The sequence below is a fragment of the Urocampus carinirostris genome, chromosome 8 (assembly GCF_059441175.1).
Source record: "Urocampus carinirostris isolate Australia breed hairy pipefish chromosome 8, RoL_Ucar_1.0, whole genome shotgun sequence".
Classification (NCBI taxonomy): Eukaryota; Metazoa; Chordata; class Actinopteri; order Syngnathiformes; family Syngnathidae; genus Urocampus; species Urocampus carinirostris.
The window spans coordinates 27,167,780-27,239,353 of NC_142356.1; the positions used below are offsets into that span (position 1 = coordinate 27,167,780).

General features: G+C 38.7%; 3 protein-coding genes across 9 annotated transcripts; 1 reads left to right on the forward strand and 2 right to left on the reverse strand.

The window, feature by feature from the left end:
• Window positions 1–986: 986 nt before the first annotated feature.
• Window positions 987–30,793, reverse strand: nacc1b (nucleus accumbens associated 1, BEN and BTB (POZ) domain containing b). Of its 5 annotated transcripts, XM_088342187.1 has the most exons (9): window positions 30,672–30,793; window positions 20,102–20,252; window positions 16,410–16,652; window positions 15,131–15,331; window positions 13,532–13,976; window positions 10,873–11,158; window positions 10,700–10,797; window positions 6,926–7,242; window positions 987–6,735 (listed from the first exon to the last, which is right to left on the reverse strand). In XM_088342187.1, exons 2-8 carry the CDS (start codon window positions 20,225–20,227, stop codon window positions 6,926–6,928), a joined length of 1,716 nt encoding a protein of 571 aa, XP_088198313.1. In that variant the 5' UTR covers window positions 20,228–20,252; window positions 30,672–30,793; the 3' UTR covers window positions 987–6,735. The 5 variants fall into 5 exon arrangements, with proteins under 5 accessions (XP_088198313.1, XP_088198314.1, XP_088198315.1 ...); XM_088342188.1 differs by having other exon boundaries at window positions 987–7,242; window positions 13,532–13,973; XM_088342189.1 differs by having other exon boundaries at window positions 987–7,242; window positions 10,700–10,794.
• Window positions 30,794–34,594: 3,801 nt separating this feature from the next.
• trmt1 (tRNA methyltransferase 1) lies at window positions 34,595–48,430 on the forward strand. 2 transcript variants are annotated; one of them, XM_088343131.1, is made up of 16 exons: window positions 34,595–34,859; window positions 35,849–36,157; window positions 37,416–37,599; window positions 37,739–37,926; window positions 39,610–39,725; window positions 39,797–39,909; window positions 41,645–41,793; window positions 41,918–42,001; window positions 42,067–42,136; window positions 43,725–43,859; window positions 43,935–44,020; window positions 45,257–45,365; window positions 46,907–46,983; window positions 47,063–47,182; window positions 47,295–47,409; window positions 48,218–48,430. In XM_088343131.1, exons 2-16 carry the CDS (start codon window positions 35,862–35,864, stop codon window positions 48,290–48,292), a joined length of 1,917 nt encoding a protein of 638 aa, XP_088199257.1. In that variant the 5' UTR covers window positions 34,595–34,859; window positions 35,849–35,861; the 3' UTR covers window positions 48,293–48,430. The 2 variants fall into 2 exon arrangements, with proteins under 2 accessions (XP_088199257.1, XP_088199258.1); XM_088343132.1 differs by lacking the exon at window positions 34,595–34,859 and adding an exon at window positions 35,202–35,312.
• Window positions 48,431–48,673: 243 nt separating this feature from the next.
• man2b1 (mannosidase, alpha, class 2B, member 1) lies at window positions 48,674–69,987 on the reverse strand. Of its 2 annotated transcripts, none has more exons than XM_088343134.1 (22): window positions 69,866–69,987; window positions 67,282–67,384; window positions 65,128–65,301; window positions 64,858–65,051; window positions 63,419–63,551; window positions 63,154–63,299; window positions 60,165–60,364; window positions 59,217–59,337; window positions 59,072–59,150; window positions 58,900–59,009; window positions 56,724–56,831; window positions 56,361–56,660; window positions 54,814–54,911; window positions 54,626–54,746; window positions 53,844–53,962; window positions 52,249–52,350; window positions 52,019–52,106; window positions 51,230–51,310; window positions 50,915–51,139; window positions 49,274–49,423; window positions 49,059–49,182; window positions 48,674–48,977 (listed from the first exon to the last, which is right to left on the reverse strand). In XM_088343134.1, exons 1-22 carry the CDS (start codon window positions 69,971–69,973, stop codon window positions 48,877–48,879), a joined length of 2,985 nt encoding a protein of 994 aa, XP_088199260.1. In that variant the 5' UTR covers window positions 69,974–69,987; the 3' UTR covers window positions 48,674–48,876. The 2 variants fall into 2 exon arrangements, with proteins under 2 accessions (XP_088199260.1, XP_088199259.1); XM_088343133.1 differs by having other exon boundaries at window positions 48,674–48,980.
• Window positions 69,988–71,574: the final 1,587 nt, after the last annotated feature.

Genomic DNA, 71,574 nt, shown 5'->3' on the forward strand with positions numbered 1-71,574 from the left:
TCGTACAGACACGTATTTGTTGATCAAAAGTCTGGCGGCCCACTGGCAGAACTTTAAAAGTTTAAGGTACCGTATATTATCAAAAATCTTTTAGTGTACCGTCTTTCTTTTTAAATATCTCATGTTTCAATGTGCGCACATGTGGCTTATAATCAGGTGCGCCTTATAGTCCAACTTGTACGGTGTATATATCTTGTGAAGTATTTGGATATTTTTTTTCATGTTAAATGTTTTTGTCACTGCTAAATGTTATTGTACTCCTTTTCATCGCATTACTGTTACAACGCACTATACTTTCATTGCATTATTATTATTAAATTTTAGGACAGTCTCGAAGCACTACTTTGAAAATATCTTAGCCTATTTATCTTAACAGTCTTTCATCTTATTTTACTTTTTGAAGTCTTTATGACGGGTTTAAACTGGAGTGCCAAGTCTAATCTTGTTGCATGCAATGTTTCACAATGCTTATATAAATGACAATAGAGATAATCAAATGAAACTGGCAATGTGTATTAAAGCAGTCATAAAAGGGGAAAGAGAAAAATCCCAAGAGAGAATGAAATTGAGTATGAAATTAAAATTTTGTAAAAACTCAAAACAGATCTTGACACAGGTCGAAATTCCCTAGAGATGGGTTGTTATTTTACACCTGCAAAATGCTTTCCAGATAGAAAAAAAAATAATTTGCACTCTAGGCTTTGATTGGATACCGAAAACTCCCCCCAAATTTGTTTCCCCCCTTAAAAAGTGACAACATCGCAGCACCTATGTGTTAGCCGCCATCGCATGACAAAATGGCCGAGAGCCTCCGAGGTAAACTTTTTCCTTAATGGAAGGGAAAAAACTGCATTGAGGTGCAAAGCCAAGCAAACGTTCCGAGGATGTAACAGTGTGCGTGCTGTGGCTTCTTACGAGGTTTCCAGGTATCGCTTAGTGTGTGTGTTTGTGTCTCTGGTGTGCAGGATAAAGTCAGGGTCTTTCCATCCTTCTTTCTCAAGTTTAACAACTTTTGGTTGGTGAGTCTTAACAGCATTCACAAAATCACCACCAAAGGGCCCTAATGCAAGAAAAATACACCCCATTTTTAAGTTCAAGTCAATTTGAAGAGTTTAAAGGCAACTAGAGAAAGTCTGCTAATTGAGCGTTAGTTTATTTGATCAGGTTTTTTGTTACATTTGGAAAAAAAATGAGCCAAAGAGTTTGTGTTGTACGGTTGATTGTTGGTGGTCACGTTTATTTCCATTTCTTGAAAGAAAACATGACTAAGGTTTCAAAAAAAAAAAAAAAAGAAAAATGGTAAAAAAAATAGTAATGTCATTGTTTTAAACTTTTTGTGGAAGGTTAAGCCTACATTGGGATGGTTGGGACTTGTACTACAAAAAAACTTGAAAAAAAGAAGGAAAAAAAGGTAAAAACATTTGTAAAAATCGAAGTGAATTGACAGAGACAATAGATGCAGAAATTTAACGCAAATTCAGCACAAAATTGTTCATCACGGATGTACATTTATGGACGTATAAGTTTTTTTTAAAGATAGGTGACTAACAAATAAAAATAAAATTGCAAAGGGCATTGTCAAATAGAATTTTATGTCAACATAAAGACTGAAAAAAAAAAACTTGAACATACCATTAAATGTATTCTTAAATAAACTGATAAAATTGTCTTGATTTAGATCAATTTATGCAAATATTTCTAGTGTTTTTATTAAAAGGGACATTGAGTATTATTTTAATTAAAAAAGAATATTTGAATACACAAAATAAACGAACTATAATATAAATGTGCATTTCTAAAAAGAGAAAAAAAACAATTTATTTTACATTACAATGAGGTTCACTTACAGGGAATTGACATAATTGTCTGACATCTTGCTGTTAAGGGTAGCCTCAAAAGCCCAAAAAATAACCATGTAAAAGGCTGGGCAAAATAAAAGAAAAAAATATTTGTTGCGTTTTGGTCACATTAAGTCTCCATAGTTTGTTAGTTTGTAATCTTCCTTGTGCCTAGTAGCTCTGGTTTTTGGTTGGACTACACAATACAGCTACATTTTGTCGGCAAATATTACAGTGTCCTTTTAAGGCCTTTACAAGGATTTCAAAAGAAAATCTAAATACAACGTTAAGTTAAAAATAAATACCTTTTTTTTCCCAAATTTGTATTATTTTTAAACGCCAAAGTACCAGGAGCTGATCACTTCTGTGAATATGCCTTTTTAAAGGTGTGCTGCATACTTTAAGGTGACATTAAAATGTTGAACGTTAAATATTTTCTTTATTAAGTATGTGTTGAGCCCTTACTTTATTTTCCATTGCAGTTTTCAAATCCCACACCCCACCTTTAAGTCGGGGTTGGCGATGTTCTGTGGGGTGGATTTTTCTTCTGACATTCAAAAGTTCACAATTCCATAGGTACATATTTGAAACACAGTACTGAAATGTAGAAAAAAATACCAACATCATTATCTAACTTGAAAAAACAAAATCACAAAGGGGAAATTAACCAATTCCAGCTGGTTTTCACGTTTAGTCCACAAGTATCCATTTCCTTGTAAACAAAAGTCAAAAAGATGAAACAATGTATAAAAAATAAAGTACAAAATGTTTTTTTTCCCCCAAAAAATGATACGAATAAAGATTTAAAAAAAACAGCACACTCTCACCCCTTATCCTGTTACAACCTTCAAACCACAAACAGGAAGTATCAAATTGAGCATGCTCAGAAAGGTGCAAAGGGCATTTCGTGCCAACTAGGGCTCACCCAAAGGTGCTATTCTTAATAGTCACAGGAAAAATCTTGGAAACTGTGCTTTTTCTCACTTTAGTGCCTCCTATGGATATGCATGACAAAGAAAAGGACGGAAGGGCGAATCAATTTATTATTTGGTGTTAGGGATGCTTTTGTGAGTTTTTAGCATTGCATTAACTCTCTGCTTTTAAGGTGCGCGCATTATTACAGTGATCAAGACTTTAAAGTTACAATCATAGCTACAAGGGACATCGCCCTCCGTTGGCAAGGAAAACATTCAGGCAGTTTTGCCGCTTTCAAGTAAAGTCACTTTGGATTTGTTGATTGTTCGCATTCTTTTGACGTTTTTTTTTTAAACATTCAGTTGCTTCGCAGCTTTGAACATTTTATAATCATTCTCATTCTACGAAAATGAGGTCGAGTTTGCGCGAAGGTTTGTATTAAATATAGAAAAAGATTGCAGAATTTTGACAAGTTTCATTGAAGTACAAAATTTTAAAACTGAATTTAAAAGGAAAAATGTACTCTTGGGAAGGTGGGGAATATAGTTTCGGCAGTCAGTCGCCATTTTTCTTTCAAACCATTAATATTATTTCAAATTTTACATACAGTGTTACAACACTATGAACTTGGATAAAAACATGTTACGATACGGGAATATGGTTGTTATTAAAAACATTTAGACGCATTGCAGTCACCACAAATGCCGTACAGTTAAAATGAAAACCAATTTAAAAAAAAACAAACAAACATAATAATAATCAGCCAGTCTTCTCCCAGCAACCCAGTCAAACAATGATGCAAAAATATGCTTTTTTCCCCCTAAACTATGATAAATCTAAAGCCAGTCCTGGCAACTAAATCGTACGTACGCATGTTAATTCTTAGTAGGATCTTGCCACTCAAAATCTAGACACTCAAATGTAAAAAAAAAAAACCAAGCAAAAACATAAAATGAAGAAAAATATCTCTAGTAAAAATGTATACAAACAAATCTCTTGAGATTCTAATATCCGCCCAAGCCCCACAACTTCTGCGCTCACATTTTTGGTTTCCAGGTCAAAATCATCAAATAATTTGAGGAAAACATCAAGTAGACATTTATGCGACAGCTACAAGTGACTTTTTATTATTGTTCCCGTTTTTTGCTTAAAAATGTGTTAGGTAGCCATTTTAAAACTGGGTGATCTTTCAGATAAATGGACAAACGGAAATTAATATATATATATATGATGCCCTTAACCACATTGGTCGTAGGGGCACCATTTCCTTTTGTTTGTCTTGGGCAAGTACAACCTGGTGGGGCCTATACTGCAAATTAGTTATTCCTTTAAAGGCTCCTGTGTAAAAAATGTAACAGATAAGTCATGATTTTGCCTCCGTGTACACAAGTTTTAAATCTCTTAGCTGTACTTTAAGGAAATCCCAGATTGTTATAGCTGTGTGATTTCACAGAATTTCTTCATGGAATGATCCAGAATGTTCTTTTAATTTTGCATCACCATGATTCAATTGCCACCTTCTGTAATGTTTGCCGGATGTCAACATTTAGGCTCAGACTTCTTTGACTTCTTTACGCGGGACCAAAAAAAAAAAAAAGGACAATACTTTTCATCAGATGTTTGCGACAATAACCAGCAAGAATATTTAGAAAGTTTGGCTTTTTTTCCATTCTTTTTAGACCCCGGTGCTTCAGACAGACACAAGAGGTGCCCTTTTGTTCTTGTTTTAGTGCAATTCAAATATTACCGCATGTCTAAGTTTGCTGTTTTTGTCATCCCTCAGAGTGTCAGTTGAAAAGGTAGGAAAAAATGAATGCAGAAATTACGTAAACAAATATGCAATGCAGGTATTAACTTTGGTGACTCTTGCACTTCCACGTCTCTTTTGTCTGGATTGAGACTGCCGCAGTGCCTCTTCGTCTATCCTGGGAGATTGTTAAACAAAACCCCTCCCTTCTCCTTGTCCCCCCTCCTTTCTTCCTTTAAGTCTGGCATAATTAGAATTCGCTCAGTTCAACAGTCTGGTCAATATCGCGCTTCCGATTGGGCAACAGCCAAAGTGAGGAGAAAGAGGACAGATAGAGACGTTCCTCATCCTTAATTGAATTTGGTTGAAGCACCCCAAAAAATCATGGAACAACAAAAAATAAAATAAAAAAGTTAGAGGAATGGAAATTCGGATATTGAGTTCCACATTGTTATATTTGGAGCTAGATTTAAAGCCTAGAAACGTCAGCCGATGACGTTTTATTTGTACATTCAAATGAATATAAACATGACTTTGGCGCATAAAATGTATTGGGTGTGTGTGTATGTGTGTGAAAGGCAGACAAAAACAAACACGCCACCCACGCAGTGGCAAGCATGCGCAATCAGCAGCCAGACATTTGGAGCGTGTGGATAGCACTCTGGCTGACACACGCCATAAAAGGAGATGTGGGAATTGATGTCGGTGCGTGCGTCTGTGCGGGGAAACATTAATATGCGCACACATATTAGGCAGTTATAATGTTGTCGCAAGGAGGATGGGGGAAGTCTCGGTCTGTCTCGTCTTCCCTGTCTGTCGATATTGGGAATTATTTAGGGTGACGCTTTAAAATCAACATACCGGAATGTCACGCTCCATTAGTCCATAAAGCACCTTTAAAAATATGACAAAGAATTGTCAACACTTAATTGAATTAACACTGGTGTTGATTTGACACAGGATTTTTCTTGTGGGGAATAAGGTGCTGTCAGCATATTTGAAGGTTTGTGAAACAATTTTGTTATCACGCTGACAAAAATGACAAAATAAAAACAATCGTGTACCACATTAAACAATAGCCAGCTTCCGACATGCAAGATGACAGCAGTGGCGGTCGCCTGGCACTCACTACTCATCCATCCATAAAAAAAAGGGTCGCAAAGGGTAACGCACAACACCTTATGTTCATGGGTGCATCTTACTGACAACAATTGTTGCTGGTTTCTGCCATTGGATCATAGTGACAGAAGACAGTGTAACAACCAGTGTGATACAGGAAGAGATACTCGCCGTTTTGAATGCACGGCTTAATATGCCAAATTTACAGGGAATGGGGTATCCCAACTTACAAAAAGGTACAAGCCTGTCATTTTATCTACTTTGAATGACTATTGAGGTTCTTACATCAACACGACTGCATTTTTATCAGAATGACAAATGAATAAATCTGGCTCCAGCCATATTGTTTTTTTTTTGCGGTCTATGGATATCAATGTCAAATTTTGATAAACAAAAAATTGGCCGATAAAATACACAAATGAATATTAGGTAAACATTTTCCCCTTATCACTTAGAAACATAAATATGTGAATTAAAATATTCTACAAAACTGTCAGTATACTGTTTACCTTTAAAACGGAGAAACAATTGGAATAAATTGTTCATTTCTTTTGTAGACTTCTCTGGGGTGTGACAAAAATACACCAACATGTCCAAAAAAAGTTTAAATGAAGGTATTTTAGGAGAGCTGGAATCACAAACTGATAAATTGCTTGTTTTTTAAGTAGAAAACTTGAAACAAACTTGAGTTGTTCTTGGGGACAAATCCTTCATATGGTTTGGCATTTACATTTAATATGATTTTGGAGGTAAAATAAGAGCCAGATTTAGCTAGATGACTGACTAGAATTTTTTTAAAACGTTTACAATTCCTTGGCTTATTTGTATGGGTCCAAAATAAAATACAACTGGACCATGGTTAGCTACCTTGGATTTCACACTGCCAGTGACAGTGTGGTAAATCTCACCACTAATGCTCCCAAATCCCAATGACATTTTAAAGGAACATCCCATTAAAAATAAAAACAAAAGCAAAAAAGTATTCTAAACATTCAAAGTCATTCTTGGTCGCAAACTCTTCGCAGAACACATGTACATTCAACAAAGAAGGAGATGTGATGGGTTTTGTTGGGAGAACTGCGATGACGCTACATGCAGACAGGAGCATCCCACCCCCTGTTGAGGAAGCATAGACTTTTATTCCTCCGCGCGTATTATGGGGCATGCTGCGTTGTGTGGGCTGGCAAGAGCGTCAAAAAGCAGAAGAAAGTGATGCTAGAAAGGAAGAAAAACATCGGAAACGCCAGAAAAACGGTTGCACCCTTTCCTGCTGTGGGTCCAAACAGCTGTCTTTTCTATTACTCACTCAAAACAAAGTGCTGCTGTCTCCTCCGCCACCACCACCATCAGGGAGCGCGTCGGCAGGCGTCGCACCTCTTTCATTCCCTCCGGCAGCTGCCTCAAGAGAGGCGGCGTCGAAACCTTGCTCACTGCTTAACGCGTCGGCCTCCATCTTGACGTTGTCGGCTAGGAAGGTGGAGTAGGCGTCGCTGTCTGCCATCAGAAGTTTGAGTTTGGGGATCCAGCTCTTGCGGACCACACGGCGAGCGTTGGTGCACATGTCGGCGGCAATGGCGTTCATCTCACTCTCCCGGAAGCTGGGCGCAAAATTTTGGGAGTAGACTAGAAAAAAAAGAAAATATGATGATTATGAAGAGGACACAGTGAGAGCCTGTAGCTCAAATTGCTCGTGAACAAGTGCAATTCAACAATATAAATAATTAAAGTATTGGGCCATTCTTGACCTCCCAAAAGCACCAAAGTGAACCCAAAATTAGTTTTGTTAATTTAACTGTTCACATAAAAACATTCTGAAAAATCAAGAACATAATTAATATGGGCTTAAAGTACACAATCTCAGTTGCAATTTGTGATATTGCTCATCAAAATTGGAAGGGTTTAAGAATTATAGCCCTTTACACTCTATATCAGTGTTTCTCAACCTTTTTTGAGCCGAGGCACACTTTTTTAGTCGAAAAAATCTTGAGGCACATTCTCTGTCGAAAATGTTAAGATATTAATTATTTTTTTTATTTTTAAAGCTTAAATGATCATGTCACCTAAATTGACAGTGTAACATTTTTATCGTTTCTGGTCACCATGGATGTGCAGATAATACAGGTTATTTATTTTGGTTAATAATTTTACAGTAATTTGGGATTTTACTATATTTATCACTTTTATAAGTTTTACTACATATTTATTTTCTTTTTCTAAAAAATAATAGTATAAAAATAATACTTAAAATGAGCAAAAAGATCTACTAGTACAATGACTTTTTCTTTTGCTACATTAATCCAAATGGGTACATTTAAAAGCAATATTTTTACACTGATTAATTGTATAATTTCTATTGGAGTACAATCTTAAACAGCTTTATCAAACAAAAGAGGTTATTAATAACATTTCCCTGTCTACCTCATAATATATAAAGGGTAAAAGAATAGGAAACTACTGCCGGGTAGGTGAATGTATAAGGTTTTTGGCTGACCACTGGAATAAAAAGAAATATACTGAACAAGGGCATGCTTTTTTATTGATGGATAATATAGGGAAATTTCCTGCGGCACACTAGACAAGGTCTCACGGCACACGAGTGTGCCCCGGCTCACTAGTTGAAAAACACTGCTCTATATCCCTTCGTTTCAAGGTACCAGAAGTAATTGGGCTGTACTTGACTCAGAAGGTCCTTCCCTTGTTCATCTGTCATCAATTAAATAATGAAAAGGTATGGAGTTGATTAAAGGTGTGTGCTTTTGCATTTGGAAGTTAATCTTGCAAATATCGACCGGTAAGGGTTTTTCAAGGCCGATACCGACACGATTGTTAGTATTAAGTGGAGACCGATAACTGATATTTGCAGCCGGTATACATTTGTTGTAAAAGCTTAAAAATTTACATCAGACATTTTTAATAATGCAAAAAAAACATCAAATATTTGTTATACATTAAAAAAAAACATTTATAGCGCAAAAACAACTTTTACAGGGAATTAATTAAAATTTCAACGCAACTAACATGACTAATCTTTCACTTTCACATGACTAATAGGTGTGTTGGTTTACACAGGAAAATCCAATAAAACCAAGGTTTCAATCCCAGTTGTGCCCTGATCACAGCTATCAGTGAACGAGTACAAACAATAGACATGCAGTACAAAAAGGCTATTGTAGCACATTGCTAATATAGTACTCTATAGTCGTGGTTGTGAACATTGGTGTAACCAGACCGTTTTTGAGTTGTTAGCCTAGCTCTTAGCATTCCCTTCTGACGCCGCCTCAGTCAAATCCCGTACGCTATTAAAATACAGGCAGCACCTGCTGGTGATCAGCTTTTCTGTGCGCTTTTCAGACTTTCCTTAGAGTCTGATTTAATTGATTAATTTATTTTCAATGTAACGAACAACTTAAGCTACGAGCTGTGTGCCCGGCTGCTAAAGTGAGCCCTTACACCAGCCCATTAAAGTCGCGCACACACGTCTTGCAAACTTTGCCTTGTCTTTATTGGCTAGTGCCATTAAAACCTGCATCTGATTGGCAGGCACTGTTTAACCACGAAACGTGACAATTCTTGTTGGCCAAACACTACATCACTCAAATAACAAACTGGAATTATGAATCCTTGAGAAAAAATGCAGTGTTTTGCGATTGCCCTATCAAACTACGTCACATCGCTATATCGATTTAATTTCGGTTAATCGGGCACTCCCAAAAATAGACAAGACAGACTAGACTTTTCCAATAAACCGGCACAGTTCTGGAAAACTGTTCTGTGGACAAATGAAACAAATATAAACCCGTACCAGAACAACAGGAAAGAGAATGTTTGTAGTAAAAAAAAAGGAAGAGCACATGATCAAAAGCCCACTGCATCATCAGTGAAAAATGCTGGAAGCAGTGGGCATGCATGGTTTCCAAGAGCACTGGGTCACTTGTGTTAATTGATGACATTTCAGATAAAAGTAGCCACATACATTTTAAAGTATACAGGGATATACTTTCTGCTCAGATTCAGCCAAATGCTGCAGAGTTAATTGGACGGCGCTTAACTGTGCGATGAACAATGACCCAAAGCAAACACCAAAAGCAACCATAAGTTCATGAGGGAAATAATTTAAATATGCTGCAATGGCCAAATCAATATCCAGATCCCAACCCAATTCAGCATGCACTTAATTCTGGTCAAGATATTTGATTTCAAGTGCAAGCATGAAGAGCCCAAATTGTAAAAACTGCATGTCTGTCCATATATTTTCGTCCTTAACTGAAGCTTTAAAACACAAATTCCTGATCACCAAAACACATTCAAATAATAACTAAACATGAACAATGTAGTAATGACGTAATTTATATATAACAAAATAAAATGCGAGTTTTTTATGAACTCTTACACTGGAGGCATTCGCCTTAATAAAGGCTTCCATGTGGTGCGGAGAAATGGGCGTTTGCAAGGAAGGGTGACGGCGATCACAAACCTATCAACTGATACTTATTCCATGTATTTTATAGTCTTTTATGATTTCAAATTGTGTACACCGTATAACATTTTCATACTGGAAAAAAAATAAAAAAGACCAATCTCGTCTTGCCAATTTTGTTTGAAATCTGGATCGTTTTGGTTACCGGTAGCAGACTGCAATGTAGATTGCTGATATTGTCACAGTATTCTATATAATCCGTTTTTCTGTGAGTAAATAGGTGCTGCGTTGCGTTTGTAAGGTTTATTATATTAATAAGATAAGAGGTCGACAGGTGACTGTTGATACGTGAGCACTTACTGTACATTTAAAAATAAATGTATTTCTACTTTAATGAACGTACACACAAGAAAATGTACGATGTTTTTTTTTTTTTTTTGCCCGTAGTAGTTTAAACTGCACAACCTAGTGCTGGCAGTCGGCAGTCAATAGTGGTGAGCGATTGGCTGTGGGACTGTTCATGAACTAAATTTTCCTTCATATGCAAGCAAGATTTTTGTTACAAATAAAACTCCTATACCAAAAATTCTGTTGGCGCTCATACAAAGAGTTAAAACTGTATAAGGGAGATTCATCACGATGTTTTGGCTGAGAGCGACTTACATTTGACAGCATGCAGCACTCTGTTGTCCAGCGGCTTGCGACTCGGGTCGTTGGTAGACGAGCGAATGCCTGTGCCACAGCTGTTAGCCAAGGTGCTTCTGTGCGCACACAACCATGACCAAACTTTTATAAGAACACAACAAATGTAACAAACTGAAGCCTCGGATGCGTACCGGTCAAAAAACGCAGCCAAAAGGCGCCTTAGCAGAACCTTGTGTCGCGTTCCGGCGCTAACGTGGCAGTTCATGAGCTGCGCCCGAGAGATGAACACAGCCGTGCCGCTCACCAGCTCCAATTTCTCAGCTGGGTCGCCCTCCTCATACAGTTTAGGATGGCAGCGGTTGCCGATCTGGTTGATGAGCTCCGTCGGCAGCGATGCTAGCTCCTGCCGAGGCCGTCCACCTCTGCGCCCTCCATCTGGTGCTGCGTCCGGCAGAGCTTCCACTTTCTCGCCGGGCACTGTGGAAGCAAAATCACAGAACTAAATGTTTTAAATGAATTATTAGACTAAAAAGGAGCTGTATGGAAATTGTTACTCGTGTCTGCTGCCTCTGACTTGTGTCATCATAGCAGCCTCTCTCAAGTTCCTTGGCGCTGTGCATGCAAATTCGTGCATTTTTTCAGTCGGCTTCGATAAACTTTTCTTTTATAACATTTTTATTGCTGTTTGGGTTTACTTTTGTACCCTACTCTTAGCATATTCATGCTCAACTGACAAATAGAAACCAAAAAAGAATTAGGCAGGGACGAGCATAACCTCAATCTCATCCCCTCTCGTCCCCGCATTCCTGCTCGCCACAAACAGCTTTGCTAAAAGTAAAAAAAGCAGGTAGGCACAGTAGAGAGAAGTTGGGTATTATTACCGCATTCTTGATAGAGATAATATTTACCGTAAAACCTTTTTATGGACACCACAAACTAATAAAAACGGGTACAATTATTTAAATACATAGATGTATTAATACATAACTTTATCAGTGATTTTAACAGGAAGTCCAAAACACAAAGTAGATACCGTAGATTTCGGACTATAAGCTGTGACCTTTTCCCAAGCTTTCAACGCTGCGGCTTATGCAATGATGCAGCAAATTTATGCCGTTTTTCTAATGGCCGCCAGGGGCACCAGAGCAGTAATGGTAAGAGTGAGAAAGGTGGAATATCTGTGTCGAGGAAGACACGAGTTTAATTCAACTTCGCACATGAATACGACTAGCATGAAGAGACCCCCAATCATGAAAAAAAAGTCAATCGAAAGGGGAGGGCTAACTACTATATTGGGAATAGTTTTTGAGTGTTTATTTGTAAACGGGAATAATGTGGGGAGTACAAGAAGCTACATGCAACGAAGCAGAAATGTTTTAGGCGGATTCCTATTTTTCGGTTGGCTTTATCGTGTTTTTTGGAAAAAATATTTTTTTACGGTAGAATTACTGGATGGTCCTAGATGTAACAAAGCAATTTTTGCAGACATTCAAGGAAGTTGAAGACGACCAGCTGGCGTACTGGTGAGGTACCTTGGCTTTATAATTTTCGGGTATCTTGTTTCAGACTGATCGTGATGTGTCTTTGATGAGTACATTTTTAAGTGGTCCTCAAATCTTGAATCGTTTAACGTTTACTATGTTATGTGGCATGATGTTTTTCAGTGACTGGTGACATTGCACAGACATGTATTTTTTTATCAAACGTTAAGGGGTTCCATTACCGTATATTATTAAAACTCTTTCTGTGTACCGTCATTCTTTGGAAATATCTCATGTTTTAATGTGGGCACATGAGGCTTATAGTCAGGTGCTGCTTATGTATGTACAAAATGTTTTTTCCCGTAAAAATGGACTGGGTGCGGCTCATAATCAGGTGCACTCAACAGTCTGAATTTTATGGTATATTGTGGAAGCGTGAAAATTATTATGTTTGATGTGTTTAAATGAGTATTCTTTTAATAAGAATGTATTCTAAAACTGATGGAGATAGAGATATCTGGCAGACAAAAATTGAACATTGAATAATTGATCAATGTATTATAAAAATATGAGAATATCTTTTGAACATTTATCGGCCCAACACATCTGTAGCAAAACCTCCTACTTTAAAGTTAAAAATAATAAACAAGTTGGAAACTATTGATTTTTGTTTTTTCTCAATCATGCAACAGATTGTTACTTAAAAATCTGACAAATGTACTTATCCTTATTTTAAGACCAGTTAACGATTGCAAAGAAATCTAAAAAAATGTACTCGGGGTTACTACAGCTAAAGGCAAGTTAAATACAAGACTTTTTAAGACTTATTTTGATGCCCTTTGAAAACCAAATTTTAGACCAAGTCGACAACAAAAACACAATTGAAACAAACAAAACAAAAAAACACAAATGCTTCTTGCACATAATACATTGTGCCACAGACACATAACCTGACATAGCTTCTAGCCACTGCGAAAAACGTGTGTCGGACAGCCACTTCTGAATAAATTTACACTCTCCCATTGTCCAAGGTAAACATCTCTGTCCCAAGTTGCTGTGTGTCATAGGCCCGACTGAAACCACATCACTGTTTTGATTGTTCCGTTATTGTGGTCACGCCATGTTGCTACAAAAGTAAATCGGTGAATTAAAGACAAGAATTGATAAGTGTTACTATATTTAGTTCAAGTAAACATAAATCTTATTAATATGTTCACATTGTTAAGACTTTCAAAAATTGGCTTTAAGGCATTTAAATGCAGAATAGGGCCTTCATTTTAGAATATGAATTTAAAACCTTTTAAGACTTTCAAGGAGCTGCGGGATACTTGCACAGAAACCCCCATGAACTTCGTGTTGCATTTCTCACCTGTGGCATTGGCGTTGAGCATGCTGTACATGGTGTAAATGTTACAGATTTGCCTGTACTGCTCTTCGACGCTCTCATCCGCCATCTCGTCCTCTTCCTCCTCATCATGGTAGCTGATGGGTGAGTCACTGGTGTACAGACTAAGCGTGCCAGGACTTGTGCCTTCGGGGGTCCCGCCGTTATTACTATTATTATTGTTGTTACTGTTGCTGCTGTTGTTGTTGGTGGTGGTGCTGCCTGCAAGTGATGTTGGTGGGGCCCCCCGTCCGGCAGTATCCTGGGTAAGCACGCTGGAGGTGAATGAAGATGACAAGGAGGAAGAAGAGTAACGTGCTGCCTTTCTTTGGGCACCAGCGCCACCTCCGGAAGCGCCACCCGAATTTCCCCCCTCCCATAAACGTTTGGCCACTGGGATGCAGACCACAGAGTAAGGGAAGCTTTCCTGCTGAAGACAAATACAAATACCTATTAAAATTGACTTGGTCCACTGGGCATGGCACCTTCTTAGCTTCTTCTAAATAATACATTTCCTAAACCAGTAACTTCTGGATTTGTTCTTAAAGGTAATCCCACATTTTTAAACATGCAAAATATGTGGAAATAGTACACATTTTTTTGCATTAAATCTATATATATATTACATTGGTATATTCCAATAATTTTTTGTTTTAATGCATTTTGAGGACAGCGTGTCTCGTCTTTGTTATCATGAGCTGTGACGTCATTGAAGAAACCATGTTGTTTTATGTGTTATTAGGCGAAAAGAGTTAAGCAAAGTTTTGGTAGTTTTTGTAGAAAATGCCAAGGTGTTGTGTCCCAGGTGGATGCAAAAATAGTCCAACAAAGGGTGAGCAGACAAAACAGGGCTAATTGGCAAAAAAAAAAAACATGGAGAACCTTGAAAGGTGGACTAAACGGGACCAATCAATGAAGAGTTGGCAGGAGCCTACGCGGAAAATCGTGAGGCTGGCCTACCAAAAAACACGCAGTGAGCAGCCAGGCTATTTGGGAACCAACAACGAAAGGCAGCAACAGCTATGGCAAGTAACAAGAAGTCATAAAAAAAAAACACAGGACATGGCAAAACCGGTCCTAACGCCAGGCTAGCCAGCCAAACAACACACTAGGGGCAGCCAGTGAGCGCCAGCTGGGATCAAGCAAAGCAGGAAAGGCCTCAGCAGCCCCAACGCTAATAGGGAACCATCCCCAAAAAATTATAACAAGTTACACATGCGGCAGAAAACACAGACGAAAAGCCACAATCGCCTACCTTCAAGCAGAAATGAGAAGTATGCAATCGCTGTTCACTATGATTGCTGTCTGTTTGTAGCTGGTCTCACGTGTTGTGTTAATGGTATTCACCATTTTGAAAATGTCGTGTTCCTTCAATGACATCACAGCTCTACAGCAAACGAGACAGATTGGTCAACTTAGAGAAAAAATGTCTCAAGTCCCCCGGCGCATGGAATATTTGGCATCATAGTTGCATAATTGAGGAGAGAAGCACTACACGTTTTGTGCCTAATTGAAAACAAATAGGTTTGGGAATACCTTTAAGTATGGAATTTTTCCCCCAAAAAGGGGAAGGAATGTTGTTACCTGTTGAGATTGAGGCGTAGCTGCTGTCTGCTCCGTCTTCACCTTCGTTACTAAAGGTAGAGGCGTCAAACAAGTAGAGGGTCTAGCAGCTGCGGCAGGAACCAGGATGCTGCCAGTCCCACTCGCTGTTTGAGTGACGGGACTCTGAGGCTCCGTCTCCTCGGTATGGAGACTCTGTGAATCGCAGCTTGGGGACGACACCTGCCAGACACATGGAAGCATCAATCGTTTCTGTGAAAGAAAATCTGAATTTTTTTGTGTCTTAAAAAAAAGATATCTCTAAAAATGTGTATGAATAGGTTAAATAATGCAAATAAGACTCAAAAAAACTCTTCAGTTGCAAGAAGTTGTACTCTATAAACATCACCATGCATGCAGGGGTTGTTTTCCATAAAAAGGCCCTGTTTTTATGCATTTTTGGATGATTTCTTTTAAATTTTGTGCTGTTACGACCCAAATTAGTTTGCTTGGTAAATGGAAAAAAATGCATATTTTGGTTGTTTTTTTAAAACCACTGCCACTATTTTTCTTTGCTTTTTGTGTGTATATTAATCCAATCTTTTAGGTTTGTTAAGCAGTCAGCACCAATAGTAGTGAGTTTACAACCCAAATTAAACACATTTCTGATTAGAAAATAGTAGACTGACACATTCAGATAGATCATACAGTTTAGGATTCTCCAAGGGCATTTTCTTTTGAGAAAATCCACCCATATTTTTGTTTGGCATGCTTTCATGTTCTTCAAAGACCATCATTACAATAACCCCTCATCTGTAACGTACATGAGGGCAAGGAAAAACAAAAAAATCAAAAACTCAGACAAGGAAGATTAGGAAAGTTTGGGAAGGGGTTGCACATGATATAATCCCCCTTTCAAGCTGACCAGGGCACAATAGATGTTGCAAGGGCATCAACAGACAATATACAATCAACATCAACTATAAGTAATAACAGAAAACATGCAAAAAGTACACTTGACAGCAAAAACAAGCCTTTTGTCTCAAAATCTCGACCGATGCAGCAAGTTCTAGATAGTGGCATGCATCAGGTACAGGTGCTGATGCAATGGCTCGGAATGCATGTGCAGTACAGCATAAGGACTCCAAAATCAAATGTAATATATAGGTTGTGTCCCCGGAATGGTATTACTTTTGAATGCAAAAGAAAAAAAAGTGACAATATCATGAGAGGCAAATATCGCCCAACCCTACGAAAGCCACACTCTGTGTTAAACACCTTGCATGAAACTTAATCCACATCCACTAAAAAACTTGCATACCTTAAGGAAAAACTCTGTGCCCTTCTCCATTATCTGCTGGATTTGCAGGAAGCCAGCAGTGTACATGAGCAAAAATTGGTCCCCCACGTTCATGCTGAGACGGCCCGTGTAGCAGAAAGCCAGGATCTGCTGGAAGCTCTGCGGCTGCACGGCGGCTGGCAGCTCCACTACTGAGCTTTTGCCCCCGGCATTGAACAGGTCACGGAAATAAGATGAGCTCGCTGCCAGCACTGCCCGGTGGGCCTGAGAAGAGCAAACATTGATATAACTAAATTAGCTGCGGCCTATGGAACAGTCTGGAAAATAAATAAACATCGGAAGAGGGAACTAGCTTTACCATCAACGAATCTGAATGTGTTTATCTTCAATTGACACACTAAAAAAGTCAAAAGCACTCATGCTCCTCCACTTTCTAAAAGTTTGCATTTGAGGATTTTCATTGCATTCTGTATAGGTTCACAGTGCTGGATTATGTGAGGGATTGTAATGTAGCCTCAAAAAACTGTTCAGATACCGTTTAAAAAATAAAACAGAAAATAAACAACGGGTAAAGATCCAGTCAGAAAAATAACCCAGGCATTTTTCTTTGGCAACCAATGAAATATTTTGTGCAAAGTAAATCAGATGCCAATACAGTTTGTAAGCTAAGGAGATTTCAAGACATCATATGTCTTACACAATGAAGCATTTGTATTATCAAAGAAAAAATAAAACATTCTAGAATTCACATATTGATCTTGAGGCAAATTGAGACATAAAACGTTTTTTTTTGGTCAATGTTCTCCCATTAATAACAATTTGGTTAGAAATAACTAAAAAAAAACACATACTACCCTTAACACATTAATCTTTATCCAAATATATCGGACCTTTATGTTGATATAAAGACAAAACATAACTTTTTACATCACACGTTTTAAACACTTGCGTCTGTTAAACCACCTCCAGTGGCCAACACTCTTTAAAAGACTATTTTTTATGCAGTCATAAGATTGCAAAAATAAAAAAAGCATAATATTTATTGATGTATGTATAATTTTATATTGGGTATCTATGTTTTTAATATTTGAAACGCTCTATTCAATTCAACACTGTAGATAAAAAAAGTATGAAGCGATGATAAAGTGCAAACATTCAAGATCCTGAGGGATGCGGAAAAAGATCTATGGCATTAGTGTCAAACAATTACTGCAATGTTTACGCTGTACATCAACTGGAAAGAGTACATTGTGTGAGTTTGTTCAGCCTACAAAATAGTCCTAAAAATCTGAGCCAATGCCCATTTTTAAATTACTAACAGGAAACTAATGTTATTTCAATGAACACTCTAAGAAAACCTATGTTTTGTTTTGTTATTTATGAGTGTTGTCTGGTGGGAATCAAATTGCCCGTGAGGGTAATTATGACACTTTCAAAATGTATTTATGAAACGATGAAGAAGTGGTAGAGTATGCAGACAACAATCTGTCAGGGCCGGAGAACATTTAAAATGGCATACACTGCAGTGCTCTCCTCGTGTTTCTTATCGCACCAATTGAGTGGCGCTGCAATCACTGAGGGACTAATTAAGCCTGGCTGTACGTCGTCAAAAAAACGATTCGGTTGAGTGAACTCTCAGAAAATGAGTATGCGGACTCTTTGGGGCAGGCGTGCTCATCTCATCGAGTTCACACTGTAAGGGCATGTTGAAATCCAATCGGACATTTTCTAAAGAATGAATAAATGAAATAAATCCCATCAGGCCACCAAAAATAAAAACTGAGGCAGCTGTGTTAGAGTTACAGGATTTGATTTCTAATTTTTGTAAAAGTTAAGTAAGAGGTGGGGCGCTTTGTTTCAGGTGTCTTTAAAAAAGTTGCAAGCTAAATATGTTCCCTCTGAAGTATGTGTTAAAGATAAACAGCAGAGTTGAAAGGGCCCTTGTGTTTTTGCCCCACCGCCTCTATCTGCTTTTATCTTACTTGAATCAAAGCTGATCAGGACCGATGGAGAATGGTGTAATGCTCATCTAAGCGTTTTTTTCTGGCGTTTCAGTAGCATCAAAATGCTGAAAATAAAAAGGGGCCTGCATCAAGTACACTGCAAACGCCAACCCAACCCCCTCCCGCAAGAAAGTTGAAAAAAAATTGAGTTTATTCGAGTTTGGCTAAAAAAATGCACGTACTTGCATCATGCAGGAGCTTGACAGAGGCTGATAGGTGGCGGGCACAAATTCAGTCCAGCTACTTTAAGTAAAATTTGGAGTTTTGCCCTTATTGTGTTTTTTTTTTTTTAATTGGCAAATATATGGTAAAAAAGCAAAGGGTATATCAGGCGCCGAAACATTTTTGCATGCTTTATAATTCAATTGGCAACACTGAAACATCTTGGTTTGTGTCCAGTTAATGCAAAAAGCAACACTGAAATAAAAATCGACTCAGTGACCAGTGAGATGGGAGTGGCATGGGTATATCAGCTTTTGGCTTTCCCGCAAGTTTTTTTTTTTTTACCGTTTTCTTAGCTCAAAGAAGGGGATATTGGCCCAAATCCCCCTCATCCTACTGAGACCTCACAAATAAAATATGAAAATGCGGGTCTGCTTCAGGCTCAGTCCCTGGTGCGGGCTTTTTTACTTGCAGGTCCGGGTCAAGCTGGATTTTTAGGCTTGATTCTAATCTACCATTTTTTCTGACATTTGCCTGGTATAAACTGACATAATTTCCACTGTTCTGCTTCAACAATGCGCAAGCAACTTGGCTACATCACAGTTGTTTACTGAAACAGAAACGGGTCGATAGCTGTGAGTTACAAATGTGATTTTTAATCTTGTGTGTGCATTTATCAATACATTTGATTTTTAGATCTTGAGTAAATCTTGATTATATTTGTGGATCTAAACAATACGTGTGTAAATATTTTCGGGATAAATCGCTCTCTACACTGTAGGTGTAAGGTAAAAATTATGGCAATATCTAGCTTACATTTTCAGTTGCGGGAACTTCGTTCCATAACAATTTACCACTAGGAAAACACTACCTTAATTCTTTTACATAAGAAATTACCATGAATGGTACCTAATCCTTGCAGTAATACATTTCTGTTCGGGTGTAGTATGTAGTGAACGGTTAGCAAAAAAAAAAAAAAAACATGGTAAAGCTAGTAATTTCAGTGAGTTACTTTTAATATGACAGGAGCGAGCTGACTTTCCCATTGTGAAGAGTTACACCTCTCTATTTTACCTTGCAGCATGCTGTGTTTAGAATTGTTTCACGTTTTAGCCATTGTTTGCACTTTCTGTTTTCTAGCCATTGTTCATTGAAAGGTCAGCCTCTCGGCATCTTTGTCTGATCCACCTGGGTGTGAGGTGTAGGGGCCGCTAAGGCTTCAGGTGACAACGCCATCCAGACTAATGTCAGCCGCCGTTAACCATGGGGGGAAAACCAATTCAATGGCAAAGAGAAGGAACTAGAGAGCAATGTCAGCGTCATTTTTAGGCAGACTTGTTTTGTTTTTCTTCATTAAATGCGTGGTCCATTGAGTCAGGCTTAAAGGGGCAAATATTTCAAGCATTTACAAGCCCTTCAGGCAAAATGCAACTACTCTTCAAACCTTGTAGACAATAATAAAATTCAAGAATTTCTCGGGATTTCAAGCACCCCATGTATCATGACAATAAAAACAACTAAATTAAGGTAAGAAATAAAGTGGCAAACCTTGAAAGCATGTCCCTTGACCACGACTGAGACGTCACAGTAGAGACCCTGCAGGCGCTGCTCGTTTAGACACTCCAGGACATTGTTGCCAAAGTTGGGGATCGCCATCTGTAGCGTCTGAGCCATAACTCTGTGCCCAATGCCGAGGGGTCTGCCAGAAGTTTTGGAGAAAAAAAGAATGAGTTCATTTCAATGCACTCACACTGTAATTCTGAGGATTTGGACGCTTTCTGGCCTACTTCCTCCCCCTCCTCACGTTGCTCGGTCAAAGAAGAGTCACTTATATAACTCGTCGAATTTTTAACGTCATAACAAGCTGTGATCAAAACGTGGACCAAAAACAGATGTGACATGAAATAATCAGCCCTAATTAATAGTGACTCACTTCCGCCTGCTCAGACTATTAAATGTGGTTTAAAAGTAGAAAAAATAAATGAGGATGAAACAGTTTAAGAATGTCATATTTATGATACAGTGTTACCAAACATTACAGAAGTAGTCTTGGTGATTTTTAAGTGACCGTTTATTCTTTTTTTTTTCTTTTTTGGGGTGTTTGATACATGCTCAGGTTATACTGATACTTAAGCAATTGAGATTTTGTTCCACCCATTTATTTGACTAATTCCAAAATTGCTGTATTTTTACCATGATAATTGGTAAGATTTTGCATCCATTTTTAACTTTTTCCCCTTTCCATCTCAAAGCTATTGTATCAAATTAACGACTTAATACAATAAAATACAATTTATGATTTAATATGCAGATTTTTCATCTGTTGTTTTACAGAACTTTTTTCTCCCATTTTTTTCTACTCTATTATATTTTACCTAATTTCGTTATATAAAAGGTAACATCGTGACTCCTTTTTTTCTAAATAGAAAAGACAATAGATCATATTTGCTGAAGATTAAGTTTGAAAAAGCTGAAGCACTGAGGATGAAATAGAATCAGAGTTCTCACCAATTTTATTGACTTTAAAATGGGTGCCTGGATACTAATATTTATAACAGATGGCAAAACGCTGAATACAGTTTCAAAATTGATTAAGCAAAGCAGCCTTCAGCTAAATAAGCACTTCTGATCTCCATTGGCATTCGCTCACCATTAATTTGCGAGCTTTACTGCAGCTAATAACTTGTGATGGACACAGGCGAAGCAAATATATACCACACAGTAAAGACAAAAGACAAAAGGTACATAATAATACCTCCAGTCTGAAGCATTATTCCAATACAAAGACTAATAAAACCTATTTTATGCCATGCTGTTTCCTTAATGTATACAGTTGGTGGTTGCTTGCATGCTGATGATTGTATAATAGCAATACCCACACAAACTAAATGTTGAGTAAAGAAATATGTTAAATCACATATTTTGATGTAAATTCATGAGATAACCAGGTAACAAAAAAAGTTTTTATTTTCCCCCAAAAACATGATTCAAGGAGAATATGGCATTAGTCATAATGCTAACCATTTTCTTCAGATCACTACTTATATTATCTAAACAGTTTTAGAACTTTAAAAGTAATTGATGGAAAAAAGGAGAACTTGTTAAACTGATGTGTGCAATTGGAAAAGTATTTTTTTCTGGAAATGTTACCTCCAGTATCACTAAAGTCAGTTTATTCCTGGCCTTGGATAGAACCATCTTAATAGAGTCCTTTGATTTTTGCATAAATTATGCGAAACCGTAAACTTTGTGTGAAAATGGCACGACTGAATTTGTTTTATTGTTTTGTTATAGGTTGGGAGGTAAAAAACATCACGTTTTCAGATTTTATTTACTTTTCAATGTTGGAATTATAAGTCATCAAAAGTCCATATTGTTACCGTTGCATGCGATACTGGCCTTAACTAATTACATAAATAGTATGTGATAACGCCGTACTGACGTACTTACAGGTCATCATCGCATACGATATCATTTATGAATACAGGGATCAGAATGGAGATTTTCATTTTCAGCTGAAATAGCCAGGGTCCAGGGGCCGCAGGCCCCGGCCAGGTCCAGGGCGGAGCCCGGTGGGGGGCTCAGGGGGGCAAACCCACCCGAAGCCAACGGCATTTATGTTATTTGCTATGTGAAAATTGCACTAGAATGAATTAAATCCAACAAAACAGAAACCATGTATTTTTTTCAGTTTTAAGATGTTTAAAACAATTGGGGGATTACAATGTTACAACCATCACCATTGTTGTTGTGTTTTGATGATGAAGATGGACCTTGTATTTAGCTACTAATCAACAATATATTTGAAAATATATACATTAATAACCATTCATCATTAATTTGAAAATAGAAGGCACAAACTGAACATGCTTAAAGAAAATACATGTCAGTCTGTGACAGTCTTCTCCAGCCATGACCACTTAAATTTATTCTTGATTCCTTTATCAATCTCGGAGACAAAAGCCTCGTCTTCTTTTCTTAATATTTTCATATTTACTTTTTAAAACACTCATTTCACCGTTTGAAAAGACCGGAAGGAGCGCCATGTTTGAGAAAGCCAATGCTCTGAACAAAAGCTCCGCTGATTGGTTATCAGCGAACCTATCGACCAATGGTAGGAGTCGATCTATTTGTTGTGTGTTATAGATCTAATGCGCTGCGCTTCTTTTTGCCGATTTTTCTCGCGATCTCTAACTGCTAACTTGGGGTGATGAAACAGTCACGTATCATACCTCACACCCCCAAAATATTTTCTCATCGAATTTAGACGATTTACGGGAATGACCTTTGGGGTTCAAAAACAGGGGAAATCCGCGGATCCGCGGAAAATTATGATCCCTATAAATACAGTATTTTTTCGTGATGATGCAAATTCATTAGATGTTGGTGAGGCCACTATTGCATGAGGAATCTGCCAACAGTAAGGGTACTATTGCACGGAAAAAAAAGTTTTAATTATTTACCCGCTGATAAGCGATTGTTTCACCAACTCATTATGTGGTATCAATACTAATATAATTGGTCAATACTAATATAATTGGTGATTTAAAAAAATAAGACTAAGTGCAACGATTATTTTCAGAATACAAGAGCGTTTAGCCTTTTTCTCCAAAACCAATTATTGTCAGTATAGTGATATCATATTTGCATGAGGTCTCGAAACATTGGTAGGATATTAATGTAATGTAGTCAGGTGTTGCCTTCAGGAAAGAGTCCCAATTTGACGCTTTCCCTTTTAAGGCCAACTTTAAATGAAACCTTCAAAACATAAAACAAAGAGTTGATTGAAAAATGATGGCACATTTGAGAATTATGATAATGTTTCAAATACTTGAGTTTTATTCAAGACTTGACTGCATATAAAATCTGCAGAAAGATACAGAACATTCAAGGGTCGTATTATCACAAAAAATAGACAACTGGTTTTGAAATCAAAAGACATTTGAAGATTTTCATTATTTTAGCCAACTTTGCAAGCCACATAAATAAAGGGGCTTAACCTGCGCCCATAGGCTGGGCCTTAAATCGGGAACTAGGGAGTGCCACTGTTTAATCAAGACAGGTAATGCCTTCAGAGACATACTAGGTATTCATGTGCAAAGCTCTTCCAAAAACAGACAGGGGCTGCCCTTTTTCTGTTCAAATTTAGTGTGTTGGTGCAAGAATAATTCAAGTGCTTCGAGTTTGGTCAGTGTAATGGATTCAAAACTGCAATACAAGCCTCTAAAATCCAGCATTTGGCACTGCAAGTGACATTTTGCACTTTGTGTGGCCTCCAGCGACAGTCAAGACGGCGGCGCAGCTTCCAGGTGTAAATATGTGCAGCGGCATGAATAATAAGCAGGCGGTTACCATGACGACAAGCCATTGTCCCTAATAAATTAAAGCCGAGCAAGTTGATAACGCGCATTGAGGAGTCGAGTCGAGACAAAAGACGCATTTCGGAGCGGGGCTGTGTGACGATCATTGAGATGTCATTCAAGGACTACCGACTGCCGCTCAGTGGGGTTCAATGCAACATTCAAAGGAAAAAAAAAAAAAAAAAAAAAAAACAGTCGATTGGTGTCACTTGACCTTTGACCATGTGAGGCCCCCTGTGCCTTATTAAACACTGACTGGCTTAACTGTGTCAAAAAGGTGACAGCACACATATTTTGAGGAAAGTTAGTCAAGAGAATAGGATTAAGAGTATCTAGCGATGGCAAATAACAGACAAGGAAAACAGAGCTGACGAACATTAAATATCCTACTACAGAAGACAATTTTCGGATTAAAATGTCTATCCTCGGGGTTAAACTTGGTTCTAGACAATGTTATTACTTAAAGGCGGGGTGCGCCATTTGAGGTGACCCCAAAAAAGTTGACAGTTATTTTTTCTCTCTATTAAGTAAGTATGTGTTAACAATGCCCAACTGAGTTCAAATTACCCTTATTCTTTATTTTCCACTGTGCCTATATGCTTTTATCTTTTAGCAAAGCTGCTTGGGGCAGAACACATTAGGTGGGACAAAAGGGCGGTGAGAGGAGTGCCAGAGAGTGGCGTCATTCTCGCCCCCATGTTTTCTTGGTTTCTATTTCTTAGTGTAAAATGAAAATAGAGAAAGCCAAAAAATAACTGCTTCAAGTAGAGTCCAAAAGCCAACTTAAACCCCAAGAAAAAAACAAAAAAGAATAGTTTATACAAGCGCTTCTTAGTAATGCATGTACTTGCATGCGCATCATGAACAAGTTGACTTAGGCTGCAATGACATGCCAGCAGATGACAGCAGTTAAAAAAATATATATATATTCTGTACAGCTCCTTCAACAAGATAACTGCAAAGCACAAGGTACTGGTCTTACATTAATTTATTGGTATAAATATAACTGATTAATATCAAATATGGCATGATTAATTTTAACAGTTTTCATAGAAAACGTGTATTTCATAATTTGCTATAAACTGGCATAGTAAACTGCGAAACATTCGTAGAATTTGGTAACTTTGGAAATAAAGGGTGTGCCAAAATATATTCACACACTTTTGACTTTAATTGGCCAATGTTTTCTATTAATAATTTGGTTTTGGAGTTGGAATGGCAAGTAATCGGCTCACGCCGAAAACAAATTATGGAAGCGTAAAGATGAAGCTGAAGTGCGAAAAGGTGTTGGGGCAACTGTATGCGGAACTCTTTGCACTTCAACTTTATTTTCACATTTCGATAATGTTTTCAGGACCATGTTTTTGTACTAACATAAGCCAAGTATCCGCAATCCTTACTCTAAAATCAAACTAGGAATAGAAAATAGTTTATTGGCTATGAATATCAAAATATGTACATATTTTGGGACACCGTGGATATTCATTGCAAACAAAGACAACATATTTGAAGACATAAGCACACACACAAAATCCATCTGTAAATTATGCCACAAATTTAAATTGAAACATTGTAAGTGAAAACTACAAACATTCCCACAGCTTATAAAAGTTGTTCACAACTGGTCCGACTTGAGGACCCACCATTCCAGCCTAATGACACTTCTCAATTTTATCAAATGAAAGTTATGTGTGGTTTAATGCAGAAATAGTTCAATACAACCTTTTATATAAACATCAAAATGCCAAGCAAACCATAACAACTTCAAGTACCCTATACACGCAAATAAGCCTACATCGCATATAAGCGACCCCTTAAAACTGCTTCATAAAGTCACATACTAAAATAAGTTTGAACCCAAAATGTGAAAAATCGTAAACTTGTACAACAGTAATAACTTAAATAAAAATAAATTTACCGTTTAGCTCTAGAAAGCATAAAACTTCAAACCACTTACTCTAACTTTAAGCAGAGCTTCAATGACAAACACTTTTTCAATATTTAGTTCTGTATTCCGCTTTTCCTTCACTTTATCACGAACTCTTTTTGGTCCCATTATTATGGGCAGAAAAAAAAAGATGATTAAATGAGATGTGATCCATTTCAAACAACTGGGACAGCACCGATTAACTGAATAAGAAAAAGAGATTGAGCAGCCATCTACCGTGTAAATTACCCTTCGTTTTTCTCTTATTTTGCCAGGGTAAAGTCCTGCGATCCACTGAAAACGGTTCTGCACCCATTATTGGAGTCCCAACCCTGCAGCTGGCTCCAAAGATGTAAACAAATACATCGAAAGAAATGATTACACCAACAAATCCAAACAAACAAAAATCAACCTAAACTATAATTCTGTAACACTTCAAAATAATCTTAGTTGAGTAAAAATGAAGCTGCACAAATGTCACTTTTCTCAGTACAGCTACATACATTTGAGTAATGTTTAAAATTCTCTTACGCCACATAATATATCAAAATGTTTTATTTTAATCAAATGTTAAAAAAACACACATTTGTCTCAAACACAGTAAAACTTCAAGTCATTACTCAACTTTCAAACCTACAAATTCCTTTGCAACAAATGAAACTCCAGCTAATGTGCCATGCCAGTCTGTTCACTGGGGTTCAATATGTACAGTCAGGTCAAGTTTATTTGTATAGCCCTTAATCACAAGGAGCCTCAAAGGGATTCACAGACCACGGATTATTGTAGACAATTATTACACCATCCCCTGATCCAAAACGTACATGAGGAAAGGAAAAAACTTAAAAACCTCAACATGAGGAAAAAGAAGAAACCTTGAGAAGGGACCGCAGATGAGGTAATCCCTTCCAGGATGACCAGGCTGCAACAGATGTTGCAATAACAAATAATGTACAGTAATTCCACAAAGCAGGGGTCTCAATTTCAATTTGCCCGGGGGTGCTATTTTTTTTTAATTCTATACATAATAAAATATATAGATTTCATGTGAACATAAATAAATCAGTAATAAATGAGTCTATAATCTTCTAGGGCTGCACTTAAAATACCAATCATTGAATCATATTTCTTCACCATCTGTTATGTTTAATGTCTGCCCAGAAGCGTTGATTTCAGTGAAATAGTTTACAATCCCTAGATGTCATCCAAGGACTCTGACATTGTGTTGATTTTACCCCGTATGCTGCAGTTTATCTGGGGTCATCCCAACTTTTAGGAAATCTAACAAGGACTTATTGACACCACTTGACCTTTGAACCGGCCCCCCGTGACCCCGAGTTAATTGCTGAACCTTTAAAATCGGCACCTTTTCACTGCCTCAAAAATTGTAAAACGACACAGACTCAAGAGATCACGAATCACTCAATTCTGTTTTTAACAAGGTGGCCTGTGTTAGCACGTAGCGAGCTAACGCTAAGGCTAACTGCGCGTCCACAACACCACAGCACACATTTCCTAAATATTCCCAAACTAGCCCCGTTAAAACAATGCAAGTCCCTTTACATTTAGAAGCAATGACCGAGACGACGTGTTCACCTCAGCGACGTCGTAGAGTCGAGCAGCGAAATGCGGCTACGCTCTCGACTCTCCCTCCCGCCCCCCGAGCCAGAAAACTTAACCCCCAAATTCATCCCCAAATGGAAAAATGCCTCACGTGTGGCAGTCGAGCAGAGCCGACGTCTCACCCGAAGAGGAAGAGAAGGAGGAGACGGAGAAGAGCGGAGCCTCCAATAGCCGGAGGATAGGAGGGGGGGAGACAGCTCACGGTGCCCCGCCGTGTGCCAGCCAGCCGCGGGATTTGGGAGTCCTCGGCCCGGGCTGGCGGGAGGGAGCGCGAGAGGGGATAGGATGGGAGGGGAAGGGGAGGAGGCGGCGACCAGACAAAACCCCAAGAGGGCCACACACATACATAAGAGGAGAAAACAATCTCAAACGTTTATTAAGTGGAAACTAGTGAAGATGAACTATCGAGCCTTGTCGCATGAGTCACTCCGTCAAAAGCGGTCGACCCTTTACCAAGATACAACCCCCCGCCTCCCTCTTGAATTTCGATATCACTTACAGTGTTTTGTATAGTCATTTTAATGTTTCTAGTTGATTCGTTGCGACCTTTCGTACCGCAACATCAACAGGTCATCCTGGGACACAGACCCAACACAGTGCAATGGCTGGCGAGACAAGTGAAGAAAAGCGCAAAGGGGTTGAAGGAACAAGAAAATCTAAACTGGAACGCTAAAACAGTGTTTGAGAATGGGATCTAATGTGATATATAGAACGATTTCCACATTACGTAGGAAGAAGTGGCGACGGACTCGTGGACCCGTTCACCGCGAGGACAGGGGGGAGGTAAATGGGAATGCTGTGTGGTTCGGAAACGAAAATGCTTGACGTGCCGGCTCACCATTAATATGGAGCCGGCTTCGAAACGCCCTCTCACTATTTCTCTTCACTCTCGCTCCATTTTTCTGCCCCTCTTCTCTTTATTACTTTATTGTCCTCTCTCTCATTTTTCTTTCTGTTGCTCTCTCAGTCTCCCTCCTTTATCTCCCATTGTCCCTCTCTTTTCCTTCTATTTGTTCCTCTTTCTATTGCTTTTGCTCTCCCCTTTTCTTTTTTCCCCTCCTCCATTCTTCCTCATATTCTTTTTTGCTCTCCCTTCTACCCAAATTACTCTCGTTATCTTTCTCTCATTCCATATTTGTTCCTACTCTTTCACACTTTCTTTTTTCATCTCTTGCGCTCTCTATCCCTTTCCTTCTTTTTTTCTCTGTGGCATTTTTTTTCTTTCTCTCTCACCATCTTTCCAACTCTCCATTTCTTTTCTCACTCTTTGGGTCGATATTAGTGGCTTCATCTCTGTTGTCTGTTCCAAAGTTTAAAATGGGTGAACGTTCACTCAATATACGGACAAAAACAAGGGCTATTATAACATACTAGCATAATGGTAGGTTGGTTGGATGCCTTAACTACAAGGGTCATAGGGAGACAATTTCCTGTGGTGTGTCTTGGGAAAGTACAGCCTGGTGCCACCCATCTCTCTACAGGTCTCTATCCGGGGATGTTTCACGTGACAAGCAAATGTGCTAACCACTACAGAAACATAATAGCATAGTACATTGCCAAAATTGATTAATTTGGTCCACAATGTTACGTTGTCATACCTGTCAACCTGTACATTTTTGCCGTATGAAGTACATTTATTATGCATTTTAAGACGTGTACGACGTACAAGAAAATCCGTACGGAAAAACGCAAATTTGTCAATTATGGATACCATCCGGTTTACACCGACTATCACGAAACGGCAAATCAATCCAGTCAAACCAGTTAGCCGCGGTAGCCTCTATCTCGGTATCGTTTTTTTTCCGTTGCAAACGAAGCGAGCGGTTTGATGCTACTGTGCGCATGCGTCTGCCGTCTCGGATTTCATGTGGTAGTTTGTGTAGTGAAAGGAAGTCAGTCTCTTTTTAGAGAACCGGCTTTTTCGTCTCAACTCATTAAAGAGAGCCAGCTCTCAAACGACTCACTTGCTTTAATGCATTATATTACGAATTATTGTGTTGTATAAAGAAATTGGGAAAAAAGGAAGTATAAAAGGAAAAAAGACAGGTTTGTGGTGATCCCTTTAATCAGTGTATTACCAAAAATAATTTAATGTAGAAAATGAATTCATAATTTGAATAGGAAAATGTATTATTCTACTAAATTATATTTGCATGTATTTTTTCCTTCTACAGTGAACATCCAAGCTTCTTCATTTTTGAACTATTTTTATAATAAACCTCATTCATGTCAAGCAACTCAGCATCTCACAACAAAATTATATATTAACAATATATATGATCTCATTGTCATATGATGGGCAGCACGGCGGCGCAGTGGTTAGCGCGTGTGTGGCACAGTTCTAAGGTCTTGGGAACCTCCTGCGTGGGTTCAAATCCAGCTACCGGACTTACTGTGCGGAGTTTGTATGTTCTCCCCGTGCTTGCGTGGGTTTCCTCCGGGCACTCCGGTTTCCTCCCACATTGCAAAAACATGCATTTCAGGTAGATTGGCCGGTCCAAATTGTCCCTAGGTGTGAATGAGCGAGTGAGTTGTCTGTCCCTGTGTGCCCTGCGATTGGTTGGTAACCGGTTCAGGGTGTCCCCTGCCCACTGCCTGAAGATAGCTGGGATGGGCTCCAGCACCCCCGCGACCCTACTGAGGATAAGCGGTGCAGCTGATGAGATGAGATATATATGATATAACTTAACACATGTTCAACATGTTAAACTACATAAATAAACGTTTGAAAAAAAAATTGCTGTAAGATTTTTTTTGTGTGTGTTTTGTAAGGGAAAATACGACAGTTTGTAAGGTCATGGGGCCGTGGAGGTTGACAGGTATGCGTTATTATTTATTTTTAGAACCCTGAAGAATCGTTTAGAAGCCAAAAGAGCCATTTTTTAGCGAATAGAGCCGAGCCGTAATTCGCATCACTAGTAGGTGGGCAAGCCCGCCGCGATGAGTCGACCGCTGCTGTAAAAGTTTGCCCACTCTCCCCTCGCCCATCCCCCACTCACGTTGGCTAGCTCAACTTTATTTAGCCGCGTTTGACAACAAAAACCGGTATTTTATCCTTAAACTCAGCTTCCACTCGGTAAATGTCACCGCACACCCTCAAAAAAAGTCTCCAATTATTATTGATTTTCCATGGGACATCGCACTGCAGCCACACCGAAAGACTCCCGGACGGTGTACAACGAAGCCAGTTAGCGTGCATCAACTCACTCACCCCGTCGGTACTTGGAACCAGTTTTGCGGTCGAGTAGTGGCGGTGGTGCCTGAGATCGTTAATGGTGACAGTGGTGCTGTGTCCCTCCGCCGCACCGCAGGCAGCCATTCAATGCTGGGACACAAGGCAACAAGCATCATAAAGGCATGCACGTACACACGCGTTCTTGACTGGGGAGGGGGTTACTGTACTGTATGGGCAAAGCGATGTTTGCTGCTGCCTGCCGGGGTGCAGACAGAGTGCACTGCAGAATCATCGATGGAAGTCAAACTTAAAGGAATTTGAATGGCAAAGTGGAGTTTTCTGTTTCCCCAAGGTGTTGCATCAGGTGTTACCTTCAGGGACCGTCCAACCCAGGGGTGTCAAACTCATTTTAACTCGGGGGCCACACGATAGAACGAACATTCTGTCGGGGGCCAGACTAGTAGATTAAAGAGAAAGAAAAAGAGAGATAAAGAAATAAGAGAAAGAGGGAGGGTATATGAGAGATGGCGTGACAAAGAAAGAAAAAGAGAGAGAGGGTGAGAAACAAAAGATCAAAAGTCGTGAGAGAGGGGGAAAAGAAAGGGAGAGGAAGAAATAAATCCAAAGAGAAACAGAAAGACAGAAGGAGAGAAAATAAAGCGCGAAGGGTATGAAGAGAGAAAGAGAAAGGGAAGTTAGAGCAAAAGAGGTTAAAAGATACAGAGAGAGAAAGAGACAAAGACAGAGTGGGAGAAAAGGGGTGGAAGAGAGAGAGAGAGAAATACATACAAGTACAGTGTCTTTGTGAGAGGCACCGGGCTTTGGCAACATCAAGTTGACATATTTCAACCTGCAACTTGTTTTTGTCTTGCGCTTCTCTGAGTGTTGTCTCGCAGGCCGGATGCAATCCCTTAGCGGGCCTGATCTGGCCCCCGGGCCGCCTGTTTGACACCTGTGGTCTAACCTCACGATCACTCCCATAAGCGCTCAATCGATGGACCAAGGTGGATTTCTTTGGTGTTGTCTTCAATACAGTCTGACATCCCATCGTTTATCGTTGCAACAGAAATTGAGTACGGCCTCATTAAGTGGAGTCCATCGTTTGACAATAAATAGTCATCAAGTTCAAGTCATGTTTATGTAGGCGTAAAAAGTTTGTCTCGCTAAAGGAAACCTAGGATGGCATAGAGAACCATTGATTCAATATCATCAGAAAGGTAGCTGGAGCGTTCTATTCCGTGAGAATGCAGCAAATGGGGAATAATCAACAACCTTGAAATGTAGAAGGTCCATACCATCAAGTTTACCATGAACATAATTTTCATGAGACAGTGAAGTGTATTCATCAAGATTAACAAAAGCATTATTATTTAGGATGATACCATTTTTGTGTTAAAAAAAAAAATCTAATCTGGCTTTGAGTTGTTATTGCAAGTCACTTTCCCTATCTCTGTCTATTCTATGAATTAATCTCCATATGTTCTTGTCCCCAGTACCCATACATTTTTTGCATGTCCTTCAATGGTAATCTTAGAATAACAATTCTAACATATTAACCGCATTGAATGAACCTACGTTGATGGCATACACCACTGATTTTCAACCACTGTTCTGTGGCACACTAGTGTGCCGTGAGAGATCGTCCGGTGTGCCGTAAGATATTATCCAATGTCACTTTTTAAAATTTAAAATTTTATAAAACATTTATGAATCATTTTCTGCAAATATTATGTCATTGTCAAGTGTCTCTGCTGTAAAAACTGGGGTTATTATAAATTATATTGTAGTTAAACATACTGTTCAGTGTCATTGGTGTGGTGTGCCGCACAATTTTTCCAATGTAAAAGTGCCCTGGCTCTAAAAAGGTTAAAAAAAAACTGGCGTACACAATGGATGATGCAATTCTTCTAGGAGGCAAAGACCAGTGATTCATCTGGATAAAATGTTGTAAACCACAACAATTTCAGCATTAATATCTTACATCATCACTTGACTTAATTGATACAATGGCAATGTCATTTTTTAGCTACAGCTGAACAGGGCCAGCCATGTATGTTCTTCCATGGTCATTCACTAAAGCCTTAGCGTTTGTGATGTTTTTTCAGTGTTCTCAAAACGGCTACATCCAGAGAGATATAAAGAAACACATGGAAATTATTTATTAACTCACATTCTATAAATACAAGATGCTCTGTAGACTAGTAGAGGCCAATGGTCAACTGAAGTTCTGTTTATTTGTATAACCCTTAATTACAAAAAGTCTCAAAGAGTTGTATAGGTTACAATTACACATCCCCGATCTAAACCTACATGAGGGCAAGGGAAAAACTCAAAAGCCTGAGCATAAGGAAGATGAAGACACCTTGAGAAGTGGCCACACATGAAGCCCGTCCTCTTTCTAGGATTACCAGTCTGCAATAGATGTCGCAAGAATCATCAACATAGAACGTATATTGTTGGGAAATATTTTAGGAACCATTAAGGGTGAACTTGCATAGTATCAGTTAAAAAATAATGGGCTTGGCTGTGGTTTCAACCCATTGCTATGCACAAAATGGAATATCACACAATTATGTTATTTATTTGTTTCAAGAGGCATCCATTCTCCTTGTAATGTATGTTATTATCCAGAAAAAAAACACAACTTAAAAACTTGCAGAATGACAGTTACCAAGTCATGCATTTTCTCTCGACGTTCTTTGATTGGTTGGTTTTGTCATGCTGTGACAAGTGTAGAAGTCCATCCATTATGTGCATCGCTTATCCTCAGTAGAGTCGCGGGGGTGATGGTTCCCATCCCAGCTGTCTCCGGGCAGTGGGCAGGGGACACCCTGAACTGGTTGCCTGCCAGTCGCAGGGCAAATGTAGAAATAATAATCACAAATCAACAGGAGGCATTAACTTGTTCGGAGATGCATTCCTCCAAAATACATTTTAACAGTATTCTACACTCACTTTGATGATATATTAAAAAAGGTAAAAAAAAAATCTGTAGATTGCGCTAGTGTGAAAATGACATATTTTATTGAGTCATGACTTGCCAGTTAACTGCTGTTAAGTGTCAATACAAATTGTTCAAACCTCATATTGTTAGAATATGATATAATTAAATTGTGAATGTATTTAATTGCTGTTAAAAGTGTCGATAAAAACTCATATTGTTGGGATATGATATAATGAAATTGTGTGTTTAATTGCTGTTAAAAATGTCCGAAAAAAATTGTTAAAACGTCATATTGACAGATATAACTAAATTGTGAATATGCTTAATTGCTGTTGCACAGTTCATGTCATGGGAACCTCCTGCATGGATTCAAATCCAGCTCCAGACTTCCTGTGCGGAGTTTGTATGTTCTCCCCGTGCTTGCGTGGGTTTCCTCCGGGCACTCCCACATTCCAAAAACATGCATTTCAGGTGAATTGGCCGGTCCAAATGGTCCCTAGGTGTGAATGAGCGAGTGAGTTGTCCGTCCCTGTGTGCCCTGCGATTGGCTGGCAACCAGTTCAGGGTGTCCCCTGCCCACTGCCCGATGATTGCTGGGATGGGCTCTAGCACCCCCGCGACCCTACTGAGGATAAGCGGTGCAGCTGATGAGATGAGATGTCATGAGATTAGATGAGATTGTCGAAAAAAATTGTTCAAACCTCACATTGTTTATTTGCTGGTAATAGTGTCAATAAAATTGTTCAAACCAAAAAATCCATCCATCCATCCAGTTCTCAAATATTCGAATTAAAATAAAATAATCAGAATTTAGAATCTCTTGTTTTCATTTTTTCTGATGTGCTCAATTTAAGCAATGTTATATAATATTTTACCGCAATTAGGTTCGCCTTTTCTCCTCCAATTTACCCGACGTTCATTACAGTTACTCGTCGTCTTTTGACCATCCTAAATATTGCTGAGATGAAATGAGATTATTTATGGGACTAGCAGTCTGGTGCTTTTTTCATAGCTCTGCGAGGGGAAAGTAGGTCGTCGGTGGAAAAGGATTGAGGATGAAAAGAAAGGAGGGGAGGTTGACCTCGTCGTCACCCCGACGCTACCCTTAGATTCTTTTCTGCGTCCTCGCGAGCTTCCGTAGGATCGACCCACTAACATGGCGGCCTCCTGTATGCGAACGTGACAGCCGATTGTTTCAGTTAAAACGAGGAGACAAAAAACCGTGTCTCGGACGAAGTTCTGTGTCATACCTAACACTGCGAGGATACGTGCGCATTCCAGTGAGTTTTTTTGCCACGGCAGTGTGGTGGTGACGTTGTTGGCATATACCATGTTGGAAAAAGTACCAAGTGCAATAATGAAAATCATCCAAACATGGCATTTTGCATTTCAATGTAGTTGCGCCTGGAAGACTGTCGGAATTTTTGCTTTATTTTACTTAACGATATTTACCAAATAATGTAAGTGTAGGCGTAGAATGTGAGGTGCGCATGAATGATGTCAGTGGGGTGACAAATGTCGCGATATATTTGTATTGAATGCCGATACTTATGTCATTTTTAACGTATTACCTTTGAGACTCTTCGTGATTTAGGGCTATACAAATAAAGATGACTTGACTTGACTTGACTTATTACCCAATGCAGCGTCTCCAGGTGATTTCAAGAGTCTTACAACAAACTGCATAATTGTCAACTAATTGACCAAATCGAACAAATTGCCAGCTATTTCAGGTAGCTTTGGGATCCAATTTATTTGACATTTTTCAAATTCTCATAATTCTAGTTTCGCAACATGAAATATTCGCCAGTTCCAATTGTCCTCCTTAAAAGACCATCTATGTGATGGATTAGAACAAAACGTTTAACGATTTAAATTTGTAAGCAATAACTTTTTTTTTCTATTTCTTTTTTTTGTTTACCATATATATCTATTGACACTAACAAAGATGTTATATAATGAAATTGTGAATATGCTTGATTGCTAATAAGATTTTCGAGAAGGTTTGTTCAAACCTCACTTTGTGTTTGCTGTTAAAAACGTAATATTGGAATATAATATTGTGAATGTGCTTAATTGCTGTTGAGATTGTCATGATTGTTTTCTGTTTTTAGTGTCAATAAATTTGTTCAAACCAAAAAAAATGTATTGTTGTTCAGTCCACTTATCGTTTTGACAAATTATTGACCAGTTTAAATCTTTGAAATGTTTGCAGTAAATCAAATTGTCTGCTTCTAATGAACATTTGCTGTCATATGTTGTTTGTCAGGTGTTTCGACTTTATGCTGGTGCGGGCTACCAGGTTGCTCCCAGTCTTTGTCACCAATCTTCACCTTCACTCGCCTCCTGCAATCCGTAGCTGGTGCAGGAGTTATGCGATGGAAACCCTGCAAACTGTCATTCCCAACCCCAATGTTACTGTTGCTGAGTCATCAGCAGCTGAGAGGCAGGATGAGTCGCCACTTGTTGGGCTTCTACCGGGAGAAACCGTGGTGAAAGAAGGAAAGGCAGCAATCTTGTTTCCCAGTGCCAACGAGGTGTTTTACAACCCTGTTCAAGAGTTTAATCGAGATTTAACGTGAGTACAAGTTATTTTTATTCAAGTTAATGTCCGTTTTCCATGGCACATATCCATTGTTGATTAAACCACACCGGGGTCGGCATCCTATGACACACGGGCCAGCAGTGGCACGCGAGGGGTTAACCAGTGGCACGCGAGCGCACGGCCAATTAATGAAAATAATAATGATTTTTTTTTTTTTTTTTTTTTAAAGCACCCTTTTATCTGAAATTTAGACATTTTCAGTTGCGCGCCGTGTTGTTAAGAAGCTTTACGGTAGAGCCCCTCCTGCCTTGCTTCATGTGTGAGTGTGTGTCGGTGCCGGGCCTTGCAGAGGAGGAAATGTCTGTGTTTTAACCCAGCCACAGCGGAATAAATGAATAAATCATGACTGCTTCTCCAACGAAAAAAAACTTTTTTCAGCCAGCGTGGACAAATGACTGGGGCTTTGTGCAAAAAATGACCGTGCTGTTTGTGCAGTATGCCTCGAGAGTGCTGTACCTCGCACATCAAGTGCTAAACGTCATTACGAGATGAAACATGAACATGAATTCACGTTAAGTATGACAAGGCGGAGACATTAAAACGTGCTGTGTCCAGGTACAGCCAACAAACAAAACACAGACCCTGAAAACCTTTGACACTGCCAAAAACACCACCACTGAAGCAAGTTATCACATTGCTCATTGCATAGCAAAGCACAGAAAACCATTTATATCTGCGACTAAATCAGCTGTTATTTCTGTTGCACTTAATTTCAAGTAGCCTTCTGCTTTGCTGCTGTTATTTCAAGTTTTGATATTTTCTGCAATAAGATTTCATTGATGAATGGTATGATAGCTGTCAATACCACCCGTTTTTGATTGTAGTTCATTGTTAATGAAGAATGGTTGATTCTTGTGGTAAAAAGTTGAAGTCACGGATGTCTACAGGCCTTTCCACATGTTGCTCATTCATTTTTTAGTTTATTGATGAACAAGAATAGTGGAAGATAAATTTGTCAGTCATACGCTTTCAATGTATATCCATGTTGTATATTCGGACTGGTGTAAAATTACAGCTCTGTTGGATATAAAAAAATGTTGTGCGAGTCATTGATCTTGGTGTGGCTCGCTGATTTACAAGGGAATTTGAAAGTGGCATTACACACTGATAAGGTTGCTGACCCCTGATCTACACCAACCAGATACTGAGTTTCAATAGCAATTTAAAGGTTTTTCATGAGCCAACATTCCACCAAACTCAAAGGAGTGTTTTTTGTTCATACCCTCCCTAGATGTGCGGTCCTAACAGAGTTCTCCAGAGATGTGCTGGCTCAGCGCGGCATTAAGGTTTTGGTGCCTGGTGAGAAAGAGCGTGTGGTGGTGTCGCTCACTGATGAACCTAGCGAGACTGAGTCTCAGGAAAAGAAGATCGAGGAGGAAGCGGTCGCCGTGTCAACAGTTGGGCAGAAATGTGAGGTAGCTACAGTAAACTTTCTCGAAAAAGTTTGTTTGTATTTTTATATCGTTGACCTGCACACTGACGAGGTTATTCAAATGTGATTTAGTCCCATTTTGGGTTTACTGTATTATCCAGTCCATGTTTTTGTATGTCTAGTGTGGTCTTAGGATCCTTGAAGGTTTGGCGGCGTCCGGTCTGCGCTCAGTACGATTTGCACTAGAAGTGCCGGGACTTCAGAGTGTCACCGCCAACGACTTCTCCCATAAAGCCGCTGCCCTTATCGCCAGAAACGCGGCGTACAATAAGGTGGGCGAGCTCCTCCAGGCCAGCTGCAAGGATGCCAGGTATGTAGACATGGCACAGGCTCTGCCATTTTGTTTGTCGGTTTACTGGAACTTGCCGTACATGTTGTGTAGAAGGAATGGAATGTGCAATTTACAATGGTTGATTTGTAGTTACTTTCTGTAACTTATAAATAGAGATAGTATGTTGTGACCATAGGTAGCGCATAAAGGAAACATTTTGGAAGCAAAAAAACAAAAACAGTCAGGAGCCTTCTTGCTGCATTTGTGGCTCGCTGTGGAAAGCCTGTACAATTCCACATTACCTTCATGTACAGGGATGTTTTATCTGTAAAACCAATGCTGACTTCACAAATTTAACAATGAGAAAAAAACCAATAATAAACCCAAATCATATTTCTCCACCATATAATTAATATTTTCAATAACTGAGAGCAGAATTGAACGCTGGCAATATCAAAAAACACCACAAAACTTTTTTCATTTATGAACAAAATCGAGATTTGAATTTTATCACAATTTTTAAAAAATGCCTTTTATGCTAATTTTGTTATTTTTGACCATTTTCCTTTGATTTTAGAGTAAAATAAAACACAATTGAATTCAAGTGTTCGGAACAAGTTTTAATTATAAATAGTGGAAACAATAAGATTTTCATCAAAAGTGCATGCATTTGAGCAATTTCCACCACCTTAAAGTGACAGTGTGCGATATTCGACTGTTAGATGTTGCTGTATTGTGTAGTCTCTCAGAAAATGAGTGCTACAAATCCCAAGGATGATATAAAACAAAGGAAACTCCAAATGACCATATCCCTACTCATTTTCTTTGCCCAGGTTTTGACACATTTTTGGCAACTATCAGCTGCAGGGGGTGGCAGGTAGACGTCCCTGACACTGCTCCGCTACCAGGAGACGTTCCAGTGATTAAATGAGCAAAACGTTGAGGAATGGCGGTTTCTAGCTGATGACCCTGCAGCTGAGCCATGGGCACGTTAAGTCAAGTCATGTTTATTTGTATAGCCCTTAGGTGCAATAGGCAGCAATGCCAAGCAGGAAATACCAACGACCTGTACTTTAATTCTCAACCTACAAAAAAGAAAAAGAAAAAAAAGGCACGATTTTACAATAGTTCAAGTATGTATTCCTTACTATTCAAATCTGTATTGTTTATTTTATGTTTTAAACATTGAAGACTAACTTCCTACTAGGAGGCACTAAATGCTACACAATGTGCCTTTTAAATAAAAATGTTGAGTTCGTTGTGACTGCTTGTATTTTTTTTACTGCTGAACCTCAAATAATTTTAGAATATTCTGTTCTCATTTTATCTTCTTTAGTCTCATCTCATCTCTTTTAGTATTTTTCCAAATTGTACAGTATCACTTTAATTCATTATTTGTTTTTTAACAAAAGGACAAACCTTCAGTAATCTGACTGAACTAACACAAGTAGAGCTATTTGGGTAAGCTAAGCCCATACATGGCCTCCTTTTTTTTGACAGGCTTCAGTGACTGCTCATCAGTAAAAACTGTTATTGGACCCTCAGTCGCTTAACTAGAGAAGGGAATCCTGTGGTGTCTGCTGTGTTGATTTAATTGTGGTATAAATGAAGGATGAGTGTAACAACAAGTGCAATGGCAGTTTGTCATACATGGCTGCTTTGTCAAATCCAGTCAATTCTAAATGTCATAGCGCCAACCCTCTCTTTAACATTTGCGTGCAGCATGCTCATGTATGAGAAGCGAGGCAAGAGCGACCGCTACGACGTCATCGATCTCGATCCATATGGAAGCCCTGCTTCTTTCCTGGACGCAGCAGTGCAGTCTGTCAGTGAAGGAGGTAGGCGCCAATTTTCGTTTGAATTGATAATAATAAGCAGTCATTTATTTTGAATAATCTGATCCTTTCAGGGCTATTGTGCATCACCTGCACTGACATGGCTGTGTTAGCAGGGAACAGCAGCGAAACATGCTACAGCAAATACGGCTCCGTTTCTATCAGAGCCAAATACTGTCACGAGATGGTGGGTGTCACCCAAGAGCTGTGAGCTGTGTTTTGTCCCTATTACCTGAAATATTGTCATGGGATTTGTTAAGATGTAGCCCCAAATAAATTTTGAGTGTTAATTTACCCCCACAAAAAGATGTCGTCATTCATCAAAAGATTTTAAACCAGTGGTTCCCAACCTTTTCAGGACCAGGGACCTGACTATTTTCCTGACCCAGCCCAATAGTAGTAATAATAAAAATGAGTGTAAATCTGCTATATAATCGTATGCACAACGTTGACTATCTTTTTTTGCACTATGATGACTATTTTTGCACCAAATACATATGTTGACTATTTTTTTGCACTATGATGACCATTTTTGCGCCATACGTATATTGCACAAACCCTTACGATACCGTACTGTATTTAACATCCTACATGCCGACATTTCTTGTGTAAATTTTGTGTAAATTATAACTATAACCTTATCCTCCTTGTTTTATAACCTTATCTTCTCTGTTCCTTTATCTTCTTGGGTTTTTTACCTCACTGTGAATGTGTGAAGTGGAGTGTCAGGCCCAATTTCGTTGTCACAATATGTTAACCCATTTTGTAACAATGACAATAACGGTATATTCTATTCTATGCAATATTTGGTTGGGACAGTTCGCTGTGACACTGGTCAATATTGTAGGTTTTAATGCAAAACTCACATCCAGCAGCATAGCAAGTAATCCAAAATACAAACTTAATTGATTAACCTCGCAAAAAATGTATTGGTGTTGTGCGGTCTCTGTGTGTTTCCTGTCATGTCCTCGACAGAGGGATTTCATGCACCCTCGAACTCCAACTATGATTCCTTCCTTGCCAAATGTTTTTATGATCACCGGTTTGTCTATTCGTCTATTAAAATGCATAGTAATTATAACATGACATAGTGGAATGAAAGTCAACCATTCCAGTTTGGATCCATACCGTATAAAAACACAGTTTAATTGGTCCTGCCAGGGTCTCAAACTTAAAAAAAGAAAAATACATGAATACATTTTTTGTCCTCTCCTTACCTCCTGGTTTTTTGGGTTTATTAGTTAATAGGATTGTTTTTGTTTGCTGAGTAAAAGTGGGAGGGTTGGTGGGACTGCCTCAGCAGCACATTGAGTACAGGACCGGTTCAAGACATTGTGCATTCTCTATCACTGAAAGAAGAATCATTTCTAGTTTCCAATGTGACAGTTGCACCGCCCGACAGGCAACTGCAAACCACCCCCCTGACTTTAATTAAAACACACTGCATCAAACGCAGAGGTGTTTGATGAAAGTGGTGTCAATAAAACAATAATAAGCAAAAAAATAATGGAACTTTTTTTCTGTGCAGCCCAGTAACAGGCCCACGGCCCAATAGTTTGGAATCCCTGTTTCAGAATAATGTTGATTTTTTTTTTTTTTTTTTTTTGGTCTTTTTTTTTTTTTTTTTTTACAAAATCAATACCCGTTTCAAATCAGTGTTTTGGGGCGGCAGTAGCTCAGGAGGTAGAGCGCTTGTCTTGGGATCAAGGGATCCCAGGTCGAATCCCGGCTCGTCCGTGTTACATGTCGAAGTGTCCTTGGGTAAGACACTGAACCCCCTAATACCCCCAATAAGCAGGTTAGCGCCTTACATGGCTGCAAAGCCGCTATTGGGAAATGTGGAGCACATTGTAAAGTGCTTTGGGAAGTCATTGACTTGAAAAGCGCTATATAAAATGCAGATCATTTCATTTTGTCTGCAGGCTCTGCGCATCATCCTGCACAGTCTTGACCAGCGGGCTAATGTGTACCAGCGATACATTCAGCCATTGCTGTCCGTAAGCGTCGATTTCTACGTGCGGGTGTTTGTGCGCGTCTTTACAGGACAGGCCACTGTAAAGAATTCAGCCAGGTATGCATGCATGTGTTGATAAGTCAACAAGTCCAGCTTTTCATGTCTAACGCTGCCGTAAAGGGGAAAAGGGGAAATTTAACATGAAAATCTATCTGTAAAAGGGTAAATTGGTGTTTTGCAGCAAACAGGCTCTGATCTACAACTGCGTCGGCTGTGGGTCGTTCCACTTGCAGAGGATGGGCAGGCGGACCGACAATGGGAAACAGTGAGGCGACACTGAATTTTGGACTTCAGCTTCTCTTTCCCTGGCTAACTGATTTAAACTTTCAGTATGAAGTATTCGGCTGCAACTGGACCACCAGTGGGACCAAATTGTGAGCACTGTGGACAGAGACATCAGGTAAATGTTTTTTTTTTTTTTTTAAGTGATAAAATAATCTATATTTTTAAACAAGATTGTATTTTGTTCACTCATACTGTATGGCTTTTTATTTAGAGGATCACAATGGTAGAAAAGGGCTGGTTATTTGTACTGAATTGGTATACATCAGACGACAGCAAATGCGACTTCACATTCAACATCTGCTTAATGGGGATTGTTTGTGCATATTGTTGACTTGAATACATTGATTGATTGAATTTTGTTTCCTTCTATTCATCTTAATTTTTGGTTACAAATAATTCTGAATCAACAACTTTATACAACAGTTGAGAAAAAGAGAAAAAGGGCTGAAAGGAAAAAAGCCAGCGTATCTTGGACCCTTTACCCAAAATACTTTTCAAAATATTTTTAGGATATCAAATGATTTATCTATAACATAGTTTTTAATGTATACAATCACATTCTATCATCATTGTTAAATGTACTTTGTAAAATTCAACATAACACACATGACATAGTTTTATGAGAAAAGTAACCAAAATCAATGTATAGGTTAATATAGAATTAGTTTTAAAAAAATGTAAGGATTATAATTTCTCATCTCACAACCTGATTCAACATCTTTATCAAACTAATTACAAAATATTTTCATCTAAAAATTCATGTCATTGATTTTAAATGTCCTTTAATTTTTTTTTGTTCTCCCTACCTTTCTCATTTCTCATCTCATCTCATCAGCCGTACCGCTTATCCTCATTAGGGTCGCGGGGGGGCTGGAGCCCATCCCAGCCATCTCCGGGCAGTGGGCAGGGGACACTCTGAACTGGTTGCCAGCCAATCGCAGGGCACACAGGGACAGACAACTCATTCGCTCATTCACACCTAGGGACAATTTGGACCGGCCAATTCACCTGAAATGCATGTTTTTGGAACGTGGGAGGAAACCAGAGTGCCCGGAGGAAACCCACGCAAGCACGGGGAGAACATACAAACTCCGCACAGGAAGTCTGGAGCTGGATTTGAACCCACGACAGGTTCCCATGACATGAACTGTGCCGCACAAGCGCTAACCACTGCGCCGCCGTGCTCATTTTTTAAATTTTAAATTATATTTCACATTCAGAATTGAAAAAAATTTAAATGAAAAAAAAAAGTTTGTATTTTTAAGTAATTATAAATAATGGATATTATCTTTGTTTATCTGTGATTTATTTTGTAGCAAAATATATATTTTGTTCCATATTTGTTTTTCAATTATTTGTTTATTTCAATCACATTGCTTATCTTAGAATATTAGAATTGTCCTAATTGTCATTGATAACAATGTATTGAACATTGTTTACAAGGATATTAAACGTGTCACTGCAGGAAAAACAAATAATAAAGACTTAAATGAGGTAAATAAGATGGAAAAGAATGGGATAGATAGTCAAACATATTTATAAGGTAGTGCTTGCAGACTGGCCTAAGATCTATGTGCAATTTCCAGTACTAGTACATACTAAAAGTCATATTAAATATTTTTGTAAATTTTTGTTGATCATTATTTTTTTGGAATGAATGTATCACTCTTGACACTTATATTGTGCGTGTGCCGTTATCCCAGCTGGGTGGGCCAATCTGGGCAGACCCGATCCATGACCGCGCCTTCGTCCACAAAGTTTTGTCTGCTGTTTCTGGCAACCCATCCCGCTTTGGGACATCCAAGCGCATCGAAGGAATACTTAGCATGGTGACTGAGGTAAGCATTTTATTGTGACACATTGTTCTCAACTTCCTGCCGGTGAGATGCTATGTTGTCGTTTTTGGTACGCAGGAACTGGAGGACACTCCCTTTTACTACACATTGGACGGCCTGAGCAGCACCATACACTGTAATACACCACCTTTGCTCAAGTTCAGGTATGGTAATCCCTTGCTGTATTAAGGTTTACTTATTGCGGTTTCGCTGCGTGCATTGTGTTCTGCATACTGATTCGCCTAATAGTGACCCGGCCCCTTATCTGCTTGAGTTGTACCCATGCATAAAACCGCTTGACGAAACTATTTTATGTACGCCCAAATATTTTTCAACTATGTTTCTCAAAGGGCCATCATGTCAACAAAACGCTCTGGACCAGTAAAGGAGCAAAAGGCAGAGGAAGATGCCTTCTATTGCCAACATAGTTGGAATTCTCGACCCGTTAAACTTGTTCAGGAGCCACATGCGTCTTTTAGGCGCTCACTTGCGCTTTTTCAAATATATTTGATGATGCAAAAATATGTTTTCTGTAAAAGGGAAAATTCGTAATGTTTTCCAGTAAATGTAGCAGTATATGTTTCTTTCCTCAAAGGCTTATATAAGGTTTTTATTTTTTTTGCAGCTCTCTCTCATATATATATCAACCTACCCAGCATCACAAGACGTCCCAGATGGTGTGCATATATATATATATATATATATATATATATATATATATACCAGTATATATATGCACACCGAACTATAATTAGCAGCTTTTTTCCCAACCTTTTAACCCTGACGCTAATGCAACAAGGCAGCGAATTTATGCATTTTTTCTTCTAACGGCCGCAAGGGGTGCTCGAGCTGTAAAGCTAAAAGTGAGACAAGTGGAATATATGTGTCGAGAAAGACACAAGTTTAATGTAACTTTGCGCATTGTCCATGACTAAAACTAGCATGAACAAACCCTCATCATAGAAACGGTGTCAATCGAAAGGGGAACGCTAACTATTAAAGTATACAAAGTAAAACTGATTGTGTACAGTTGTGCAATAAAGCGGCAATGTTTTTTTTTAAATATACTTTGACAGTAAAGAAGGTATTTGTAAAAAATTATAAGAAAATAACCGTACTTTTATTTAATAGAATACTTGAGCCTTCTTGTCCTTTGGTGGTTTCATGTGTAATAAAGTAGCTAAAAAAGGTTTATAATTTGCGGGTTTTGACTATTACAGGACCCCTTTGTTGCAAAAACGAGGGATTACTGTATACATTTGCACCATCAATTGAGGGGTTGTATGTTTAAAAGTTAATGTTTCAATTCCTCTATCATAAACTTGTGCTAAACTTCTTAATATGACCATGTCAGCTCATGTGGCTCCAAGTGTCAAATAAAAGGTAACCTTTTGTTCAAGGTCAGCATTGCTGCATGCCGGTCACAGAGTTTCGCTCTCGCACGCCTGCAAAAACGCCATCAAAACGGATGCACCTCCTTCCGCCATCTGGGACGTCTTGCGTTGCTGGGTAGGTTGATTTTAAGTCTGTATAGCTTTCTATCTACCCCGGTCATATCCCTCAAGAGGGGTGACCGACAGCAAGACAAACACATACAAAAACAAAGAAAATTAAAAAAGGCAAAAAGTGGCAAAAAACACAAACTTTTTGGACCATAGCCAACCCAAATGCCCAAACCCCCAAACAAGTTAAGCACCTCGGCATCCATGTCGATCATGCTTTCGTCCTTCCAGATGAAACGGGACACAAGAAAGCGGCCATGTCACTCGGGTCAGGGTGACACAACAGACTCTTCTGTTCAACAGCAAGGCCCAACAGCTTTCACTGGTTTACCCCTGCCGCATCATACGGGTGCCCTGTCCATCCCTTAGAATACGTCTAAACATCCCACTATCCTTTTACAACACCTCTCCACTCATTCCTATCACCAACAAGAGCTCTAGCTTCCACTATATTACTGACTTAAGTCACACAACAAAATTTGTATTTGAAAGGTTTCATATCATTATCAATAGAAATTTCAGAAAACTACATATACAGTGGCCCCTCTAAATACGAGCTGTTCTAGCTACTAAAAAAAAAATCAACATATGAGATGTCCTTCAAGAAAAAAATGTTGCTTACGTGTGAGAGAAAATTCAAGTTACAACAATTTCCATATCGTCCCAGTTAGCACGTGCGTTTCCCAGCATACAGTCCTCATTGTTACAAAAGAATGACAATACAAAGGAAATTATTATTATTATTATTATTCCACGCCCTTGTTGTTTTTTGTATCGCATTTATCAAGGTGTGATGCCGCATTTTTTTCAGACTGATAAAATGCCCACATTTTGAGGAGTCAATACCACCATAATTAAATATAATTTCCTTCACTCTTCCCAAAAATATTTTAAATACCAAACAAAATATTTTATCTTCATATTGCATTTATTTAAAGGCATTTCATCACCCTATTGATTTCAGGTTCCCTATCATTAAATGGCCACTATAAAGCAGCCAGTAACACTATCGGCTTCAAATTGCTAATACCGATACCTGTAAAAATGCTAGTATCGGATTGATATCTGGAATCGGTACTTGCATATCCTTAACAGGTATGGTATATTAATATAGGCGAACTCACTTTTTACTGTTGTTAGCGAAGATGGAACTAATCTAAGTTGTTAAAAATGTCATATTAACAGTTGTATATAGTTTTTGTTACTATTGATAAAATGAGGCCAATTTCCTTGTGAATAGTACAGTAGAAAAGGTGTCGAAATGTGTTTTAAGAGCCAGGTCTTAACTATTTCAGCCTTTTGTATGCCAAGAGAAGCTAGGAATAAAGTATCTATCTATCTATCTATGCGATTTGTTGCCCAAATTATCAACAAGCTATTCACTTTGAATAATCAGATAATTTTGAATTGACATTTACAGGCCAATTATGTTCTATGTATCTTATTTATTTTCCCATAAAGTGGTTAGGCATTACTTCTCCACTGATGTTTTCGCTTCGGCGGGGGTCACTGTTTCCTATCTATGCTAACTCGCAATCCTGCATTTAGGAGAAGACCAACCCGGTAAAACGAGAAAAGCTTTCCGAAATGACGCCCGCCTTTAAAATCCTATCCATCGAGCCCAGGTGAGGCCAGATCCTCCACTTGGTATTTTCATTTTACTTCATTTTGTTCACTGTGTTCTTTTTTTTTTTTTTTTTTAAGCTTTGAAGCTTGTTTCACTGTACGGGACGATGCAAACCCTCAGTCGCGTCAGCGCCACCTCACCCGCTTCCAAGAGAACCCGCAGGCCTACTGGGGACCAAAAGCTCGAGCAAAAGCCGGGTAACAGGACCCTTGGGGAACAAGATTCCCTAGGCGCGCTGTATTAGTGGTGTTGAACCCCAAAAAGTCTAACACGCTCTTCGTTTTCTGCCCTATTGTATGTGCGCTCTAGTGGTGGAATCTCCAATAATCTTCAAGAGAAGCGCATAAAGAACCAGAACAAGCGCAAGAATCAGTTCACAGACACGTCGGAGCCCAAGAGCTTTCCTTGCAAAAAGTTCAAAGAGGTCAGGTCTCTTGTGTAATTTTCCTGTGCTGTTCACACAGAACCAGTCAACACTCCATCCATCATCTGCACCGCTTATCCTCAGTAGGGTCGCGGGGGTGCTGGAGCCCATCCAAGCTATCTTAGGGCAGCGGGCAGGGGACACCCTGAACTGGTTGCCAGCCAACACTCAAATAACAAAATAAAAACAAAAACCCCAAAGTTCGGTTTAAAGGGACACTGTGTATTCTTTGACAACTAGATGTTCTGTATTGTGTCGTGCACATGAAAACGAGTTCTCAAAAGCACAAGAAATAATACAAACTGCGGAGAATCGAAGGAAACAGCATATTTGGCGTACAAATATGCAAGCTTCCTTTAGCTAGGGGGGTCATGTTATGTGAAATAAATGCTAGTATTTTTGACCGACAAGGATTTAATAAAAATGCACGTTTATACGAAAGCTCAAGTATTTTTGATTAAGATTTATATCAAAATACTTTTTTTTCTTAATTACCTCTTTTGTGTATTACTAGGAGGCATTAATTAATCCATATTGTCCCTTTTTTAAAAGATAGTGATTCGTCTCAGCTGTTTGAGTGGATTTGCGCATACACAAATGGGGTAATTTTCTTTTTTACAGAAACTTCAATAATGAGTTGTCTTGTCCAAAACAACCAAAAAGGGTAGTTTTGTTGAGAAAACAAGAAAACTGGATAAATGGTTTACATGCCTCCAAAATGCTTTTTTGTTAAGTTTTCAATTTCAAAATAATCTTTCAGTAGATATTCATTTTTAGCAGCACTCCTAATAAACCTTTTGTTTTTTAGGGGACAAGCACACATGGCGACGAATGTGCATACTCTCATGCCCCGGAGTGCACCACAGAGCAGAAAATGGAATGATTTCACATTATTACTTTTGTTCTTTATCTTTTTTTAACGGCATGAAATTCAGCCGAATATTAATGAAAAAAAGTTGTTTTGTTTTTTATTTTGACTGACTGTTGCAACGGTCCAATAAAGCCCGACATCAACTTGAAATTATTTTGTTGGTTGTACTTTTTTTCTTATGTTGATGCAGAAACATGGAAAAAATTGCGATTTTTACAACAAAAATTAAAATTGCTATCTTGACATTGATGTATTTAATGCCTTAACTGTGTACATCGAAGTTTTTTAACTGTCTGGTTGTGATTGAGTAAAGATGGTCAAATTCCAGGCTCAAATATATTTATGCATATGTTCCTAACTAACCGTCAAAGATTGAAGAAGACAATTCTACCATTAACTTGTAAGAATGGTTGAGTTTATTTTTCAATTCATTCGTTTTGATTCGTTGACAATCAATTTAAAAGGCTATCATTTCATAGAGTGCAAAATTTGTGCAAATTTCCCTTCTAACGTTAGAACCATTAAAGGCTCCAGAGTTACTGGGAAACGCCATCCCCTTCTTCATCTCGACCAAAGGGAAGATGAAATGTGAATGGCTATTTGAGATTCACTCTGAGCAGGAAGGTCCGGATTTCCATTGGACGTAAGGTGACCTCCCACGCAGAAGGATCCAAAAATGTTTTATCCGCTGTATTGTCTGCTAAGGGGGACAATCAGTTTCTGATTAGTTTCTAGTTTTTTTTTCATTAGCTTGTACTTTGAGAATTGAAGTACTCACTGGAGTCATGAAGCTGTGGATCAGTCTGCGGTGTCCAATCGAAACGCTTCATTTCTTCTTTCCATTGATTGGCAGACAGGTTGAGTTCAGACGCGCCCACCACCACCAAAGTGGAAAACAACTTCTGCGCGCAAAAGACAAAGATCACTGAATACAAAGTTCATATAACCACATAACAGTAGAAAGAAACATTTAATTTCTTAAATAAATACAACCTGCAGGTTGACTGTGACCGGCTGTGAGTTGACTTTGCTTTCCCAACTCTGGAACTGATGCTCCAGCCTGAGAAGGATTGACTCATCATCCCACTGGCTCAGTGTCAGAAGGTGGACAGCAGGGGGAAGTGAAGCTTGGAGTCCAGAGAACTAGAGTGAACGGTAAAGTTGGTTTATTATAGTCTAGTTAACTAGTACATAAAATTCAACATCTATAATAATAACAATAATACAAGTCTGTAAACGATTTTCATATGGTGTGGTACAAATGTGACAAAATGTGAGTCCTTCTGAGGGAAGGATCAATTTGTTAAGCTGGTCTATAAAAGAAAATGGTATTGCAAAATATATTTAGTGCTATAACTATTAGGTCAAAACTTTATTTTAAGTCAGTGGGAAAGTAAACGAGTACCGTATATCAATAATTTATTATACTTATTTTAGTGATTATTTCCTTTCATCTTTGTTTTAATTAAGGCTAACACATCAAACTTCCTTTTAGTCATCATCCTTCCGCTCTCCACTTTCTTCCACTCAGTCGCTTTGCTTCCACATCCTCTCACATTTAGTGACCGTAGAACTAGGGTTTGCGAGACCTGAACGCAGATTTGAGAACGAAATCAAATGTTTTTGAGATGAAGTGTTTGAGGAGTATGTGGGGAGTGACAAGATTGGATAGATTTGAGAAATGAAATTGTGAGAGAGAGCTGGAGTAGTAGTGGAACTAAGCAAGTGTGTGGATAAGAGTACTCGGTTAAGACACATGGAGAGGATGGATGAGTAGCGAATGTTGAAGATCTACAGAGCAGAATTTAATGGAAGGAGACCAAGAGGAAGGCCGCGATTGACATGGATGAATGGTGTTATGAGTGCACTGCAGGAAAGTTGAAGCGAGAGCTCTTGTTGGTGATGGGAATGAGTGGAGAGGTGTTGTAAAAGGATAGTTGGATGTTTAGACGTGTTCTAAAGGCACCTGTATGATGCAGCAGGGGTAAACCAGTGAAAGCTGTCGGACCCTGCTGTTGAACAGAAGAGTGTATTTTGTAACATGGCCGCTTTCTTGTGTCCCGTTGCATCTGGAGGGATGAAAGCATGACCAACTTGGGTGCCGAGGTGCTTAACTTGTTAGGGTGTTTGGGCATTTGGGTTGGCTATGGTCACATTTTGTGTGTTTTTTTGCAACTTTTTCCTTTTTTTCTTTTCTTTGTTGTTGTGTATGTGTTGGTCTTGCTGTCGATCACCCCTCTCGAGGGATATGACCAGGGTAGATAAGCGGATAGATTTTAAAGATCAATTGACCCGGTGTTTTTCAACCAGTGTGCCTTGAGACCTTGTCTCTTGTGGTGTATGAAATTTCCCAATTTTTATCATGTTGTTGATCACTATCTTGTCTGTTTTCCAGTGATCAGTCAAAGAACTCATCTATACCAGTGAGTGGCAGCAGATTACTGTTTTTTTATATACAAATATTCTTGTGATGTAGTACAATTATAAATGTATCTAATAACTGATGAAGTTGCAAAAAATAAATTCAAAATCAGATTAAGGGAAGGAGGAGGGAATTAGAAAATTATACTTTTTGGAAAATAAACTGAGGCTATCTATGTTTCAAGCCAAGTTAATTATCAAATTAGGACTCACCTGCAGTCTAGTATTTGGGTGCAGGTCCCCGTCGGTGAATGACAGTAGTGGCTGCAAAACTACCTTCTCTGCCAGGGGGCGATGTGCATCAGCGGCACTAGCTGGGCGGTCCAGCGAGAGCCGCAGGTGGCCGCGCACTACCAAACCTTGAGGAAAGACGTCTGAAGTCTCGTTAAGAGGCTCGGCTACGCCGCGAACGTCATCGTACAGCAGCCGCCTGTGAAGCTGTTGTCGGGGCAGCACAAGCATATGTATTTATTTTTTTGTGTTTCAGTAGTTATAAGTGGTTGTGTGCTTGGAATGCGTTAATCTGACCATGATTTCCAGTGAGCCATTGTGGATGCTGCTTGCCCCCTGAGAGCGATCCGTCACCACAGTGAGTTGGTCATTGTCATCCTAACAACACACACATACTGTGTATATGAATATATATATATATATATATATATATATATATATATATATATTCTATACTTTTGAAAACGTTAAGAATGCCTCTGTCATGTTTATCCTACAGAAACCATATAATTTTCTATTATCAAACATTTTTTTTAAAAAGGGACAGGAAGCCACTAGGAAGCGTCAAAGAGCAACATGCGGAAGCCGCTTTTGCTTACCCGCGGCTTATGTCGAATATTTATAAAGTAAAACATTTAAGACAAGTCATGTTTATTTGTACAGCCCTTAATCAAAGGAGTCTCAAAGGGCTGCACAGACCACAGATTGTTGCAAACCACAGACTATTACACCATCCCCTGATCTAAAACCTACATGAGGGCAAGGAGAAACTCAAAAACCTCAACATGAGGAAAATGAAGAAACCTTGAGAAGGGACTGCACATTAGGTAATCCCCCATCCAGGATCATCAGGCTGCAACAGATATTGCTAAAACAGGAGCGGAAGTTTTTATTGCTGGTCCGAGTGTGAGAATATACCGGAACTCTGACAGATAGTTGAGTGATTTGAGTAAAAACCCCATTGACTTTTTTTCACGGGGAATTTTCATTTTAATCGGCCAAAAGATTTTTTTTGTTGATAATGTCTCGTTTAACTTTATTTTCAATGAAAAAAAGTCTTAAAGAATAAACTGTTGGTTACGGTACCTTAATGAATGCACGGGAGTTGACAGGGTAATAGTTTCCAGCGATAGGCTCCGACTGTTTCAGATTCCAAGTGGGTCGGTAGTCTTTCCTGATAGGACACACAATATTTAATATGGCATTTTGTTTTTGCATGTGTTTTTCTCAAACCTCCACAAAACCGGATAAGCTTATAAATTGATGTGAAATAATAAACAACAACATAAAAATATTGGTTTAATAAGGATTCATACTTTCTTTTCAGAACTTCTCTTCCATTGGAATCCGTGTAGAATATTCCTGAAGACTTGATGTCCGTGTCCAATCGAGTAATCACCTCCTTGCCCAAATCGTCGCTGACAAAAAAATGGCGTCATTTACCGTTTTCAACTACAGCATGGATGGGCAAACTATAGCCTGCAGGCCACATGCGAACGGCCAAGATTTTTAATCCGACCTGTTCTGCCCCAGAAGTTATTTTGACGTTCATGTAGTTTTCCATATTTATAATGAAAAAAAATCTCAGACCGGAAGTGACAGCACATTGGGAGCAATATTTAAATGTTCTCATTGACACATAGCACGTTATCAAAAGCCATCTGCTTCCGCAGTTTTGCCGTTGACCCCATTGTTTGTAAGCGTCAAAATATATTCTTTTGTAGATACATTTTTTCATGTATTTCATTGAAATTTCTAATTGGTTTGAGGCTTTTGTTTTTAATTTTTGGTGTCACACTTACCGTATTGTTATTGTATGATTTAGTTTTACTCTATTTTGGATACAAGTGGAGCTTGGACGCTATTCATGATCCAGCAATTTATTTCAAGAGGAGTTAAGCTACTTTAAAATGTGTAGAATACATAAAGAGATTAAAACATGGCCCACTCAACAAAAATGGTAAAAACAATAAGGACAATGTATATAAAGGTAAAAAAAAAGGCACCATATTTTCCAGACTATAAAGTGCACCTAAAAACCAACTGATGTGTTGGAACATCTTGTTCAGAGTCATTAGGTGACTAAACCCCCCAAATCCAACCCCAAATGTTGAGTGCCAAGAAGGGAGGCAACGGAAACCAGTGTTGTTGTATTAACCAAACGAGGCTCGAACCAGCAACCTTCCGGTCTCGGGGCAGACTTCCTACCCACAAGCCCACCGAGCCTTATTTGACAAAATACTTGTTTCAAGGGTGTGCCTCATAAGTAAGCAAAATATGGTACTACTGATAAAACAAATGTTGTCTTGCTGCCCCCTGTGTCTTTTTTTTTTTTTTAATTGTGTATTTATATTATATTTATCCAGATACTTGACGTGTAATGTCAAGCAAAAAAAAACAAAAAAAACTTTTGCATTTTGAGTTTTTAATGCATTTGAGCAAATTTAGTGCTTAACAAAGGGGCATAATGTATTACTTGATTTTCTTTCTGAGTGAATCTTAACAGATTTTATGAAAATAACCAAATTATTAACAAATACAGATCAAAATTTAACACGCACATCTAGATGTCTACTTGTATATCAAATCTAAATTCATCTAATCCAAACTACTTTATAAATCCTGATTTGTGTGTGTGTGTATTTGACTTAGTCTCCGAACCTGCTGCACCGATTTTTGTGGAAATTTACACTGGGCCGCTGTGCTTGTTAATTAATAAATGCAAATGAGAAAAAGTTGATAGGCCTACATTATATTTTTCTTCATGTATCTTCAAGGTTACGGATTTGAGAATATCAGCAGAAAAAAACGAATCAATTGTTTTTTCCAAATTTTGTAACCGTACGTGGCCTGCCACTCACAACGTTTGCCCACCCCGGGTCTACAGACACAATTCTCTAGCTGCACTTACTCAATGGGAATCGGGCCCACAGTCCATTCAAGCTCAAGAACCCGGCTGTCAGCATGCAGACGGACGACTTGAGATGCCCACGGCGCAAACCACTGCCTTACTTCCTGCATCACTGACGTCTGAAAAGGCAAGTCTACTTGTTACCAAATTTATTATCCCGTAAAATTCGGACTACAAACCGCAAAAGCTTTCGGCCTTGCAGCTTATGCAATGATGCTGCTAACTTATGCACTTATTTTATTGGTTGTCAGGGGTGCCCGACTAGTAAAGGTAAGAGTAAGACAGGTGGAATATATGTGTTGAGGAAGATATAGGTTTAATATAATTGCGCTTTGTGCAAGAAGAAAACTCGCATGAACAGGCCCTCATCATGGAAAACTGAAAGAGGAGGGCTTACTACCATATTGGGAAAACATTTACGAGTCTATTTGTAAACAGAAATAATTTGGAGGAACAAACGTATTACAAAAAGCCCAACAAAGCAGAAACATTTAAAGTGGAGGAAATATTTTACACAGTTGGATTCTATGGGGGGCATAGTTTTAGAGTGACCTTGATGTTTTTCTGATGAGCATGGCGGGCCGTCGGAACGTTAAGGGGTTAAGGTACCGTAAATTATTAAAACTTTCTGTGTACAGTCTTTGTAAATATCTCACATGAGGCTTATAGTCAGGTTCGGCTTATGTACTGTATGTACAAAATGTTTTTTCCTTTAAAATTACCGTGTGAGGCTTATAATCGGGTCCGATTTTTATGGTAGCTACATTAAAAACACTCCGTGCCTGTATCATCTCTGTCTTGGCGGTCTTGCTGATGACAAATGGCGTGGAGGTGTTCGGTCTGAAGATATATGCTCCTGAAGGCTGGATGCTCATTGAGTTGTTGCCGTCACTAGCGTTGTACCTGAGGCATATATTGAAAGCTTAATTAAGGTAAAATGATAAAAGGATATAAACTGTTGGAGACCAACCAGTAGAAGTTCTGCGTTAGGTGGATGCTCTGCTTGGTCTCCATGTTGGTCAGGCCGCTCAGGAGGCCCGTCTCTGGGTCAAAAGTTACTTGGAGATACTGTAAACATCGGAAAATGGTAGGCAATTTCTATATTGAAATACATTTAAAACTGGATTCAATTTAAAGAGAGTCTGTGTGACATGTGAGCACTAAATGTTTCTGTAGGTTTTTGAGTTTTCCCTTGCCCTCATGTAAGTTTTAATCAGGGGATGGTGTGATAATTGTCAGTGGTTTGCAATATTCTGTGTTCTGTGCAGCCCTTTGAGACTCCTTGTGATCAAGGGCTATACAAATAAACATGACTTAACTTGACTTGTCTCATGTATAGTGTACCCAAAACGACTGCTACAAAGCACACAGAAGAATACAAACTACGTAGACTCAAAGTGACCAAACCGTACCGTTTTTTTTCTCTTTCTGCCCAGTCTTGCCAGTTTTTTGTTTTTTGAGGTTACCCTTAGCAGCAAGATGGAAGACAATCATGTCAGCTTCTTCTATGTGAGACTCATGTTATGTAAAATAGATACAAATGTAATGACTGACAAGTATTAAAAATTACAAGTTTATACGATAATTCATGTATTTTTGGCTTATTTCTTGAATAAATATATTTTTTTAAATTATTTTTTTTTAACTACTCGGAGGCAAAAATAATAAACAAGGTCCTTTTAAACGAGCTCCCAGTGAATGACTTCTTTAAAAAAAAGGCAACGTCTGGCAAAAACTTTTAGCTTGTCAAGAACCAAAAAATTAAACATAATTGAAGCTAACCCACAAAAACTATTTAAAATCCCCCTGTAACATCAACGATCATATTATTAAAACTAGCAAAAAATTGAGAATAAAAGATGTCCAGTTAAAAAAAAATAGAAAAACATTTCTAACTCATTTTATTAATTTCCAACAAACTGATAAAAATACATTATTTTTAACGGCCATTTTTTATAATCAGCCATTTTCTTAATATGTACTCTTATTTCATGATTCCTTTCATCTTTTAATCATTAAATTATAATTATGAAACTACAACCTTCACATAATTGTAAAAGTTTTTAGTATTGGAGAGCTTTCATAATAAAGTTTCCCTAAACATATTTTATCATATTTTTTTCCCAAAGTCAAGTCAAGTAATTTTTATTTGTATAGCCCTTAATCACAAATAGTCTCAAAGGGCTCAGTGTATCTGATCCAAGACCAATTATCATAGCATCATTGCATTGCTTGTTTTTTAATCATATGTGTGTATATTATATTACATATTTATTATATATTGTAATAACTCAACATACTGGTATAACAATCAAAAAGGCAAACACATTTTATTGACTCTAAATGGAATATTGTAAACCGAGGTTGAAACAATTCTGTGATATTCATATTGACATACAACCTTAGTAAAAAAGTGTCATGAACCTCGTTTATTGGATTTTCCCCCACCCAAAAAAAACCAAAACGAAATAAATATCATTAAAAAAGCATGGGCTTGAGTAATGTGACATTGTTCACCTTGTTTGATATGCTTTTAGGTGCACGGTGGTCAATGGAGGCCATTGGAGGCGCGTTTTGGAGAAGGGCCACCGAGTAAGTGCTGAAACCAAGCGGTGGGGCCTCGGCCTGGAAGAGGAGCTCGTTCTCAGCAAAGCCACGGTTCCTCCTCAGCTGGCGTGTGGTCTGAGAGACTGGAACCACGTCGCATTCCACGGATGTGCCATCAGCGTTGGTCACAGAGTACGCCGTGCCGTTGACCGGAAGCCTGATAGGCCACGAGACGGGCCGGCCAAGAGGATTGAAGATGTTTACGGAAAACTGGGAAAGGGAGTTGTGCATTGAGAAAATCGGATGACAAAAACGGAAGACTGGCCTTTTTACCTTTTTGCTGGACTCTGTGATAGGACACACACTGATGTTAAGGCTGTCGCAGTACACTCGCTTGGCGATGGAGCCGGTCAAAGCGGACAGAGTGTTGCTGACCAGAACCTGATGGCGGCAAAAACTAGTCAATTGGCACAGTCTGCATGAACGATGCAATGACGATGTACAAGTTGTTTTGGTCAACTGCTTAGTATTAAGTAGTAAGAAAAATAAATAATACAGAACATTAGTGTTATCCCTTATTTATCACAGTTCATGGTGACAAGGACCCCCTGCGATATGCAAATAGCAGAAAAGTAGCCCCTCATGTTTTACCAGTTACTCTGCCAGCCCCTGCTCAAAGCAATAGTCGACCTAAGAAATATTAATTTCAGACAGAAAAGAATGGGAAAAAAAATGCCACCACATACTGAAACAAATTTGTTCCATTGGCCTTCGCTCTCAGCAATAGTCGACTGACGATAAATCACAGTCCAAAGAGTGTGGTATATCTCAGGTGGGCCACAATGGCATGCTTAAGCGGCCTGAACCGAAAATAATGGCACTCTGTCGCCCCCTGCTCTAAGTAACAGTCGACTAGGGTTGTAGATTTAGGCCAAAAAAGCCCGTCTCTCGCCAAAACCGCCCTCTGCTGGTCCCTGCTCGCAACAATAGTGGTTTGGGGATAATGGAATAAGGCGAAACAGGTGGTTTTTTTAATTTTAGGCAAAAATAACAGGAAAAAAAGCACCGCCGAGAATGCCACTAACTGGCTCTATTGGCTTCTGATCTCAGGAATAGTGGACTGGTGATAATAAGACATGGCCAAAGCAGTGCAGCTCATATTAAGCAGGCCAAAATGGCACACTTCAGCGGCCTGAACTGAAAAACAAAACGAGTATTCTGCCATCCCCAACTCTCAGCAGTAGTCGAACAGGGGATAATGGAACCGGGACACAACAGTGAATTTTATGTTGGGTGGGCCAGAAAAGGCACACCTCCCAAAAATTGTCTCTGCCTGTCTCCGCTCACAGAAATATGGGATTAGGCATAAGTGCAGTTCATTTTAGGTGAAAAGTTTAACTATTATAGATAGCCTATTATTTCTCGCCTCCACTCTTGCGACAAAGAAAACTAATGTGCTCTGCTCGCCCCTGCTTTCAGCAATAGTCGACTAGGGATAATGGATTGTGACCAAAACTGTGCATTTCATTTCGGGCAGGCCATGACCACACATCTTTCAGTAAATGTGCATTAAGCTTGTCCCAGCTAACAGCAATATGAGGTTGGGTATAAATGATTGTGGCCAGACGAGTACAGTTCATTTAAGTGAAAATGCAGTAACAGCAAAATCATTTCAAAACTGTTTTGCCTGTTGCAAATTTGCTCTCTGTGTCCCAGCTTTCGGCAATGGATCAAGAATAATAGATCACAGCTAAAACAGTGTCGTTCATTTTAGTGGGGCTACAATGACACGCATAAGCAGGATGAACAGATAACAAATTTAAAAATGCGCTCTGCCACCACCTGCTCTGAGCAAGTCGGGGATGATGGATTGCCGCCACAACTTTGCATTTCATTTTTGGCAGGCCAAAACTGCCATCAACAAGAGTAAAAATGAACGCTTGATTTTGTTTTCATTGAAAATGCAGATTTCAGAATTTGCTATAAACTGCTGTAATAAATGACGTAATATTCGTAGTATTTGGTAAATCTCTGAACCCAATTTCGAATCTATATTAGGTCAATACTAAAAAAGAAGTACAGTCATCCTTTGCTGTTACGTGGTTCACCTTTCACAGTCTCGCTGCATCACGAATCTTTATCATGCATTGTATTCTGCATTCTGATTAAATAAACAGTCCCTCAGACAATAGGTACAGTATTGGTAAATAAATAAATGTTAACAGGTATAACAGTAATGTTTTGTTAAACAAATGCTGGTGCCTATAAAAAAAAGGGTTTGAGTATCTTATACTACAATTGTTCAAGGATTTCGCCTATCACGTGTCCGTGTTTTTAACGTGGCCCACGAAATAAATGAGGGTTCCACTGTGCATCTAACACTAATGGGCAACAGACTGAATTCCATCTCCCTTACATGAAACCCATACAAAGTCCAAGATAGCGTGACCCTCCTCGTATATATAAAATTACAAGGCCATACATCCCTGAAGTGGAAAATCTACAGCACCTGACAATGTTGCCAGCCATTGGCAAGTCTCCTGGCGTAGTCGTTTGCGACGTGCTGCTTTTCGGTTCCGGATACGGCATCGTGATGCTGAGCGACCGCCATTGCTCTCTCTAGACCAGGAAGAGTCCGAGGTCAGATTTCGCTTGAGGTGGACTGAATCTTTCGGACTTACTCAAGGCGAGACTATTGCCCTTGCCGAAGGGCCCGCTCGTAGAAGCCCGACCGCCGAGAACTTCCAACTGGTTACAAGTCTAAAATAGTTTTGAAAGCACATTTCAAGTTATTGGTTGACAAAATCTGGATCTGATCTAACCTACCTGCAGGTTGCTATTGCTGAGCCTCTCATAACGTTTCAGCGCCGGTCTACTGCTAAAGTAGCCAGTCCAAAAGTCATGGGCGTCGTCCGCATAGGGGAAAAAATCGTCTGTTTTAAGGGCCCTGCGCAGAAACTCAAAAAAGTTTAACAAAGTCTTCGCTTTTGGACTGTTGTAGAAATTGGAGGTCCGATAATCGAGAGAAAGTCTTCTCATAAGTGGATAAAAGACATAGACAGAGAGCCAGCCTCGTTACGGAGGGAGATGTCACTTTATTGATGCGTCAATAAAGATCTCACAGAGCTAGGAACATGACAATGTATTTAAAGCTGGTAGTGACGATTAGGCTTCGATTGAGTACACCCCAAAAGGCGGTCCTGTATCACGTATCAAGTACAGAGCGTCCCGTCCCTTGCACGCTATCTTCAAGGAAACTTAATGTCTGCCAAGAGTATCTTCAAGGATGTCTACCCGACCTTTTCCCACAAACGTAAAAGCAAGTCTTTCTAAATTTCTACATGTATGCAAATCCATTCTACATTTGCAAATGTATTTGCCACAACAGGACTAGCGTTTAAGTCTGACAAGTTTATTTTGGTTTTAAGATTGGACAGCTGCAAAGGAGATTTTATAGGATGCCAGTTTGTTATTTTGACTATTACTGGAAACTGTTGTTAAGTGTTTTGACGATTATGAACAGTTAACATCATTGCTACTATCAATTGAATTCCACACCCTTTTGGGCAGATTTGCTTTTGTAACCTAGGAGATAATTAATATAATAATTTGATTAATAAAAATAAAGGGCTCCGGGAGATCCTTTAAAACAGGTTGGAATTTCTTATATGAAGTTTGAGCTCTATCCTGTCATTCTCACAAGTCCAAAATGAATAGATGTTTTCTCTCCTTTTTTTGAGTGTCTACTAAATTAGAAATTCATCAGGGTCCTACCAGGAGAGGTTGGCCCGGTGAAGCTCTTGTAGGTAGCAGGAAGGCGTGGAGTAAAGGACGTTCACTCGGCTTCCGTTAGACTGCCGGGCATTGACGTAGTGGATCAGTTTGTCCAAGTTCTTGTACCACAAATTTGCATTTTCGTAATTGAAGTCCGAGCCCATGGTCATGATGATGTGATTGGACTTGTACACCATAGACTGAGCCGGAAGGAAGACCAAATCAGACAAATCAAACATTGTGGATTCACCAGATTAAAAATAAAAATGCCTGCATAAAAACTTAATAAAATTATTCTCAGTCTTTTTTCAACAATATGTTCTAGCCAAATACAAGCTCAGGGTTAAACAAAATATTATTTATCAAGCTTTTGAATGTAACCATATTTCTACAGATTAATGTAGTTCTTGCTTTAGAGGGAGTTCTAAAGACAACTACAGTATGTCAGCAACGTTTAGGGGAGGCTCATTTCTCGACCTATGAGTGTTTAAAAAAAAGTATGTTTACACGACAGTTCATGTAATCTTGCTTATTATTTAAATCAATATTGTTTTTAATAAATTGGTTTCTTAACCACTAAGAGGCGCCAAATATTACACTGTCCTTGCACAGGAAGTGACCAGACTCTCCAACTGTATAATAAAGATTTGAAACCCTAAAGTGTTCATATGTAATCAAAAGATAATAAGTGTGTCATGCCAAGATTTAGTTTCAGCACGTGTCAAAGTGAAATTTTGCCCATTATGTACAATCATAATTATAACAATAATTATAATCAACCAGTTAATAAACGTTATTTGGAAAGCATCAACAGGAACTCACCAGTGACTAAGAATGCACCCTTTTAACTGGGACTACACACACCTATAAAATAAAGGTGCAAAGCTCCAAAACTTTAACTTTTCACAAATGCCTGGAGGGTTAAAAGGCCTCACAGGTTTAGGCTGCCTGGGAACAATGGCGACCAACAAGGCCGAAAGCCACAACCTTGTCACCCCAGCTAGGAAACATGGCAAAACCAAGCCATGGTTTTCTATGAGAGAGACTTTTCTGTGGTGGGTTTTTCATTTGGCTATGTAGCCAAGTCTCCGACTTTTTTCCATCCCTTTTTTTTGGGTGTTTGGGCATTTGGGTTGGCCATGGTCAAATTTTTTTTGTGAGCTTTTTGCTACTTTTTCCCTTTTTATATTTTCTTTGTTTTTGTATGTGTTTGTAGCTGTTGGTCACCCCTCTCAAAGGATATGACCAGGGTAGATAGATAACGTAAATAAATGTAGTTTGTTTGTATCAAACACGTGCTTTATTTTTTTGTGTGGCTCTTATAGTTTCCTTCTGGATTGATCAATCAATATCCATATCTATGAATGGAAACATTGATAATTTAAAGCGAAAATTGAAATACTACTGTACGTCAAATTATTTCAGGTGCGAAACCATGAGCACTACCGGCTGGCCGATTAAGTAACCACCGAATTCGATTCTGAATTAAATATTATATCAAGCAATTACTCTACAAACCTAAAATAGAATAAAATAATCCTAATAATAAAATGTTATCATTATTATAAAACATTTCCTTTTCTAGTTAAAAGAAAAATTATCTTTAAAATCAGCAAAATAGGTAGCAGGAAGAAAATATATTGACATATTCATCTTGTTCTCAATTTACGCATTAATATTCTTATTTACAATATATTTACTTCTTGTAAATATTCATATTAATATTATTATTATATAATGTTATTCAATTTCCTTGTCACAAAAAAGTAGAAGGGAGAAAGGACATTCCCGTCATTAAATATTTTGTTTTAGATCATAAGAAAAATGTAAATATGCAGTAACATAATAAAATTATGATGAAATATAAGGAAAGCTCACCTTTTATTTCACAAATGCTTCTTCTTTATTTTATTATTTAATTTAGACATTTTAAAAGTTCCTTGTACTGCCCTAATGTAATTTTGGAACCTATGACTTATATTAACAACGTATATTACTTAATGTCACATAGTGGTAAAATAAATAAATGAAAAAAAAAAGCAAAAATACGCGAACTATCATATAAATAAGCTTTTTTTAAAAATAAACACTTTTAGGTGGAGACATTTGCATTTACTTTATATAACATGAGCCTCACCGAAAGAAAGCTGAGATACTTATCTGACATCTTGCTGCTACAGGCACCTAGAAGCCTCCAAAAGGCTGGACAAAAAATGAAAAGTAAAATGGTGCGTTTAGGTTACTATGAGTCACCGTAATTAGTATTCTTCCTTTTGATTTACAGCATTCATTTTCAGTTGGACTACACCAGATGGCCGGATCCAGACTTTTTAAAGTGGGCCAAATCAGTAAAAAAACGTCAACGCCAAATATTTACCTTAGTTTTTCGTAGCCTACCCTAAAAATTCTAATCATGGATGATAAGAGATTCTAAGGATAACACATTTATTCCCAAACAACTGGGAACCAAAGATGTTCATCTTGGGCAGTGAATAGGGTAACAATTTTTCACCATAAACATCAAAAACTCAAGAAGCACTTGAAAAAGAAAAAGAGGCCCTGACTCAATTGCCATACTGCTTCGAAAACAAAAAAGAAAAATACAAAATAAGACGGGCAATAAGATCAGACTCAATGATTTGGCTGGACCGACTGAAGTTGAGGAAATACTGCACCTTTACGGCTATTTAGCAGTAAGACGGAGCATTTGATTTTTATTTATTTAAAAAAAAAATCATAACTTTTGACGTAAATGAGTTAGGGACTTGCTTTTAAAAAAAAAAACATACTCAGAAAGTTTTCGGGGTATTAGATTAAGTTATCCAATTGGCTGGAGCAGGCCCGTGGGGTGTATGTTTGACATGGTGCACTACACCATACAACAACATTCACTGGTCAAATAATACACACTGTACCTTTGATATATTATTAATCATTTGCTACAGCAGCTTTAGTTTATTTTAAGAAGCTTCACTACAGGTGATCTCACCTGCCCATTTGCAGCATTGAGAAAGCGTTCCACCACATTGTCCACATTGTAGTCGTCTAGGTCAGGATCGTCCTTGATGGGTGGATCGTCGCAGGACTGGTCCCAGCAGAAACCATCCGGAGGGTTGTACCCATTAGGAAGGATCCCTTTCATGAGTTGGAGGGGCGAAACCGAACATCATCAAGGGCCACATTCGAGTTTTGGTTCTTAAGTTTGGGACTCCTCAAAATTTATATTCCCACAGATAACGAGTTTGTTGGGTTACCAGTGAAGAGGTCGGCCATCGGGGGAGTGAGGCTGTCCGACGCCCTCCACAGCAGCTCCTGCTCCTTGGCTAGCATGCGCCGGCGTCGGTCCTGGTAGTCCAGTCGGCCAAAGAAGAAGCCGTCATAGCCCATCTGGAGCAGGATAAATGGCTTTATAGGATTTACTTTTTCATTTTTAATTCCAGCCTATCTTATCTCATTTATTTTCCTCTTCCTTTTGGTTAACAATAGTTTATATAGTTTTTATACTTTCCAGTTCAGGCCTTTTAGTGGTATAAAAACCTTCATTCATTAAAAATAAATTGATTTGAATAATAATAGCATCTATAAATTATCATATTTATATGAGATTTTTTTTCATCCTGGTAGATCAAGAAATGTGTATGTATTCATTTATTTAATACAATGGTTCCCAAACTTCCAGGCTAGCTCCCCGTTGGCTCCCCAGTGAATTCCTAGCGCCGCCCACCCTCGCCCTAGCTAGCTCTTCAATGCTAAATAAAGCATCCATGATTCAATTAGTTAAAAATAACATTATATCACAAAACTCTTCCTTTTTTATCTTTTTGGGGGTTTGTTCTGCTCTGAACATGCCTGTTAAAATTAACATAAAAGCAGATAGGCAAAAGGGCTCTTCGAACTAAGTTGTGCATTACATAAAAGAGAAAATATTTAACTTTCAACTTTTTAAGGCAAACTCAAACTACGCTCCCCACCTTTAAGTAAAAGCCATTGCTGTCAAAACTGAAAATCAGATTTCAGAAAGGATAAAGAAAATTCTTAGATTTTTTATACTAACATATAACAATGTTATTTCAATGTAGTAGTTCAGCAGATGACATAATGGATAAATAACCAGGAACCAATCAGCATTATAAATACAAAAAAATAAGAATTGCTGGTCTTCAAGAAAAAAGGTATTGTGTAACTTGCTATAAACAGCTGTAGTAAACTACGAAAGACGTTTCTAAGTCTAATGTGCATTTGTGTTTTTTAAGTCTTTTAGGTAGAAGTGTGAATGAATTATTTTCCCCAAAATAATTTAGTATAAATATAGTTTTAAGTTTTGACTTCTGGTTACATATAGCACATCCCCAAAAATGTATACAAACATCAAATAGCCATTTTTTTAAATATTGGGAGTGTTTATCAAAGAAAACAATGTTGTGAACATGTATAAATAAAGCTGAGATGCAAAGAGTTCCAAACACAGATGCCCCAACATGTCACTTTGTTTTCAAGAATACTATCAAAATTGTTTTTGCACAAGCAGCATAAGCCCATTATCTGCCAATCTTACTCCAAATCACAAATAGAAAAAAAAATGGCTATTCGGAGTCAAAGGGACTATCTAAAGTGATGTCATCAGGATTTTGTGGAGACACTTCCTTTCCACCTAAATTTTTTTTACATATTGAAGTCAGCATGTTAAATGTACCTGTGCAAACATGGAGGCGTGTTCACGGGCGTGTCCAAATGGGTCAATGCTCCAGGCTACCCGGGGCCGGCCGCATGGTCCGAAGGTCTGGTTAAGGAACCTGAGGCCCATGGTCATTTGATCCACGACGGCACTGTAGTGAGTGGTGGCTTCGTCGCTCATGCACCAGCCGCCGTTTACAAACTCCAGCCGGCCTGTGATGGGGCAGGGGACACAAACGGGACGCTTCATGGGATTTGTTTGACTTGAAGGAATCCTAGCAGATCGCACCTTGGTTGACCAGCTGCTTGACTGTCTCCTGCATGTCCGAACTCTGGCGGCGCCACCATCGGTAGAAGAAGGCCGTCTCTACGTAGATGAACCTGCGGTCGGGGTTCTTGAGAAGCTGCTCCACCACCGAATCCAGGATGTATTGCACGCCAGCATGCTGGATTTCGTTTCGGTCTACACACAAGACAAGATAGCTTAAGATTTGACGTCAAAAAAACTGCTGTTCCTGATGACAATTGAATTCAAAGTGATAGTCAGCTTCATCGTCAATACTGCATCATAAACAGAGAATAGAAATTGTGTTTCTCTCAGCCCTCAGTGTCTGGAAAATTAAAAAAAAAAACACAAGTAGACAGTATGACACATAGAGAGACAGTGCACACATAAGTCATAGTGGTACCTTGTAAAAGTTCCGAGTTGTGCAAAAAGTTCATTTTTACAAAATTCAGTTTTGTTTATAGTCCATAAAGGTTAACCAAGCATTTTATTATTTTTATATAGGTTCAGTGGCCCCTCTACACAAGAGATTAATTTGTTCCCGGATCCAGCTCGTTTCTCGAATTTCGCGTCTCTCGAACAACTTTTCTCAATAAGATAGAACTGAAAACCTATTAATCCGTTCTGGGCAATCCAAAATTATGCAAGGTAACCCTTAAGAGCGATAAAACACATCTTAATGGACACTAAAAGCACATTCAAATAGTAATTGAACAAAACAAATACAGTAATAAGATCAATAATATATTAACAAAATAAAACGCGAGTTAATTATATCCACTTACAGATGGAGTGGCAGTGGCGAACAAAGGTTTATGCGTGGTAATGGAGGACTGAGCTGGGCCATCGTGGAAAGATAAAATTGAAATTATATTAAATGATTATAAGTATTTAGTGTTAATGTTCTTTCTCATTTAACTTCACAACTTTTCAATTTTCTTTTTCAAATTCATTTGCCATTCAAGTACTAAGAGCAAGCGGCCGCCAAGAATCACTTGTCTCACTAACGCCCCTGTTGAAAAAAAATGCTTCCCTTTTCAAACAAATAATGAATAAGCTGTATTGGAGGTTCATTTATTTGGTGATCTGACAGTACCTCACCACACATGAACCTCACAGCAGATCACTGTCTACTAAATGATAATAAAAAATACTGTATATAATAGTGTTTAATATAAATTAGAAAACGTAGTAGTATGATTAAAGTCCAAGAGCGTTCTGCATAAATGGGTCAAGTTCCCCCAATGACCCCAAAAGGTTTAACCTTTAGATGACTACAGATTGTCTCTGTACTTGCTTTTATTTGTATCTGCCCAGTAATTGTTTTTTGTTTTTTTTTGTTTAATGTACACCGTATAACTAATATATGCAACACAAAAACAGAATTGTTGTGGAACTCAAAATGTTGACTGGACAGTTATGGACTGTGCACCATAAATCATTAGTAACATCAAATATTACACATTACAGGCAGGTACAGTTCTAAGGTCTTGGGAACATCCTGTGTGCGTTCAAATCCAGCTCCCGGACTTCCTGTGCGGAGTTTGTATGTTCTCCCCGTGCTTGCGTGGGTTTCCTCCGGCACTTCCTCCCACATTCCAAAGACATGCATTTCAGGTGGATTGGCCGGTCCAAAATTGTCCCTAGGTGTGAATGAGCGAGGGAGTTGTCTGTCCCTGTGTGCCCTGCGATTGGCTGGCAACCAGTTCAGGATGCCCCCTGCCCACTGCCTGATGATTGCTGGGATGGGCTCCAGCACCCCCGCGACCCTACTGAGGATAAGCGGTGCAGCTAATGAGATGAGATGAGACAACTACGTATATTAGTAGCTGTGTCCTTAGGTTTTCCTGATAGTTTTCCCCTGACCTTCCTACTTTGATAACCTGAAATTATTTCGTTTTGATGTGCCACCCCGAGATTTTAAGAAGCTCCTATTGGTCACACTGATGAACATTTTTTGGAGGCGCCATTGACTGCAATTCAATAGGTCATAAACTATAAAATAAAACATAAATGATAGTACTCTGGTGGACATGAGGGGGGTCAAAATGTAGATATAAATTCCAGGAATATTCACAATAATACTGAAATTAATAAATTAAGTGGATTAAACACAAAATGCGTTTCAGGACAAGCATAAAGCGACTGTTTTTAGACCTCCATAGAAGTACTGGTCCACGGTCTTGAGCCAGCCCACATCGTCATGCGTGTGCGGTACCAGATGGACGTTGAGCATGGTCGGATTTGTAGCGTGACAGGACTGCACAAAACAACACCAACAAAAACTGATAATTTATTAAAGACACATATACATAACTGCTTATCTAAAGAACATGTTAATCTTTAAGAAGTGTCTCTATGGCAGTGTTTTTCTAATAAAAGCGCAGGGGCACACAATTATGCCTCAGGAAATTATCCAATTGTATCTTTGCAAAAAAATACCAGTAACACTAACATTGACTTGTGTTACTGTTTTTATGGTACTGTGTCCGCATTTGGCGGCTGGGTGGTCAGCACACAACCCCATGGTGCAGAGGTTCAAGTCCAGCTACAGCAGCCTCCCTGTGTGGAGTTTGCATGTTCTTTACGTGCCTGCGTGAGTTTCCTCAGGGCACTCCGGTTTCCTCCCACGTTCCCAAAAAACATGCATGTCAGGTTAATTGGCTGATCGGGGATTGGGTGTATGGATGCTCAGAACAAAGTTGTGTTGGTCTTTTTGACAATGAATATTCTAAATCTGATCATTGGCCCGAACATTCTGATCATTGGCCCGAACATTCATCCAGATAAGTAGGTAGCTGTAGATTACATTTTGTTTCTTTGTTTGAATTAATAATTTGCTAATGAGCTTGTACAATGAATTTAAAAAATGTATTTGGTTTGATGAAGTTGTTTAAAGCCACAATTAGTAATATACGACCAATAGATGGCACTGTATTGCCTGGTACAAGTGAGTGCCAGTGATACACGGCAGAGCGTGGTGGCAGGGTGCTAGAAAAATATGGCACTGATCTAGGAAAGGATTTCATGGTGTTAAAGAAATAATTTCTCTACCCATCTTTTTTAAAAAATAAAATTCACATTGGTATGATATTTCATGTATTTCCGCCCTAGTATTCAAATCAATGCTTTTTTTACTGGATACTGGAAGTTTTTTGTACCACTAGGAGGCACTAAATGTTACACACTATCCCTTTAAGATTACACTGCAAAACAAGAAATAAATAAATCAAATAATGTAAAAAAATAGTCTATAGTTTTGCTGATTTTAGTTATAATTTTCTTGTTAAGAATAAAAAACATTTAAACATAGTTACAGAAATGCCGGTCCGTCGGCAGACAATTTTGGCTCTTTCGGTGCCAGGAATTAATTTTTAAAAGTTTTCGCCCGACGGTGTGCTTGGAAGTTTTTTTAAATGAAAAAAAAATCACTGCTCTATTATATCACCAAACTTAATTTCATGTAACAATATACAACGATTAATCGAGCTAATTGGTCAGGTCAATGTATCATACCTGTCAACATGTATGTTTTTGCCGTACAAAGTACATTTATTATGCATTCTAAGACGTGTACAACATACAAGAAAATCTGTACGGAAAACCGCAAATTTGTCAATTATGGGTACCATCCGGTATACACCGACTATCACGAAACGGCAAATCAATCAAGTCAAACGAATTCGCCGCGGTAGCCTCTATCTCAGTATTGTTTTTTTTGTTGCAAAGGAAGCGAGCGGTTTGATGCTACTGTGCGCATGCGTCTGCCGCCTGGGTATTTCCCATCATGCATCATTCCGTGGTAGTTGTGTAGTCCGTCTCTTTTCAGAGAACCGGCTTTGTCGGCTCAACTCATTAAAGAGAGCCGGCTCTCAAACAACTCACTTGCTTTGATTGATGCATTATTTTACGAATTATTATGTTGTATAAAGAAGTTAAGAAAAAAAAGAAGTATAAAAGGAGAAAATGTAAAAAGACAGGTTTGTGGTTATCCCTTTTATCAGAATATTATCAAGAATAATTTAATGCAGAAAATGAATTAATAATTTAAATAAGAAAATGTATTATTCTAATTAATTATATTTGCATGTGTTTTTTCCTTCTACAGTGAACGTCCAAGCTACTTAACGAAACACATGTACAATATAACATGTTAAACTACATAAATAAACACAGTTGAAAAAAAATGTGGTGTAAGATTATTTTGTATTTTGTAAGAGAAAATATGACAGTTTGTAAGAGCATGGAGCCGTGGTGGTTGACAGGTTGATGTATGAATCGAAAGCGTTTTAAACAATATTCTATTTTTCTAAATGTTTAGACTGCCACACCATGTGATGGTTACAATCAGATAACACACCATCAATAGTCCAAATTGCACTGTTGTTTTCACTACTGATCCATCGCAGAATTTTGCTCGGACACTGGAGCTCATTTTAGTTTAGTAAGTTCTATTTAGAATGTTTGATTTAGAAATGGAGCACTACTATTTGCATTTGCTGTTTAATGCAAAATAGGGAAGATAATGCATAACATGCATCCATGAGATCTGCAAATGTACAAATAAGATCGTTAGACTTACTAGTTAGTACAAAATTAAAGGTTTGTGAATCCAATGACAATGTATATTCCGGAGAACTGATGTTATTAAACAAATTGTTTCAATTGTTTTATTTCCAATTTTCCCTCGAAGACGTGAACGCAGCGTGACGTCATTTTAAAACGTGCAGAGATTTCCTACCTGATAGCCACATTTGTCATTTTTCTTTTCTTGAAGATCGAGCGGCACACTCAAAGTTTCCCCGAGAAGGAAAAGGAGCAAAAACAGCTGCCGGCAGCCTGTCGCCATATTTGCAAATGAAGTTGAAAGTCATGTGACACGTGTTTACGATGCAAGCGTCATATGACCTTTCTTAAATCCCTCAATTTTGTCTGACAGGTTCAAGCTACAAGCGTTTCTTTTGTGTGATCCATTGCAGACTTTGTTTTTCTTAAAAACATCTTGAAAATTCCTAGCACTAGTTACATTTATGTATTTACTTATTAACATTTTATTTTAAAGCTTAAATTATGCTCCCTAAATTGACAGTATAATGTTGTTTAAATCATTGTGCTCACCACATTGTTTATGGTCCATTTTGTTGAACGATTTTAAGTCAAAACAAGTCAAGTCATTTTTATTTGTATAGCCCTTAATCACAAATAGTCTCAAAGGGCTTCACAAGTTATTACATATAAGAAGTTTAGGTTACAGTGCTCTGAAAGTGGGGCCATCTTGCACAAGTACAGGTGTGTAAAATAGTTCATCAGTCTCCGCTATTCTCTGAAACCCCTGAAAGATCAGCTTCTTAGATGGAGGGATCATGTTGCTGTATAAATCATAAATGGATTTATTATCTTGCATGTCAGGCATCACATGTGTGGTGGGAGGTATACTCAGTTGATCTGCACTGTTCTCCCCTAAGCGCAGATCAGTCAGTTTCCCTGAGGCAGTGGGACAACTTTCGTCACTGGACAATCACGTCGAGAATGACCTGGGGCATGGCAGTTAAAGCAAAGGTTTTTGTCTCGGCAATGAGAGAGAGCACCGTGTTCGACTTCTTTGCAAATGATACATGGTTTGTCAGTGAAACCATTAATTTTGTCTCCAGGTCGCCTGGTTGGAGCTCGCCTTCTCTCTTGAAACTGGTTAGAGGCACCACGTAGCAGAACTTTCTCCAACATACTAATAACGTCCGTTAGAGGGACATACTGTGGGCGCGAAGTCTGAGGTGGCTCGTACATGAGGGTTGGACCATGGTTCACCTCAGCTTTGTGTACGGCAATTTCCGTACTATTTGCAGGTTGTTGTAGGGAAGCTGCTTTGTAGCTCTTCTCAGCGTGGTATTCATTCAGCACCTCTAGTACTTCACATGCTGACCACTTATCGATGGTTTTAGATCTGTAAGTGAGTGCCAGTTCTTTGCAAGGGCAGTTCCTAATAAACATGCGAGTAATCTCAATTTCAGGGTTGTCAAATGTTTTGCCCTGCTCACTCAAGCAGTCAGAGGCAAGGTCAGCTGTTCTGTTTAGTCTCAGCCAGTAGTCATATGGGTCTTCCTGGTCTTTGGGCAAAGTTGAATAAAAGTCAGCTAAAGGGACAGCAGAGTACTTGGTACAGCTAAAGTGTTTCCTGAGAAGACTATAAATTTTGTCAGGGCGGGTATAGACGTCTATATTACTGTTTCTAATGCCAAACCTAACTACATCTTTAGCTTTTCCTCTCAAATGCATAAGGATTTCCTCTGCTTGCTCTTCAAGTCTCACATTACTCTTTTTAATAAATGTCCTCATTAGATCTTCCCACTCATGTACTTTTATTGAGTCTGAGCCTTCCCCAGTAAATGATGGTGGTTCTTTGAGCTTTCTCTGTGTAACCACCTGAACCTGTGATTCATCTGACACATGACC

Coding starts and splice junctions, on each gene's coding strand:
- nacc1b (XM_088342187.1), bottom strand. CDS start 20,227: ATGGCTCAGACGCTACAGATGGCGATCCCCAACTTTGGCAACAATGTC. Junction 13,977..15,130: donor CTACGCCTCAATCTCAACAG/GTAACAACATTC, acceptor ATTTGTCTTCAG/CAGGAAAGCTTCCCTTACTC. Junction 11,159..13,531: donor GCTCAACGCCAATGCCACAG/GTGAGAAATGCA, acceptor TTGCTTCCACAG/TGCCCGGCGAGAAAGTGGAA.
- trmt1 (XM_088343131.1), top strand. CDS start 35,862: ATGCTGGTGCGGGCTACCAGGTTGCTCCCAGTCTTTGTCACCAATCTT. Junction 39,910..41,644: donor CCAAATACTGTCACGAGATG/GTGGGTGTCACC, acceptor TTTTGTCTGCAG/GCTCTGCGCATCATCCTGCA. Junction 47,183..47,294: donor AAAGCTCGAGCAAAAGCCGG/GTAACAGGACCC, acceptor TGTGCGCTCTAG/TGGTGGAATCTCCAATAATC.
- man2b1 (XM_088343133.1), bottom strand. CDS start 69,973: ATGGCGACAGGCTGCCGGCAGCTGTTTTTGCTCCTTTTCCTTCTCGGG. Junction 67,385..69,865: donor ATGACAAATGTGGCTATCAG/GTAGGAAATCTC, acceptor TGTTTTGTGCAG/TCCTGTCACGCTACAAATCC. Junction 63,552..64,857: donor ACGCCTCCATGTTTGCACAG/GTACATTTAACA, acceptor ATCCTGCTCCAG/ATGGGCTATGACGGCTTCTT.